At 33.4% G+C, this 65840-nt stretch overlaps 4 protein-coding genes across 4 annotated transcripts in view; all 4 read right to left on the reverse strand.

The window, feature by feature from the left end:
* GRV2 (DNAJ heat shock N-terminal domain-containing protein) overlaps window positions 1-134 on the reverse strand; it is an 11663-nt gene extending 11529 nt beyond the window's left edge. Inside the window, exon 1 of the mRNA XM_079001840.1 lies at window positions 1-134. This exon is cut by the window's left edge and continues 1132 nt beyond it. The gene's annotated coding sequence lies outside the window, so the exon portion shown is untranslated.
* Window positions 135-26199: 26065 nt separating this feature from the next.
* LOC145053747 (uncharacterized) lies at window positions 26200-28051 on the reverse strand. Its single transcript, XM_079001842.1, has 3 exons — window positions 27578-28051; window positions 26850-27102; window positions 26200-26770 (listed from the first exon to the last, which is right to left on the reverse strand). The coding sequence occupies exons 1-3, from the start codon at window positions 27911-27913 to the stop codon at window positions 26427-26429; spliced, it is 933 nt and encodes a 310-aa protein (XP_078857968.1). The 5' UTR covers window positions 27914-28051; the 3' UTR covers window positions 26200-26426.
* Window positions 28052-45496: 17445 nt separating this feature from the next.
* On the reverse strand, window positions 45497-47821 carry LOC145053748 (syntaxin-32-like). Its single transcript, XM_079001843.1, has 5 exons — window positions 47286-47821; window positions 46541-46791; window positions 46163-46335; window positions 45806-46015; window positions 45497-45723 (listed from the first exon to the last, which is right to left on the reverse strand). Exons 1-5 carry the CDS (start codon window positions 47539-47541, stop codon window positions 45564-45566), a joined length of 1050 nt encoding a protein of 349 aa, XP_078857969.1. The 5' UTR covers window positions 47542-47821; the 3' UTR covers window positions 45497-45563.
* Window positions 47822-55987: 8166 nt separating this feature from the next.
* Window positions 55988-58070, reverse strand: LOC145053749 (O-Glycosyl hydrolases family 17 protein). Its single transcript, XM_079001844.1, has 2 exons — window positions 57498-58070; window positions 55988-57289 (listed from the first exon to the last, which is right to left on the reverse strand). The coding sequence occupies exons 1-2, from the start codon at window positions 57872-57874 to the stop codon at window positions 56170-56172; spliced, it is 1497 nt and encodes a 498-aa protein (XP_078857970.1). The 5' UTR covers window positions 57875-58070; the 3' UTR covers window positions 55988-56169.
* Between the last annotated feature and the right edge of the window lie 7770 nt (window positions 58071-65840).

Here is a 65840-nt window from a genome sequence, read left to right on the forward strand (position 1 = left end):
TAGTGATGAATGATTAGGGTACGGGTTTAATATGTAAAATTGTTGATCGGAAAAAGGGAGAGAAAGAGAGATGAGAGAGAAATGGGAGGTGCAAACGACGATTTCCTGCTGCTGGTCGATTGACAGTCATACCGCGAGTATTCATTCTCTTGCCTGTGACAGCTATTTTCAAAGTAACTTTTGTCATGTTAAATGAAGTAACGTATTTTTTTACTTTTTGTTTGCTCATATTTATATTTACTTATTTACTTATGTAGATGTAGAATTTTAAAATATAACAATCTAAAAAGAATCAAATAAAAGTTACAAAGGTTTGTTTTAGAAATACATGAAAATGAAATTAATGTTGTTAAAAGTTTCAATCTTGATCTTAAGGATTTATATACACGAGAAACAATCATCAGTCAAATTACAATCTCTCTGAAGCAATATGTTGATACAAAGTAATATTATGCAACATAACAATTTTTCGATCTCACATCGATCAAAAGTAAAATAAGTTGGTGGCTTATAAATCTAAGTGTCTTTTCCTCTTACTCACATCGATCGGAAATAAAATAAGTTGGTGGCTTATAAATCTAAGTGTCCTTTCCTCTTACAAGATAGCTTTTGGGAGTAAGTTCTACACTTGAGCTTATGGTATGACTCAGAGTGTCTCAACCGTGACCTACATAGTTTTGACCAGCGAGTAGGGGAGTTGATCGGGTATAGATCTTGGGTTTCGGGTAGTTCGGGCTTTTAAAAGACATAATAATAACCGATACCTGACCTATATTGCACTCCGGGTACTTTGGGTACTCTGGTTCAGGTAGATTGGGTTTTAATTCGGGTCAGTGATATTCCTGTATACTCGAAAATTACCTATAATTTTTAATACAGTTTGTTCTCATAAATTAAATGCAAATTTTGTGTAGAAGAATCTAGGGATGAGCATCGGAACCGGGTACCCGCTTTTGGAACCGGAACCACCTTGGAACTGCCGGTTTTGGAACGGGAACCGCCTTAAGCGGTTCCGGTTCCGGTTCCTAAGGTTATGGAACCACCTTAAGTGGTTCCGGTTCCGGTTCTCGTTTTTTCGGAACCGCTACCCGCTGGGTACCCGCCGGAACTGGTTATATATATATATATATATATATATATATATATATATATATATATATATATATATATATATATATAATTTCATATAAATGTGTGTTACTTAGACCGGTTTAGAATATATTGGTCCGATTTTGTCCGTCTTTGGTCCGAATTGATTTGATTTGGATCGAACTAAATTGCGGTTTTGTCGAAAAAAGTTAACAAAATTAATGCAACTGGGTTACCCGCTCCCGGAACCAGAACCGCCGGTTCTGGGACTGGTTCCAAACATTTAAGAACTGCCTAGAGCGGTTCCGGTTCCGGTTCCGGTTCTAACTTCCTAGGAACCGCCGGTTCCGGTTCCGGTTCCGGTTCTTGCCAAATGTGGTGGGTACCCACTTATGCTCATCCCTAGAAGAATCTATGTTTATATTGTACCATCTTGTGTAATTGAAGTATATAAAAAAACTAATGAATCTAGAGATTTGATGTTATACTCGAATCATGGTAAATTTCCCCTTCTAATCCTTTAATTTGTGAATTTGGCAACTTTGGCCCTTACACGGGGCGTACCTAGTGGGTACATTGAGCGTAAGGGGGTATAAGTGGAACAACGCCGTTTTGGGAGTACAGTGGGTGTACTATGAGTACGCAGGGCGTACTTCACCTAGACATAACCCATAATCTTTAGGGTTTGGACCCTACATAGTGAACCTTAAGTCCCATTTCCAGCATCCATCACTTAAAACATTGTCCATTGCAAACCGTAGCCCCATTGTTGCATTTTGAAGCTTGAGAGTATGTTTTTGTGTGTTTCAAATGAAGAGGAAGGTGGTGGTGGTGAAGTTTGGAAGCTAGAAGCAAGCTTGGATCTGGAAGTCTTACATCATCCTCAATCTACATAAGGTGTAAAGTTCATACCTTGGTGATTAGCTTGCTATATCTTGTGTATATGATGATATTATGAACTTTTGTCCCCATATATGGCCTTCTTGTGGATGGCATGCTATAAAGAAAATGGGTTGTCCTTTTGGACGTTTTTCTAAGCTTAGAGTGATAAAAATGTGTTATTGACCCTTAGTTCTTCCCCATGCATGAGTTTGGTTGTCTTAATGGCTTAAGATGTTGGGGGGTTTTAGTGTTAAGCACATTAGGGTCATGCAAGACCATAAAGTTGGAAACTTTATGATCAAGGACAACATTTGGGACTTGAATTTGTATTCTGGACAAAAAGACTTATGTAATAAGCACTTAATGGGTTAATAACATTCAGTTGCGTACGTTAGGCGTACCAGATGGTATGTCGGTGTTCCAGATGGTAAGTCGCAGGTACATAGTTAGGTCCGCGTCTGTTTGGTCGCAATTAAGTATGACCTGCATACGTTTGAGTACGCCTCGCGTACGGGGCTGGGTCAACTCGGTTGGTTTGACTTGACTGATTTGTTGAGTTTGACCAATTTGTACCCAAGGATAATTTTGGGTAATTTGTTATTAATTAAGGTTAGGCAATGAGTTGCATAATAGGTGACGGGTAGAGCCAGTATTCAGAGTTGAGACTTATTTCAGCTTGTGTTCGGTTGGAGAGGTGAATTCTCTCACTATGCCAATGGGTTTAAGGCACCAAGGTCGGCCCATTTATTTTGTTTATGTATCATAGGACGTAGGATTACTATGATAGTTCTTTGTGTGATGTGCTATGTATATGTCGACATATAAGTGGTTGGGTTGAGGTCACATACCAACAAACCTGGTATGGTTGGGTTGAGACTGGAAGTCAACATACCCGGTATGGTGAGGTTGAGGCCACGTGCCAACAAACCTGGATGGTTGGGTTGAGGCCACGTTCCAATAAACCTTGGATGGTTGGGTTGAGGTTTTACTGCTCTGTTTTGTAAACCAACAAACCTAGTAGGGTTGGGTTGAGGTTAAGGACCACCAAACCATGTATGCATGCTTGTATTATATCTATAATTTTTTGCATTATGGGGTATTTTGGGAAGCTCGTTAAGCTTTGACTTACAGTTTGTATTTCAATGTTTCAAGTACTTCTGATGAGCCCGGAAAGGCGAATGTGTGATTGTACACATCATCCTGCAGTTTATGTTGATTGATACTTTGATTATGATTTGTAACAGTCCAAAAATTCAGATAAAAAATTTCATTTAATAACTATAAATCTCATTCATATTTGTTTTTCCAAAATTCCATTACATAAACACATTGCTCAAAAGATTAGAGTATCCAAAACAACTAGTGCAAAAATACTGGAGAGTGCACGATGTGCCATCAAGTCGGGCCCTTGTCCTTAGAACCAGAAGTACCTAAAACACCCAACAAAACTGTAAGCAGACGCTTAGTGAGTTTCCCAAAATATGCAAAACACATAACCATATAATGTCATGCACATATATACATCGATTTGCCATGGACTCCCTCCATGGTCTTCATTTGGAATACCATAGGCTACCTCCATGGTCTTACATCCAAGGGTCATGGGCTCCCCCTCCTGGTCTTACCAAATGTCATGGGCTTCCCCCATGATCGTCACATACGTCAATACATATCAAAACATAAAACCATTTCATATTCAACTATTAAAATCACATATCAAGTAATGGGACGACATTGGTGCCTTTGACCCATTGCTATAGTGAGAAGACTCACCTCAGTCTGCTGAAAATAATCACTGCTCAACTACCAGCCAAAATCCCACAATGAACAAATATACAAATAGCCTAATAAGGATTATACTCAACCTAATCAAAGAGCCTAGAATTCTAAGTCCAAGTTCCTCCATAATGGCCCAAAGGTCATTCCTTTGCTAATGGGTCTAACATCAAAGTCCAATTCTATATTGGGCCATAAGGCCCAATAGGCCCAAACATACCAACATTGGCCCAAAGATAATTTTAGGCCCAAACACCAACAAGTCTAGACCCAAAACCATTAGGGCCCAAAGGTATGAAGTCCGCCAAGGCCTAAAGCTTCCTGAGAGTGTACGCCCAACGTACCTCTTCTGTACGCTTAGCGTACCGAGCTAAGAGTTTGTACGCGCAACGTACAACATAGTACACCCAACGTATAAACCGTTCATGCACAAAATTCCATTAAGTGCTTAATGCATGCAGGATCTTCACTCAAATTCCAGATCTTGGTTTATTTAATGGTCCTAAGGCATAAAGTTGGCAACTTTATGCCTTTGCATGCTATATAAGATCCCAACAACTCAATCTACCTCATTAAGACCTTTCCAAATGTACAATAGAGAAGCCTAGATCCAAGCATTAGGGTTTGCATGAGCACATAGGATGTTATTTTGTGTCAAACCCATCAACAACTCGTGGTGGTTCGTACCCCGAGTAGGGGAGAGTTGACCATTTATGGTGAGGGTACCAGGGTTGGTTCAACATTTTGCTCATCAGCGAGGGCCTGGAGGTTTATCCAGCATGGATGCAGGTTACCTGGAATATGTGGTAGATACTCATGTGGAGCCGAGTCGTTCAGTGTCAGATGTCCCGATAGTTCGGGATTTCCTGAATGTATTCCCAAAGGATTTTCCTAGTATACCACTGGAAAGGCAGGTGGATTTTAAGATCGATTTGATCCCTAGTGCAACCTCGATCACCAAGGCACCTTATCGCCCTGTAGTGTCAGAGATGCAGGAGTTGTCCTCTCAACTTCAAGAGTTGGTGTGTAAGCAGATCGTTGAACAAGCAGTTCACCATGGGGAGCACCGATTATGTTTGTGAAAAAGGACGGTACCCATCGAATGTGCATAGATTACCGGGAGTTGAACAAGTTGACAGTGAAAAATCGTTACCCACTCCCGAGGACTGATGACCTCTTTGATCGGCTGCAAGGCACATCTTGGTTCTCCAAAATTGATTTGAGGTCAGGATACCACCAGATGAGAGTTAGAGAGAAGGATGTAGAGATACAACTTTTCGCACTCGTTATGGCCATTATAAGTTTGTGGTGATGCCATTTGGGCTCACAAACGCACCAGCAACATTCATGGATCTGATGAATAAGATGTGTCGATCGATGCTCGATCGGTATATTGTTGTATTCATCGATGATATATTGGTTTACTCCAAGACCAAAGAGCAGCATGGTGAACATTTGCAGGAGCTCCTAGGGGTTCTGAGGAGGGAGAGGTTGTATGCCCAGTTCTCCAAATGTGATTTATGGTTGCATGAGGTTTAGTTCTTGGGTCACCTCGTCAACCATAATGGAATATTAGTCGATCCTGCCAAGATTGAGGCAGCGATGTAGTGGAGGTTCTGAGTCTAGGTTTGGTCGGGTATTATCGGACATTCATCCAGGATTTCTCCAAGATTGTTGTTCCTCTCACCCATCTGACAAAGAAGGGTGTGGATTTGTTCGGGGGCCTGAGCAGTAGGCGACATTTGAGACTTTACGGAAAAAATGTGTGAGGCCCCAATGTTGACCCTTCCAGAGGGCGTAGAGGATATGGTGGTGTATTGTGATGCTTCCATCACCGGGTTGGGCGTGATACTCATGTAGAGGGGTAGAGTGATTGCTTATGCGTCACAATAGTTGAAGCCTCATGAGGCTAACTACCCTACTCATGATTTGGAGTTGGGGGTTGTGGTTTTTGCCCTCAAGATTTGGAGACATTATTTGTACGGGGTCTGTTGCACCATATATACGAACCACAAGAGCTTGAAATACCTTATGGACCAGCCGAACCTGAATATGAGGCAGAGGAGGTGGCTTGACGTGCTCAAGGATTATGACTGTGAGATCATGGACCACCTTGGTAAGACCGAAGTGGTGGTTGACGCACTGACAATTATTCAGACGATTGATAGTTATCTGGGTGATCATATTGGCGATCCAACTATCGGATAACACGCCTAACAAGTATTAACTCGTAATACTATAACTTATTAATCTCTATGAAAATCTGGTAATGAAAGCTAGATCTTTCACTAATCCTAGTGAATATCGAGAGTTCTATCAAATAAGGATCAACCAAACAGGACAGTTGGGAGGCAAGACTATTTCAACATATAGCCTTTCTGAAATCCAACAATCAAGCCAACATGTCCATTATATACACTTCTCTCGTAAGTAGACCAATCAGTATTATAACTGAATTACTGATAAATCTTATTTATACATTCATAACAACAACTATGAATATAAATATAAGTTACACTTAAAGCATAGTAAGTGTAGCCTAACTTACAGAGAGTTTCTAGCGAAAACTGGAAAAGGCACAGGCAAAACTCCGATCTAAGAGCTTCTATTTGTTGGAACCTTCGACGACTCAGGGCTCCGCTAATTATTTTTAAAAATCTAGAGGAAATTTGAACTCGATAGGAGAATCGATGAAACGTCCCAAAAATACAAGCCAAAAATTTCGTTTTTAAAATCATTTAACAAACATAATATTATCACCATAAAATAAAATCATCAAAGATGTATCTCAAAATCTCATTAAATCTGTCAATCATATAACAGTCTCATATAAAATATCATAGTAAGCTCATAGGCTAATAAACTGTGGTTTGTGCCATGCCATTAACTCAAGCCCTTCCCTTTGCCAGCTGAAGTACCTAAAACCAAAACTGAAACTGTAAGCACGAAACTTAGTGAGCTCCCCCAAACTACCACATACCATACAAAGCACATTTCACAAATAACATAACTCTGGGACTACTCCCAACTGCATCGGGACGAATCCCTACATCGGCTTACCCGACATCGGACTCCTGTCCGGCATCAGGCTCACCCCGACATCCGAACGCATCGGGCATCGGGCTTACCCCGGCACATACATAACATAATCACATAATCTGCATCGGGCTTGCCCCGACTTCGGACAGAAGCCCGGAACAAATAACATTTAACACATAAACTAGCATACATCGGTCTTGCCCCGAAATACATAATACATTAAATAATGACTAACATACATCGGGCTTGCCCCAACATCGGGCTTACCCCAGAACACTTAACACATAACATATAACATATCACATATACTGCATCGGGCTTGCCCGACATCAGACCGAAGCCCGGAACATATAACACATAACACATAAACATGCATGAATCACAAAGACATCAGGCATACATAACTACTTCTCGGGACCGCCCCGACATCGGACCGCAGTTCGGTAACATATAAACTGCATCGGGTTAACCCCGACATCGGCCTCACCCCGACATACTATAACTACTTAAACATGCCGACATTGGTGCCTTAGACCTGTTCCTACTGGAACGAAAACTCACCTCACACTGCTGAAGTCCTGCTGACAAAAACCCTAGCTGCTGGATGCGGATTCCCGAATCTGTCAACATCAAAATAACACCCAATTAATAATTGGGTCCCCAACACATATTTATAAGTCCATGCTTGGGGTAAAATACTACTTTACCCCTAACTTAGCTTTACTCAAGCTCTAGGCCCAATCCAAAGGTCCGAAAGTCTAATAATGAACCAAGGCCCAACTATGGCCCAATTTTCCAAATTGGGTCCAAACCTCCACATGGTCTTGCCTTAAGGCCCAACCAATTATTCATGGTCCAACACTTGACATTCTGATGGCCCAATTTCTCCTAATCATCAAGGCCCAAACAATGGTCCATATATGGCCCAATTTTCCAAATTGGGCCCAAACCCTCATATGGGCCTTACCTCAAAGCCCATTAATTATTCTAGTCCATTTGCTTGATCTTGGATGGACCATTAATAACCCAATCATCAAGGCTCAATAGAAAGGCCCAACTATAAACCCAAGTGAAATTAGGGTTTCACATAAAATGATAATTAGGGTTAAGTGTTTATCACTTAACTCATTAAATACTTAATCCATTAAGTCCACTACTTTACTAGATAAATCATATGGTGTAATCGGCTTATTACATAGTCCAATTCCAATGGCCCAACTGTGGGTCCCAATAAGTCCAAGGCCCATAAATCCAAAATTAGGGTTTTCTAAAACCTAATTAGGGTTTATAACCCATCACAACCCAATTAGGCCCAAAAGCTAAATCCCTAAGCCCATTAGGGTTTCATACATCTCGAACGAGGTCCAAAAGCAATCAAAGCACACTGCCACCCAACACGGCGACTAGTGGCGGCAGGAGGCAGCAGCCACTACCTTACGGTGGTGGTTTTGAGTTTCTTTTCATTATTATTTTGCTAATTACAATTACAAAGCTTTAATCCAAAATAACACACACGCTAACTAACATAAACACACACACAACCACCCTAGTGGTGGCCGACGGTGGTAGAAGGTGGCAGTCACCACCTCACGGTGGTTGTGGTGTCCTTCTAGGTTTTCTAGCCACACAAAACTCCAACAAAACGAACAAAAAATCAGATTATACACATACATGTGACCCAGAAGCTGAAAAGTCCACGACAACCTTCCTTGGGGTGGTGGTTGTTGTCCGCAGCAACAAGAACGAGCCCTACGGGCGGTGACAGTCGTGACTATGCGCCATACCGGAGCAATGGAGAAGAAGAGTTGAGACTTCGCTAATGGCATCAGCAGCACATGCGGCAACAGCGACGGTGCTTCATTGGCGATTCAGCATCAAGTAGTGGCTAGCGGACTTCCACCAAGACAAAGACTCCTCCCCAACTCACTTCTCCGACAAGCAGGTCACGGCGTCTGACGATAGACGCATCTCCGTGCGGAAACAACTGCAGCGACATGCGGCTGGTTGGTTGTGGCCCATGCCGGCGACGGAACTGGATAGTCAACAACTTCCATTGGCGGCAGCGACGTTGGTAGGAATCAGCGGTCGATTAGCAGCCGTAAGTGAACAAAAACGGGCGGTGACGGTTGAAAGGGTGATACCCGGCGGCTGAAGCAACAAGTTAGGGTTAGGGTTTAGTGACCGGTGGTGTTATGCTTATATACCCGGCCCCATAAATCTTGTCCCCATATTGACGCCTTTAGTCCATCCCTTCCCATTTTCTTTCAAAGTAAGGCCAATATTTACCATTTAAACCCTCAACATTAAAATCATTTACATCTTAGGTACAAAATCTTCCAAACAGCCCCCAATATCTTAATTATGACATATTCAACCCTTCCACCTCATTTCCTTTTAAATTAATTCCAAATAATTACCACGGAGCCCCTATCTTCGTAAATATTTATAAACTGAGTCCGGAACTTACACTTTTAACCCCCGACTTCTAAAATTGTGACAATTAGCTCTTCGAGGCCCACCTTTGATATATAATTATTTATTTTAGGGCTACTATTCGTTCATTACTTTATTTATTTATCTACTTAATAAAAGGGGCATTAGAATCGATTCATAGAGAGTTCAGAGAATTATTTGAGGAAGAATGAGGCATGATGTGACAACCCGAAATTTCCATTTGTATAAACTCCGCAGTCAAGCACTTCAAAAATTAGCCAAATTCATCTTAAAACATTTCTGGCCAAATTTAAACCCCAATGAGTATAAATATGACACTTAGTCATTTTTAGCCCATTTTTCACTCCCACCTCAAGAACACTCAAGATTTTCTCTCAACTATCATAAAATCATTCCGTCAAATCCGCCAAAATGTAAGTGTTTTCTTCCTAGATTCGTTCATATAACACTTAATCTAGTGTTTTTACATGATTTCATCCATGAAATCTTGCCTTTTCTTAGATCCTCAAGTGATCTTCAAAAGCACCAAGAACACCAAGAACACATATGTGTTTTTAGGGCTCTAATCACTCTTGCAAGCTTCATATAAGTAAGTGTACCCTCCCTAACTAGTTATTTGCTTAGTGTACTTGTAATCCATAAGAGAAATCACCAAAAACCTCCAAGAACATGGGTTTACGGTTTGGGAATCTCCCAAAACCGTAAACACCCCCAAAGGGTGTTTTGATGCCCCTAACACCTTCTAATGCTGGGACAAAAGGCTAGAAACTTGCATGCTTGGTCTATGAGCCACAAATCACGAAATGGTTGGAGTAACCATGAGTTTATGGCAGTAAACTCCCAAAGATGGTCCAAGGACCGTAAACTCCAAAAAGTGTGCCATTTCGAGCCCTAACCACTTCCTAAGTCTTTGATTCAACCCTAGAGCACTCCTTTGTGAAACATGAGACCTTTAAGCACACAAACACAACATTTTCATGAGTTTACGGCCATAAACTCATGGGGGGAATGTTCCCTTAACCGTAAACACCCTTAAGGTCCACCATTTGAGGAGTAAACTCCAATGTATGGCCATACTCTCTTTATATGCAACCCTTGGTACTCATAGCACTTGTGGTAAAGTGTTTTCATGTATTATGACGTTTTTACTTGCATAATTAGTTGTTAAATGACTAATTAGATACTTAAATGTATCAATACATGTTAAATATGATTCACGTGTGTGGTCAAGTCCTCAATTTACACTTAGCATCCTATACCATCCGTTCATCCGAATCACCCACGTCAGGTGAGTTCATACCCCTGAATTAACCTTTTTAAATGATTTTCAATGCTTTTATGGGGGGAGGGGGAATACAAGTTGAACTATAGAGTTATTAGATCAATCATATGTGATTAATAACTGTATAGCAAAATAGATTTTTGCTTGTTAAACTGCTTTATCCAACTAAAGGTTTTCAAATCTTGTCTTCAAATCTCGTTTAAAGTATGAATATCCCTGTTTAGATTATTAAAGATTTTCCAAAGGTTTTCAAAGCTTGTTTTATAAACTGACATCAAGTCATAAATTCTTATTTATAAAGTTTTCCAAAGGTTTTACCAAAGTTTCTTTTATGCTTTTATATTGTTAAATGCATGCCTGTATATATATATATATATATATATATATATATATATATATATATATATATATATATATATATATATATAGTTATATAAGTAATGTTTAAAGGACTTAGGAAGGCTAGCTCGCCCTACCTCCTTTTCCTTGTTTGGATGTGGATCTAGGGTATTGGTTATCCGTCCGAAGTTCGTTTAAATATTAGTTATATATCATGTATACATATATAGTCATAAAAGTTCTCTTAGCCAGTTCATTCCCTTTGGGTAGCAAAGGCATCTAGATAACTCTTAAGTAAACTATAATAGGTATAGTTTAGAAACCAATTCTAATATTCATGAAGGAGAAACCTAGTTATATCTATATTCTAAACACTTATACTTTTAATAAAGAGAAAGGTTCTATAATTCGAAACACGAGATACATCCTCATGACGCGGATTCCACCGTTGTCAAGTTGGTAACCAGAGTCTCCTGGAGGGAGAGAGGACATTGTGTGTATAGATCTATACGGGACAGACACTCCCACATCCTGACTGCTAGCTACAGTCCCGGGCGACCAAGCCAAGGGGTGACAAATGTCACATTCACTCAGACGCCAACAGGTCGTTAAAGTATTCGATTGTCAATCAGCATGGTTACGAGTATCTTTATATTTACCTTATAATTCATGGCTTTAAGGTAATAAGTATCATCATGGTTTTCTATAAATAAAATTATCATTATATATATATATATGTATATATATATATATATATATATATATATATATATATATATATATATATCAATAGTAATTTTACGCGAGTAATTATCAATAGTAATTTTACACGAGTAATTTCTTGGCTCTGATACCATTTTTTTTAAACAGGTAATTATCAATAGTAATTTTAGAAAACAAATAGTTTTGTTTTTAGATAACGTATCTGTTTGTAACGAATTTTAATACTTGCTCTTATGAACCGTCTAGCATCATGAATATGAAAATTGTTTAAAATTGTACCTTGATTAGTAGGTTTATAAGAATCTTTAAGATTTTGCTTAGAGTTATTTATAGATTCTTGGATTTGCTGTATTTTTAAAAGAATATTTCTATTAGGAATACAATTCATCAAGATTTTGTTAGACATAATTAAATGATTTAAGCATGAATTTGATTAATTTTATTATTAAAAACGAATACTATTTTAACAAAAAATTCAAATCTTGTAGAATTAATAGTTAGAATAACTCGAAATGAAATTATCATAGAGAAAATAAAAACAATACAACGATAAAATATTTTAAATAGTACCTTCTTGAATTAAGCTTGAATTACAATCAGTACATACTTATGGAGAAAGAATTATTTGAAAATCTAAAGACTTTGAACATCTACTAGTAGAAAGAAAGACTCTTGGAGATTTTTAAGACATGGAATGAACATTTTTTAGAGAATGAATTTTTTCTTGTGTCTTCAACTAAAGGATAGTCTCTATTTATAATCATCTTGGAGTCTTCAAAGTCTTGAAATCATCTAGTGATATTTTTGCCGTAAGAACCCATGGCCAATCAATAGAAATAATTACTTGTAAGTGGTTGTCATTCATCTTTAGAAGCAATTGTTGTTTGTAATCAATGACCATCTTCTTTTGATAAAGCAAGCCATTATAGAGCATCTTCTAAAGTTTTTTGTCTTCATATCATCATTGATCATAGATTTGATAATAATTTTGATAATAATTGTTTATACATAAGTACATGAATACATACATAGTATATATGCATTCGTATTTGAAAAACGAAATTTTGATAATAGAAGAAACGAAATATCCTACATTTAAGGTATTACATCAAATTTATGGATAATGATTTCTTATTCTTCATAAGGATCATCAAAAGGGTCTTGAGCGTCTTCAAATAAATCATTCTTCATAGATTCTGGAGAATCGTTAGAAACTGATGGAGTTTGGCGAATTTCTTGAAGTAATTTTTGAAGTTCTTCAAGGGAAGAGGTAGCAGCATCTTTAATTCTTGCAATTAGATCCACATCACTTTTGGGAAGACTGTTGATAAAAGTGGCTTCAACTTCTGGTTTTTGAATATATATTTCTTGATAATGTTTAATTACTGCTTGTTCACTGGCTAGAGAAATCTTCATTTTATCCCACCATTTTGAGCGAAATTGGCGATTAAGCCAGGGAGGAGAGGAATCCTTTGCTTCTTGATAATGAAAAGTCCAAGACATTATCCATGGAACTTTAAATATCATGGTGAATTGTAACATGTATTCAAATTCTGGAATTTGTTGAATAAACAATTCTTTAAATTTGAGATATCCAGCGTAAATTTCTTTTGGTAAACAATTTGGAAGAATTCCTATATATTTGTACCAATTGATAAACCATCTTGGATATTCACAATTGAAGTTCAAATCAAAGAAGATAAACCATGAGTGTGAATAATTCTGAATAAAGAATGCCTTAGTCCAGGCGTCTTGATAATCATAGTAAGAAAATCTGGGATAAGCAGGATAACTTATAAGAGGTTTTTCAAAGTGAAGGTTTGGAACACAACTTTCTAGAGAAATGATTTTGATAATATGAGCTTTGCTAAAATCAATGTTTCCCTCTTTTGAATTAGAACGATGAAAAAAATTGACTGAACCAGATTCTTGCAGAATAGCTTGATAATATTCTCGGGTTTTATATGAATCAACATAAAAGGTTTTCCCTTGTCCAAATAGATGATTTGTGAGAATATGAAAACCTTGGTGTAACTTATGGATTTGAAAATCTTCAAGAATTTGAACTCTTAGGAAATTTGGATTAAGAACATAAAGGGTTTTTGTAGAAGGGCTAGGAGTAACAGATTTTTGAGTTTGAGGAGTGATAGGTTTTGCAAAAGGGCTTATTGTGTCGGTTGAAGTAACTTTTGGAGTAACAAGTTTTGACTGAAGGATATTAGAATAAAGTAGTAAATTCTTAGAAGTAGGAGTTAAAGGAGAAAAACGATTTTGATTTTGAAATGGAACTAGCTTTTGAGAGACTGGAACAAGATTTTGAGAGACTGGCTTCTTGTCATCATGTTTGGAAGAGGACGACGAACTCATTTTCCTTGCAAAAATTCTCGAGAAAGAAATTCAGGAAGCGAATTATTTTCTCCCTTTATAAATTCTATTTCGAAATCAAAGTTACCTAAGAGGGCTTGCCAACGAGCAAAAATTTGCTTGGAAATAATATTTTTTACATCTTTTTCTAAAATAGTTTTTGCAGATTGACAATCTATTCTTAATAAAAAAACTTTTCATAAATAAATCATCTTCAAATTTCTTAATACATAAAACAATGTTTAAAATTTCCTTTTTGACAGTTGAATAATTTTTCTGTGTATCATTCCATGCACCAGAGTAATATCGAACCAATTGCTCTTCAGTTGAGTTAACAAATTTTTGTTTTAAAATTCCTCCGAATCCAATATCACTAGCATCGGTTTCAACTATGATTTTGGCATCGGGATGAGGTAAATTTAAACATGGCAAAGTAGGGACCTTTTGTTTTATATATTTAATTATATCTGTATGTTTTTGAGTCTATGGTTCAGGATTGTCTTTTAATCGATTATAAAGCGGTTTACATATGATCCCTAAATCTTTGAAAAAATCATGGATATAATTTAAGTATCCTAAAAATCTTTGAAGTTGTTTTTTATCTTTAATTTCATCAGGAAATTTAGTAGAAAATTGCAAGCTTCTTGTAATAGGTCTAATAGTGTTTTTGACAATATCATGTCCTAAAAAACGAATTTCATTTTTAAATAAATGCATTTTTGCTGCAGAGACAGCTAAATCATTTTGATAAATTAAATCATGAAATTGATTTAAATGTTTAAAATGTTGATCAATTGATTTTGAAAAAATTAAGACATCGTCAATATAAGCAATAGCAAAACTACTTATAGGAGTTATGATATCATTCATAATATTTTGGAATTCAGAAGGAGCAGTTTTTAATCCAAAAGGCATTACATTCCATTCAAAATGCCCAAAGGGAACATTAAAACCAGTTTTGTATTTATCTTCCTCATGAAGTTGTATTTGCCAAAATCCTGATTTCATATCAAACTTTGAAAATATTTTTGAATCATAATGGTTTTTTAGCAAATTCCGTTTATTAGGAATAGGATAACGAATCCATTCTAAAACTTTGTTTAAAGGTTTATAATTGATAACTAATCTTGGTGACCCTCTTTCTAATTCTGCGGCATTCATGACATAAAATGTTGAACAAGACCACGGTGATTTAGAAGGTCTTATGAGTTTTTTATTTATTAAATTCTGAATTTCATTTTTACATTGACTTTCTAATTCATTATTCATGTGAATGACTCTATTTTGAAGGAATATCATTTTCATTAAAAAAATTTATATATGATAGTTTTACAATATGTTGTTTTCTATTCCAAAAGGCATTAGGAATATTAGAACAAACATTTTTTTCAAATTTTAATTTTAAACCTGTTATTTTATTTTGAATATTATTATCATATAATTGATTAGTTATTCGAACATTATTTATTTCGTTAATAAGATATTTGGCTTGTTGCGTTTTATAATTAAGGACATTAATCGTTGAATATAGAGGAGGTTCACAAAATTTAAATATAATTTCCTTTCCAAAAACATTGGTTCTTATACCATCATCATGAACCATAAAAGGATATAGTTTTGTAATGAAAGACATTCCTAGAATTAAAGGAGAAGAGAGATCTTTTACTAAAATTAGGTGAGTTTTATAACAGTAATCTTGGTCATTACAAATATGAACATCAGAAACTTTATAATTTACAATTAATTTTGTACCTCCGGCACCAGTAAGTCTAGATGTAGTTTTTTCATAAAATTGTGTAGGAAAAATTCCTTCTTGAATACAATTCATATCAGCACCACTATCAATTAAAGCAGTTAAGTTGATTTTAAAATTATCCTTGACTAAAATAATTTGAGTGTTCCATTTTTGAGAAACTTGATTATTTATAAGTTTACCAATAGTTACATTTTCAATTTTATTTTCTTCTTCGTTATTAATTTCTATATTTTTGTTTTTAAAAGTAGAAGACTTTTCCTTTTCTAAAATTAAAATTTTATTTTTTTATTTCTTTTATTTCTTGTTTTACTATTTTTAATTCTTCTTGAAGTTCTTGCATAGAAATTGGTTTTGCTTCAGTAAATCTTTCGTATATATTTTTTAAATTAAAATTTTCATTATTAGCAGGAGTTATGTTATTAGTTTTATTAAGCATCTGTTTTATTAGCAATTCTTGGATATTTTTATCTTTTATAGAATCAAGAGAGTTTAAAAGATCTTTATCATCTTGTGAAAGAACATTAATGGAACTACTAGTAATTACATTGATTAAATTATTACAGTGACATTTACCAATACACTCGCAAATATCAGAATCTTCTGAACTTGAAGTAGTATTTTTGAGAATATTTAAATCATTTGTTTGAAAATCAGAAATACTTTCATCGGAATCTGAATCAGTATTTAAACTAATTTTTCTTATCTGTACTTTCAAATCTTCAGAGACATTTAACTCATTTATTTTTGTCTTAGCATAACAATTATTAGCCGTATGACCATTACGCCCACATTTATGACAAATAATAATATTTTTTGATTTTCTTTTAGATTTTTTATAATTTAGTCTATAAGGTTTTTTAGATTTCGAAGCGTAATCTTTGCACTTTTTATAATTTTCTGGAAGATTATATTTCTTTTTCCTGAAATATTTTGAAGATCTTTTCTTAAATACTTTAGATTTTGAAGTAGACGTACCATTCAAGGGTTGATAACCATATTGTTGACAAAAATTTTCCAATTCATTTTTACTGTTAATTCTATTTTTTTTTAGTTTTTTTTAAACCTAAGATCAGCACAAACTGCTAATCCCTCTTTATTAATATAGTTTATTAAATCTCCATAAGTTAAATTTTGAAAAGGGATGATATTATTAAAATTTTCTCTTAATTTTTGTCTAACTCTTTTTGCAAAGAGTTTTGGAAGGCCAGCAATAAAACGTTCTTTCCAATAAAACTCTTTACAATCAGGTCTTGAAAAAACTTTAACAAGATAATTATCTTTATACCATCTAAAATCAGTAAGTTTTCTGCAATGTAAATTCATTAAAATTTCTAAAGTTTTTTCTTGAAAAGTAGTAGGATCTCCTACAAAGTTTTTGATAATAGCAAAAATTAAAGTGTTAACCATATCATCTTCAAACGTTTGTATTTGTTGATTATTTTCTTGTTTTATAATAGTTTTCTTAGCAGATAAAATATAATCTTTTTCTTCTTGTGAAATATAGAAATCCCACCAGCCTTTAAGACTGCCAGTAAAACCAGAAATAATAATATTAACAATTTGGAGTTGAGTATTATTATGAGCTTTATAAGCATTAGCAGCCATAGTCATTTCTTGTACAATATTCATAATTTGATGTTCAGAATGGCCATCAATATTCCATTCATAAACAGATTTACCATCATATTGAGAACGATCAAATTGAAAAGTTCGTTCTTTAAGTTGAACATCTGGAAGAGAGGGTTTATTCCAATAATTTCTTATGGTTGGTTTTGGGTTTTTTCCGAAAGTGCTTTGCTTTGATTGATGAATTTTATTAAGATTTGAAAAGTCATTAGTGAGTTGATTAATATCATCATTTGTATCAAATTGTTGAGCAAGAGTTTCAAAATTTGTTTCACTATTAATATCACTATTTTTAGATTCTTCATTCGTAAGAGTATTAATATTATTAGTGTTTGAGATATGAAGTTTTGAAAGTCTTTTTTCTAATTCGTTAATTAAATTTGTATTTCCTAGATTAAAATTACCATCGATTTGGCAAGGAACAAAACTTAAATTACTAGTGCTTGTCATATCTTGCTTGTTAACGTTTTTATCTTTGAAAATTTTTTCTTCAATTTTAACTAAATGCTCGGTAATACTAGATAAGGTTTCATTTGCATAATTATTTTGGTAAATAATTTTTTGAAGACCCTTTTTAATAGTTAATTGATTTGGGGCTTGAACTAAAAGAGTTGCAATAAACATATCGTTAATAATAATTTCTCCTTTCGGTGGAAAATTAGCAATAATTTCTTTATTAGAAATAATATCTTTATATTTTTTCTCTAAAATGGGAGTGATAGAATCATTTTTAAATGAGTAATTTATTTTATGTTTAGGGGCATAAATTAATTCAAACCATTGAAAAAAAGGAAAATGAATTTTATTTGATAAAACATAATCTTCCCAAAGGCCTAAATGGAGAAATCTTAAATAGTATGAAAAAATTTCTTCGTGCCAAGCTCTTTTTTTATTGTTATAATCTTTATAATACTCAATATCTTTTAAGTAATCAAAATCAACTTGATATTCTAAATTCGAGAAATTCATTTTAACAGGTTGTTTTTGTTAGGATTGAAGAAATATGCTTTATCGATTCTAAATTATGACTTCTTGATTTTTCGTATTTTTTTTTATTCCTATCTTTAGCCTAGAATTTTTTTCTATTTGTTTATTATATTTATTAGTATATGGAGGTATTTTGTATAAATTATAATTTTCATGAGTTTTAGTTTCTTCTAAATGTTAAATGGTTTTGCATATATTAGAATTTATCTTCCAATGCCTTTTTAACATATTAGCCCAAAGCTTATTATTTTGTGAACAATTAATTTGTATTTTAGAACTCATAATTGTTGTTTAAAATTTTGAAGTTCATCAATAAAATCTGATTTAGTAGGACTAGGAAGACTATTTTCACTATTTTGATCATCTTGATATAACGGTTTGGGAATAAAATTAGTATAGTCAACAGTTTTTAGTTTTAAAGATCTTGACTTTAATAACGAAGATTTTGAAGAGCCTGTTTCTGGGATAAAAGAAGTTGATAATCTGGATGATGAAATATTTAAGGAAGAAAAATTTATATCTACAAAACCATCATTATATTCAATAATATTTTAGATTTGTTTTGAAGAGTCTAATGGTTTTGGATCAATAACATTTTGTAAGTTCCAATTACATGATTGAGTTATATCAGACCATTTTAATCTTTTTGGTGTGTGAACTTTGGTATGGTTAGTATTTGCTTCAAAAATAATTGTTTCATTTCTAGGACTTGATAAACGTGTTTTTTGTTCAAGTGTAGTTGTCATAGTTTTGTAACAAACACGATAAATTATTGCTAAAGGCTTTGTATCATCTTTAAATTCTAAATTTTTTGTTTCTATAGTTAAAACCAAAGTATCTAAAATATTTTTATCAAATAATCCTACAGAGAAATTTGGATAACAATTGAAATAAATAGGTCCGTTAGCAATATTTGTTTCAGCCATAGCTAAAATAGAATTTTGAAAATCTTTATGTCTCTTGTCTCTTAAAATAAGGAGAACAAGAGCATCTATTCCAATTCTAAATAGAGGCTTGATAGCAATTTGGACTAAACCGACATGTAAAAATTTATATTTCGTTCTATGCTTTAAAATAGATCGTGATGATAAGAAATGTAAATTTTGTTGGTTTTGACCAATAGACAATGTTTGTTCTGTCATTTTAATAGAATAACCTTGAAAATAATCAAAAGTTCCTATTATATATATTGTATTAATATTAGTTTTAGGTATTGTCCAATTATTCAAACTTTGTTCTATGTTATTAACGGTTTCTTCAATAGAATTTATTTGATTATCATCATTATCTTGTTCGTTGTTGATATTTTTACCAGGAATATATTTTTTGGATAGTATGCCTGAAAATTTACTCATATTTAATTAATTTTGCTTTAAAATTCTATAAGAAAACTTACTTGTTTTAATAATGGTGAGCAGAGGGGAATCGTCCCGACGATGATTGTGGTCCGGCACCGCGACTTACGTCCTTATCTGCGCGCTTTACGCTAATCCAACCAATCACTGGTCTTGTCTCTGAATCATGCTTATTAAAACTTATAAATTTCTTATAGGATACTAAACCAAAATTAAATAAATTTGAAATAAATATATCATGCATAACCACCCCAAAAACTTTTCTTGGCTCTGATACCATTTATTTATTTATTTATTTTTTAATTTTATATATATATATATATATATATATATATATATATATATATATCTTCCTAGTTATACACTAGGCCACATTTTAAACCTTTAAACCAACCCACTTAGTATTAAAGACTATTTTAGACTCTCCGAGGCGTATTGTTCATTCAATACCACCCTGGAGTCTGTAATTTATTTTCTTTAGACTCCCCAAGGCGTCCCTCCTGGAGTCTATGTTTTATTCACCTTTAGACTGAGCCAGGCGTATTGTCCATTCGATACCCTCCTGGAGTCTATGTTTTATTCACCTTTAGACTGAGCCAGACGTATTGTCCATTCGATACCCTCCTGGAGTCTATGTTTTATTTACTTTAGCCAGCAGTGTTACTGCTGAGGTATAATATTATTTTCCCCTATTACTTTTACTTGTGATTTTCTCACAATTCCTTTAAAATAAAATTTATATTTTGATAATGATAGTATTTTTTGGGGAAATTACTCCTTAAAACATAAAACAATTGGGTCTTGGTAGAAGATTGCTTTTATTTAGAAAATATAGGATTTTCTGGAAGAATTCTAACACTCTATAGATTCTAAACCACCATCATTGTGTGAGATTATTTTAAAGTAAAACCTGTTTTTATACCAGTGTCATTAAATACTTATGAACTCATCAGCATTAAAAAACGTTGATACTCGCTTTCAAAATAACTTGTATTCTCAGGTCATCGGTAGACAGGTACACTCCGGGAGCTTTTGTGAATACAACCTTCTACCGAGCTGCTTTATATGTTATTCTCTGTATTTTACTCTTGATGTTGTTGCTAAATGTAACTTATGAAAAATTATTACTATTAATGCAATGGTTATTGTACTTTGATTACTATACTGCATATGTTGTGATACTTGACATGACGTCCTCCACCTCAGAACGTATTCCACCGTTCTTGGTTTTGGGGTGTGACACATGAGTTGCTAATTAAAGGCGGATTTTGGGACGCATGTCGCGTATTTCAAGGAGCGTTCTGCACACTCCTGCTATGTCGTTTCTCCATAATTGTGCCATATGTCAAGCTCCCTGTGGTCCACGCTCCCTGCTTCTAGAAGCATGCGTCGTGCTTCTCTATGCGCCACGTTAAATGTAAATTTTGTAAATTCCGTAACTTCTTCATATGAGCTTTATTTTCGATGTTCTTGATGGGTTTTGACCATAAGAACATCCTATGTGCTCATGCAAACACTAATGCTTGGATCTAGGTTTCTCTATTGTACATGCAATGTATCCAAGACTTACAATCTTAGATCTAACATATTATAAACTGAAATAAGGGTTTAGAGAATTACCTTTGATTGTTATGTAGTAATAACAATCTCAAATCCTCTTTGTAATAACTTTAGAAAGCTTAGAGTCACAATTGTCACTCCTCTAATGGCTCACAAACACCAAGAGCAAGAGGATGAAGAATAAGGAGAGAGGAGGCTGCCCAAAACGTCCAGAAACCCTAGTGGAACTCTTAGCCATGTTTTCGGGCTTAAGGGTACTATATATACATGTAGGCTATTAGGTTTTTCATCTAGGAAACCCTAATTTGACTGCTTAAGCCCTAAGCAGCCCATGGACCCTTTTAGAATATCACTTGGACGATTTCTAATGGGTTTCCCCATAGAATTTGTCCAACCTATTATCCCAAGGTAATCCATAGCCCAAATGCAATTATCTTATAATTACAGTTCCAGTCCTTTAAGTTTAATTAATCTCTTTTAGCCACAAAATTAATTATCAATTAATTCCTGACTAATATTAATTAAACAATATGATTTCTCTTTTAATATATTATTCTCATAGTATATTAATAAAATCATAATTAATCCTTTCTCTCCATAATTCATCCTATCAAGTTGCTTTGGTGAAGGCAACCCAAAAGGACCATGCACCATCAGGTCAAATACATACCAAAATAGTTATGGACTTAGACACTAATCCAACAGTTCTTTATAGCAAGCGTAGCTATCAATGAGTACTACAACTTTCATTTAGACTCCATCAGCTAATTCTCGCTTTATTTTTAAAGTTATATTTACTTAGGCTTAGACTGTTAAAGTCCGTATAAAAATCATAACTCTTTCATACCACATTCGTTCTTGATTGTCTTTATATTGACGGACTCCTATTCACGAGATCTTCAACTCTCATTTAGATTGTTTTACCTAACAGTCGTCTGATTTTAATTATCATTTCTTTGTCGCACGCTGTTGTGCTGAAACTTTTAAAAGTCATAACTTCCTCCTATGAAGTCAGATTTAGACATTCTTTATATGCACGCCCTCACTTTTACGATTACTGCACCTTTTATCAAGACTATGGGGTGTTACATAAGTGAGTGTAGGTGGGTTGTTTCTGGAAGATTTTATGGTAGAGAGAATCATTTTGGAGAGTTGTAGGAGGAACAATACTGAGAATATGGATTGACATATGTAATGCATCGACCCAACAAGTTGAAGAAATGTGAGCTTGTGTGCAAATGGTATTGTTAATGACCCATGTCATTCTTTTGGAAAGTGTGAGGGAATGAGAAACGAATTTGAATGTCATTTGTGTCACAAATGTGATGGAACTTAGTGTTGTTGAATTCCCTACTATTATGACATTGAAAAACATGTATCTCACTATGAAATTGAGTTTAACATATGCTCTAAAATAAAGGAACTTTGAGAACGCATAATGTTTTAATAATAGAGGATATACCCAAAGAAAGTGAAATAAAGTGTGAAAACTGATCAAGAAAATGACATAATACTTTATTCAACTAACACTTTGCAAGGGAAAAGTCCACATACCGTAATAAATAATTTGAAAAGAAATGTGTCATAGATTTTAATAAAGTAAAAGGTAATCAAACATGTTTTCCTAATTTATATGGATGACATAAATTTTGTATATTTTGTTTGTATAAGGAAGCAAACTATTAGAAAGCAAACATTGTAAAACTTGATGAGTTGGGTGACGGAGACGCTACTGTCGGATAGACGAAGCCATAAAGATAAAGGAAATTGCATTAATGACTGGATTAATATCACTTGTGTTTTCACATTCAATAAAGGGTTGACAGTCTAGTAATCTTTCATAAAGAAACCAAATTCATCAAATTCAATAGAACATTTGTTATCTCGAATAAAATGACAAATAAATATAATATTTTTGATAATTTAAGGAGTTACAAGAACATTTTTAAGATGTGATGTATGATGGGATTGAAGTTAGATAGAGTAGAGTCACGCGGGTTACATGAATCTTTAAGCCATCCCTAACCATCTCTTTCAAAAAAAAAAAAGTCATCCCTAACGGATACATAAGAATAAATAAATTAAAGCTAGTGTAGTGAAGTATACATGCATTTGTATGAAGATGAAATGTGGATGATGAGTCTATATACCACCCAACATTTACCGGATCATTCATCGACATCATATTAAACATTTGAGGAAGGGTTTTTGCTTTGTATTGAGTGTTGGAGCCCAAATTTGTTAATTGGATAAATACGCCAGTGATACATTCTGATTAGGTTGGCTGCCAGGAGCAAAGAAGTGGGTTGGAAGCCTAAACATGGCTTGCTAAAAAAACTATAAGTTAACTTATGAACTTGCTTAGCAATAAGTTATCTCAATATAGTTTATCCAAAAATAAATTTAAAAGTTATTTTAGTGGTTTTACCAAACGCTAATTAGTAATTACAATAAGTATGCTTATAAATTATAAGTTTTCTTATTTCTTACCGACAGACTTTAAAAATCATCACTTACAAGATTTTTGAATTTTAGACGGATTCTAAAAGTTACATGAAAAAAAAAACCAAAAAAGAAAATCTATAATATCTTAACAAATTGTTCAATTTTGTTGATTAATATATTATGATGTTTCTTTTATGTTTTCTAAAAGTTGTTTTTTTTTTGCAATTACAAAAATAAAATAAAAAGGGTTCTTCTATGTTAAAAACAAAATCAAAAAACGTGTCTTTTTATGTTTTATAAAAAATGAGATCTTATATCATGATGTTCTTATTTGTTTTCGGCTAAATTACAAAAAACTTACTATGTTTTTTACTTTTTTGATTTTAACGTTTTGTTTTTTTGTTAGAATTTAAAAACTATGTTTTATAATTTTTGCAATGTTGCTTGTTTACCCTGTGGCTTTACCCATTACCCGGTTGCCACTACTGACATAATATAATTTGGTTATGTGGCGCTGAGAAAACATGATAACATGTCAAAAACTTGAAAAACACAATACAAAAGACACTAAGTTAATCATACTTCAAAGTTCAATCCAATCCGGTTAATAAGTTAATCATACTCCATACTTCCATACTTATAGTTAATAATACTTCACACCACAACATAACAACATAATTTGTTAATCATACTTCATAGATCATGAGCATATAAATGTTGGGTAAATATCATATTAGCCCAACAAATTTATCACGTTTGTTTTAAAAGGTCACTAAATTATTATTTTTGTACATTAAGGGAATAAAGTAGAATGTGACATGTTAAAATCGTCACTTAACCCCTTATAAGAGGTCACTCAATTATCATAATAATATAAATTAAAACAAATTAAAAAAAGAAAAAGAAAAAAGAAAAAAGAAAAAAAAAACTTAAACGTGATCATAGGGCATTAACCCATCTTCATCCCTTCGTCTTCGTCTTTACTCTAAACACCGAATCCACACAGCATCGCCTCAAAGCCCGTCGGAGACACCCTCGTCTATTCCACCCCCGTCTTCTCTTGTCGGAAACCTCCATCGACAACCAACCACCACCAGTATCTACTTCGCATCCCTGTAACGCACCTACAATCCTCCAACCTCTTGAAACGGTGGTGATACTACTCGATCGAACCATCTTTGGAAAAATCCAACACCACACTGCCATAATCGACATCCTACAAATTGATTGAAGAACACATACACAGACAGAAACAAACATCTAAACTCTAACCTGGAATCCCCTTAAAGCTTCAAAATCGTTAATGCTAATTGAATCCTTCTCTCATTCTTCATGTACCCCAACAAACATTCTTCTTTCGACCATGAGAATACACACCAGAACATTTATAGGTTTTGTTTAATTTTTGATTCACATTACAACATTGCATTTTGAATCTACCCTTCTTCTCGGATATCTTTGTTCTAAGATATCTTTCTGCTCTTGATTCTCTCCTTTTTCTCAAGTCTCTTCTATTTGTATTGACTGTACACAATTTGTGATGTTGTATTAACTAAACATGGTATTCTGGACATAATTTTATTATTGGTATCAGAAAAACAAAGTTTACTTGAGTTGCACGAAAGGTGTTGGACGAAATGCTTAAAAGAGACATATACGTGAAACGAATTTGTAAAATGAACTTCATATGAGTTGCTCGGTTTCAAAGTTGTTCATGAAGTACAGTTAGGATATTTCAATGGAGGTGCAAGTTATGGTCAAACAATGGTCAAGGGCATAGATTTTGCAGACTTATCCTGTATCAGGTCACATAAGGATGTTTTAAAACAGGAAAATGAGAGTTCATTCCCTTAATGTACAAAAAAAAAGTTGGATAACCTTTTAGAACAAACACGTTAAGTTTGATGGGCTAATATAACATTTGCCTTATAAATGTTAGTATAGCATATACACGTTGTGGTGTCACACAGCTAGTGTCACATAATTGATCATACTTCAACACATTCAAAGCAAATAAAATGATTAAACAATGTGAGAGTTAATCATACTACAACCCTTCCAAGTCTTCAACGCAATTGGCAAGAGAACCGATACATTGTCCTAGTGGAAGTGGAAGTCATCACAGACTTGCAACTCAAGGGACTGGACTGCATAAGTCGATGCTTAGTTGAGGAGTGAGTAGAAGTCCAAAATCGCTAAGGTGATGAGTGAGTTGAAGTGGGAAGCTTCGTCAATTTAGAAAGATCAAGAATTTGGGACTTGAGAGGGAAGACAGACACATTGTGTTGTGGTATATGGAAACAAAAGAACTGATTGAATATTTTCCTAATTAGATCAAGCCAAAACAAATCATTTTTTTTTTTTTGGTTTAGGCAAAAAAAAAAAAAAAACTTTTAACTCAATGGAATGATCTAAAAACGTTTTTCTTTATGTGAAATAGCCCAACAATTGAATTAATTCAAATAACAATTGTAGCACCACCGCTATAGCATGCAATTATTAACTACATAGGTTCAAAAAGAAGCATCCACGAACCAAAAAATCAAGATTTAGCAACATGAACATCCATAGGTGTTTCTACTCTCTACACAAGGAATAAATCTTTAAAATAAAAGTCTGATAAAATCCCTAAAATCTCTAGTAATTTCCAAATTCAAAAACCAAAAATATCGCTATGTAAAAAAAAAAGAACAAAAGGTTTATTAACGATCCATGCTCTGACTTAAAAGCATATCATATGACACCACACTTACCTCACAGGCTGCTGGTTATAGTGGTTCTTCTCCTTCTTCTTAGCAGCCGCCAGCCTGGCAGTCCTTGCCGCCGCCTCACTGGCGGCAGCTCTAGCGGCAGCATCCATTTCCTTGTTAGAAGATTTCTTCTTTTTAGCAGCAGCCACCTTCTTCAACTTCTCTTTCACATCAACTCCAGATAAGCCTTCCACCTTCTCTTCTGATGCCACAGAATTGGAGTCTTTGGTCTCTTTAGAAGACTTGTCTTTCTTCTTCTTCTTTTTGGAACTTTTGCTCTCGCCACTAGGGGCGTTTTTGTCTTTCTTCTCCTCTTCTCCATTTTGCTTCTCTTGGGTCCCACCTGAAAAACAGATGATGCATGACATTTTTTACATTAAATTTTTTTTTTTTTTAAATAAATTGTTAAATAGGTTACTTACCATGGGGATCTTCTTGGGATGTGGTTTCAGATAAGCCTAATTCTGCAAGAACTGCTTCAAGTTCAGCAAGTTCTTTCTTCTTTATTTCCTTCTTCGAGAGTTGTCTGTCATTGTCTTTAGGCACAATAACCTCTTTTTCAGCAGCCTTTTCAACAACACCTTCTTTTTCTTTTTCTTTTTCTGCTTCATGATCGTTTTCTTCATCATTCTCATCATCAATTTCATCAACACCTTCATCTTCACTTTCACTTTCCTAATTATTGACAAAAACCATGTTTTGTAGAATTAAGTGTTGATTTAGCAACAACAGTATTTTGATAACTTAGAAACAAAGTTAATTTACATGCCCTAAAATGTATGCATTGCATTATAATCTGCTTATGATTATCTGATTATTTAGGGTTCGAATCCAAGGTACAAAAAACTAATTATCATCATTACATTGAAAGTCTTACTTTATCTATTACTTCCTTAAATAATCAAAGAACAACATTGGTAGTAACTAACTAACTAACTATTGCAACTTCATGGGCATAATAAGCACATCTGAACACTATCTCATCCTCATTATTCAATAACAGATAATCACTTTCAATAAGCTCATCCAATCAAAGAGAATCAGTATTAGCATCTAATATCATCCCACATTTCTCATGAAAAATCAAAGCAATAGCACAATATACAAAATTTAGATGCAAATGAAGTACGATTTTTCAATGAAATCTCACCTCAACTGGAGTCTCATTTCCTTTAACCTTGTCTTGTTGCATTCCAGCACCGGCGCCCCAAACAGGAGGCGGAGCTGTGGTTGCATAGTAATCATCATCATCTTCATCGTCCACATCCGCCCATGATTTCACCGTTAACGGCGCCGGAGCCCAGAAAACCTGCTCCTTCTCCGCTTTGCTCTCCTTATCCTGCTTCTTCTTTGAACTACTTCCCTTCTTCGAAGAACCCTGCTCTTTATCAGACTTCTTCTTCTTCTTTAGACTTCCAAGAGCAGCAAAAACGTTCGTGCTGTTAATTGCTATCGGATCATCCTTTCTGTTTCCACCACCGACCATCTTTCTTCAGAAACTCGATATGAAATGCACTCCAAATATTTTCGAAGTTCTCGAAAAGACCCAGGGTTTTGCTTTGTGTTCTTTTTATACGAAACCAAACTTCTATATGCAAATCGCAGTATACACCTATGCACAAACCTATAATTTGCCAAAGATTATTTAGTTTATGCAAAAACAAGATTTGCAATGGGGATCAATAAAATGAAAATCTAATTCGATTAAACTAAACCGCAAACTAAAGTTCCGAATAAAATCAAAAGATTGCGTTTTACGCTTGGGGATATGAGGAAAAATAAGATTTTTCACAAGAACACCAATAACAAAACTCCGATACGACAAAATTAGAATCGGAAACCCAGATCAAAAATCGATTAAAACTGATTATAATCTGGAATAATAAAGATTGATGGTCTCTTTTTTCCTCCTCCCCCAAATCGACGATGATTGATTGTTTTTTTTTTCTTTTGCGAAATATTAAAGAAAATGATTAGGGTTTTCGATAATTTGACAATGGCAACGGATCGAGAGGTAGAAGAAGATGGCGATTGAAAGAAAGGATATCGACTGATTGTTGAATTAGGATTCGGACGACGATCAGCTGGTTCTAAGAAAATTTGATGATTTTTGTGTTTGGGAGTTTTTAGGTAAGAGAGAGAGCGAGAGAGCGAGAGCGAGAGCGAGCTGGTGTTTTGCTGTATGAAGTTATGAAGTATGATCTTTGCGAGTTAAATTTTTATTTTCATTTTTTTCTAAAATCTTGTACTTTAGATGAAGTGATGAACGTCCAGGATTACATCATCTGATATCCCTGTATAGGAAAATTGCAAAATAAATAGAAGAGTGGAAGTGTAAAAAGAGACATTACAAATTAAGGGCAATTAATTAATTTTAGAGTAAATTACAAAAATGTTTATATTATAGTATGTGATATATAGTGAAAATTATGATTTTGGTCGTTATATCATATATGGCTCTTTTTGTCGAGTTCATTTTGTTTAGTTCAACGGGTTTTTAAGAATAATGTTATTGGATTTTTATTCGGTCCGTTTAATTGGATTTTAGTTAAATAGGTTTTTAAGAATAATGTTATTGGATTTTATTGCGGTACGTTTAATGTGATTTTATTTTATTTGGTTGGGTTAGTTAGATTAATAAGAATTTTTAAATTAACAATAATCAAACTAAATAAGATTTGGTTTAATCAAACTAATTAACAATATATATATATATATATATATATATATATATATATATATATATATATATATATATATTCATTTGAGACCATGTTAATTTAATGAGAAGTGGAGATCAAAAAATAAACAAAAAAAAATCTAAAATGCAAAATAAAAAAAATATTATTTTGGCCATTTTATTTACCCAGAAAATAGAAATATATAAAAAACACCATTTTTTTAAATATAAATGAAATATTCTAATATAATATTAAACTGTAAATATTGAAATGAAAGTTTAGAATGTTAGAATATTTTAATATTCTATTAAAATTGTTAGCTATGTTAAAATATTCTAATATTCTACTAAAATTGCTAGAATTTGTAAAATATTCTAATATTCTATTAAAATTGTTTGAATATTTGTAGTCTAATAATATTCTAGTAGAATATGAGAATAAATTACATCAATCGTCCCTCGCGTACGTGCCAGAAAGCGTGTTTAGTCCATGTTTTCCAAAATTAACTCTGACCGTCCCTCGTTTGCATAAAACTTACACTTTTCGTCCTTGATATACGTTTTGTTGTGCATCTAGTCCATGACAGATCTAAAATGACCATAATGCCATTTGTCTATATCTTTTCCAATTAATTTAATGTTATTATTTTTTAATTGAAAAAAGAAATATGGTACCACCTTTTTAAAACTCTTAATTTAATCTCTCTCTATATATACCATCACCGGGAATATTCACCACCATCATCGTATATCTCACCCACCGCCAAAATCTCTATCTATGATGTGCAGCCGTCACCTACCACCATCTTACATCTTTGTCTACAACCCTAAAAAACCACCTAAATCTCCGTCTCTGCCACCATCAAAAGCTTCTTTGTTTACAAACGCCTCACCTTCTTTGGAACTGTCACATTATCGTGATCGTCGCCTCTCCGGAGAACGTGACCTCTATTGGGTTTTGAGCACTATAACACTCCTATGGTGCACATGAGACCTTAAATGTCTTGTATCTATGTTTTCTCTAATTACACATGCATATTTGCAATTTTCCAAAGCATACATCCTAACTAGCATACAAATTGTCAAATGAACAATACAACTAGCTAGATGACTTACCTCTTAGAAGGACTTGTAATCCTTGACCTTTGAAAGCTTGAGCACCCCAAGTGTGATGCCTATAATGGTTCACAAACACCAATATGCAAGAGGAGGCTTGAGACAATAAGTTACTTAGCACAAAATCAATACACACTCTCCAAGAATGTTGTGGCAACCGATTTTGGCTCTAAAGGGGTTTATTTATAGTGTAGCAAACGCTAGGGTTACACCTTGTAAACCCTAATGACCTTTCATATTACTTAGGCTCCATGGATTATCTCATTGGTTTAGCATATCCTAAATAACCATGGATTATTAGCCAACACTATAAAAATCATTGATTTACACAATTAATCCCCATATATTTAATTAGTCTCTTTTGGTCACAAAACTAATTCCAAATTAATTATTGATCAATACTAATTAAATAATATGATTTCATATTAATATATTATACTTGTAATATATTATTAAATCATAAATAACCTTATTCTCAAAAGTCCATCGTATCAAATTGCACTGGTGAAGGCAACCTAAAAGGACCATGCTACAATCGGGTCAAGTACATCCCATTTATAATTATGGGTTAGACACCAAATCCTACTATCTCCCACTTGGATAAGTCCAATAACAATAACTGCCAATGCAACTTCAGGATCCGACTTAGCAATCGTAAGCTTTCAAAAGTCGTTGTCGAACTCTGACCTAGTCAATGACGTGTCCTTCATATAAGGGATCATATATTCCTTTGTTCTCAAGATATCTATGTGGACAAATGCATGGAACATAGTCATACTTATTGTCCTGTAATTTGTTTCCCGAACACATCAATTTAGTTCTGACCGGGCCCGACATATAGTCAAAACAAAATCATCGACGGGCCCAGGATATCGCTTTTAATCATCTTAGGATAAAAGGAATAGATAAACTTCGACATTATATGCTTGTACTAACTACTCATTAAGTCATGCACAACGATACATTGCGTTTTCGTATCATCAATGCACAACCAACTCGTAGTCAACAACTCATATATCTTAGTTTGAAGATTATATGATATTATCGTCTCACAATTACTCGTGATAAATTCCATGAAGTAATTCAGGTGAGCGCGGGTTGAATCCAATACTCAAATCTTATTTCAGGAGCACTCATGAATGGTGTAGCGAACTTTTGCTATGTCTAACGCCTTAGAAAATCTACAAGCCAACTCATGACAATCTAGCCTCATTACCTACTTCCAAAGTATGATCGGCTGTGGATGGTTTGAATAATCTTATTATTCAGGAAGTCAAAACATGCAAAGTGAAATACAAGAATAATACTAATCCTATATGACCCCAAAACTTTTGAGTGTACATACAACACCTTTTATTTAATCACCATATTGATTACACATTATTCATTGTATATTGTTTCGATTTATCAACTAATACTTGAATTAAAACAATAATTATCCCATTCTCCAAGCATGCACACTATGTTTACCTACGGTCCTTAATTTGTGAAATAGATCAATTGTAAACATTTTCAATGATAATCATTTCACAATTCCAAATCCTTATCGTAAGTGTAAGAATACAAAGTTCTTGCCACTTACTGTAATTTGTTAGATTCTAAATTTATATTTAGTGATCCTTTTGTACACAAGTCACAGAGACTTTGTCAATTACAAAACTTTCCTTTAGAGATTGTTACAAGACAATTTCATAGATCTGAAGTCTTATATTCAAAGCACATTCCTTTGAACATCCTTCTTGCATAAAAGTTTCTAACTTTCTCATAGATTCTTGATATCCAACTCCCATTATGAAAACATTTCCATATTTTCCATATGACAACTCATTGTTAATAGAATTCTGTCTATTCATAATAATGTCAATATGGTCCATCCATTACTATACTTCCAACTATCCATAAGTAACCAATCTTTGGCGAACCTTGGATTGTTCTTAGTAGTTGTTTAATAACTTTAGTCATATCCAGTTCTAGTCCTTTTTCCCTCTTAAGGCCTTAGGCATTTGGAAAAATTAGAACACATGAATATTATAGCATATGCAATCGGTCCTATACCCGAAGCATATGGAATACGATTCATAATGTTTTACATAAAGACATGATACTTGACCAGTCTTTTGCTATAATATTTTCATATATAGAAATTCCAAGCATTTCAACATGGTATTCATATAAATTATTGACTAAATTTGATTAAAATCTCAATCTAAACTTTTAGAATTGAAATGAAGTATAAGTTCCTCTCCCTTAATTATAGCAAAACAACTTTTCAACCCTGCAACTTTGCAAATTGAAAACTTTGTTTTCTATAATTAACATTGCTAACTTGCAACACTTACCATAATAATTATGCTCATACTATTATAACAATTATTTTTTACTTGCATAACATTTATGCTCCTACTAGCTGTGACATAAATCCAGAAATCAGTTGGACTTCTAGAAATCAATATTTTATTGACTTTCCTATCGAAGTTCAGATTTCTGACACGAGATGCTTCAATAAGCCTTTATCTAAGCTCACACACCTTTTATTAGAAAGCTCATACGTGTCTAAACAATTTTAGAACTTACAGCAATAAGTCTTAAATGTTTAGACCTTTTGTCATTTCTCACAATTCGAACTATGAAGAGCGATGTCATAGTCATAATCGAATTTGAGAATGCAAATATCACAAATGCTAACTCTTTAAAATCTACTTAGTGAAAGCGTTTCCTCACAATCGTTTTCATGAATTATAAAGAAACCTTATGGCACTTAAATTTTTATGGTGTATGTGTTCATATCCATGTGAATTTGTCATAACCATAATCTTAAGACAAGGTTAGTGACAAATCCAAACCCATATGGACAGAACCTATCTAAACTTAATTCCTTACCACTTGGTAGCATAAGGGCCTACCATGTCTTCCAATTTATTGAGCAGATCACCCTTACTGATCAATGAACTTTCACTGACCAGTGCGCTTTGCCCTATGCAAACAATTGAGAACTCTTAAAACTCACATGCACAGTCAACTTTAACTGGAATGGGCACACTAAATAAGAATATGCCAACACAATATGTTACAAACCTCAAGTCGTGTGCTAGTGATTCACAATAGGTTGACTCTTGATTAGTTCTTAAAACTTTTCAAGATCTTTAAGACTCCCACTAACCTCATATAAGTTTCACTTTGTCAAGGAACATTACTTGACAAACAAATATTCAAGAGTTAGTGTGGTTTCTGATCAAGACAAACACTATTGACAATCAGTCTTAGTTGATCTTTGTTTTATCCAAAACATTACAACTTACCAATTTCAAATGTACAAGAGTAGAAAACATTTTAATTTGATGATATGTCACTCAATATACAATCTTGGAGTATGACTCTAAGATTTGTATTTGGAACGAAGTATGATTCATCTTAACTGATTTAACCATTTCAGCCATTCCTGATTCCTCTTCTTAGCCAAACAAATGCATTAAGGCGTCCTTAGAGGATCAAATTGTGATATGATTTTTTTATAATCATTAAGATGATCATAAAACACGATACTCGAGTACTCTCCCATCTTTTCAGATTGGAGAAACTTTTATCTTTCTGCCGACTTTGATTCTTCGTATTCGTTCTGCTATAGATTGAGACTTTTCAATGACTCAGAATTATACTTAATCTTGTAAGCATAACTATATTTACTAACTTTAGTACACCATAACGGATAGTCTTATCGTTCTTTGTGGTGGATCTGATCAATGCACAACCAAGTGTACCCGATCCCCTAGTCCTTCACTTAACTCACCTTTGTATGCGAACAAGGAATTAATCCTAATTTCCCAAAGATGAAGGTCCTCATTCATCATACAATACAAGTTTTATGATCCCAAGTTTCTGTCCAATTGAAACTTGGGTGATAAGAATCTTTCTTTATTTGGTAAATTTAGACACTACCACAAACGAAAGAATCAAATCCATATTGCTAAAAATACAAACATCAATTTTCACATATGTCATTGCAAAGAAGTATAAAATAAGATAATTTTTTTTATTTATTTATATAATTGCGGAAAAACTTTTCCTTACAATGCAATTACAAATGAAAACTATGTTATTACAAATTTCTAAGCGATCTATCATAACTCCTAAGCAGCAGCTTAAAAATCCGATCATCAAACCATGCGATTGAAATCCATCTCTTCGCAATTAGACAGACTCTGCATGCATTTCCTTTAAGTTTCCTTTGATCCTACAAAACATCAAAATGTAATCTTATCACATCATGTATTAAAAATCTACAGATAGGAACATAACAGAGTTAGATAGTGGACTTACCTGAAGCAGAGTCAAACTTTTTGACCTTACCATCCTTATGAACCTTCAGGTAGATACGACAGATTTGCAACCAATGTCCATTCTCTTGGCAATAGAAACATATGGACTATTTGGGAATGGTACACGGGACAATCTCAGACTTATTCTTTCCCTTTCCCTTGGAAAGAGAAATCTTTTCTGGACTTCCAATGCTTCCATTTTCAATGTACATGGAAGTTTGGGTTGTATATCTTCTAATCAAATTTGCCTTTCCACTGCGTCAAATCATTGCAGACTCAGCAACAATAAGCAAATAGGTAAGATCAATAAGGCTCACATCACGATCTGTCATATAGTAGTCTTTAACAAACTGACTATACGACTCGGGAAGTAACTGAAGAACTAAGTCAACAGCCAACTTCCTTGAGACATCGACTCCTAACATTCCTAGCATGTCAATGTGTAACTTCATCTCCAAGACATGTGCACACACAGATCTTCCATCCTCATGTTGGCTAGCCAATAGGGCTTGAGTGACCTTGAACGTTTCAAGTATTTGAACTTGTGGGTCAGGGAGAATAATTGGAGGAGGCGGAGGAAGTGAAGTATGATATTGTGGAATATCATCTTCATGTGGAAAGCCTTTTCCAACAGATTCGGGAAGACCATAGTTTTGTTACCTAGACATCTATAAAGTGAGAAATTCAAGTTAGTTGATTTAAGTCCTTAATATAACACCCAAAACGAAATATTAAGGCTAGGACCCAACACAATATTTTACAATTGCGAAGAGGGATGTCGTAATCAAATTGTAAAATATTTGAAGGTAGGTAAATGACGATTTACCAATTTCCACCATGAAAAACGAAATAAATTATTAAGTTTTAATTGGATTGAAATTCCTAGATACTTTGAGATTCATTGAACTTTTAAATGGCATGTTTAATTCTCGCTTGTGCCCTTCAAGTTTGTGACTGGGATGCCGAGGATCACAAACAATGTGTAAATAACCATGCAAATTAGTTTGGTACACCCAATGTTACAAATCACCTAATCAATGTGCAGATTAACCACACACGCACCATTGATCTATAATTAACATCAAGTTACCCTTTTCCACACATTGTCAGTCCCAAATTAGTGTGTCGATTAACCACACACGCTTCATTAACGGCTTAACAAGGCGCAAAGTGTAACTTCATGGAATAGCACCATTTTCACATTTTTCCTGACGTAACTAAGATTGGGAATTTAATAAAAGTTTAGTTACTTTATATTTGTCAATATACTTTTAATGAGGGAGAACTAATGTCCTATCCTATCCGTTCGGCTAACGACCCTCCATCAGTCAAGGAAGCGGTGGGTGAGAGTGGACACCCATTAAACCGTCATTTTATAGGCAGTAACCTTATACCCCCCTTATAGATCGGCTTCGTGAATGAGACATACTAATGGTAAGATTGAATTGTCTTTATATATATATATATATATATATATATATATATATATATATATATATATATATATATATATATATATATATATATATATATATATATATATATATATATAGGGAAATGATCAAATGAGAACACCTAAAAGGTTGAGAACGCGAGAACAGTTCTGGACCAATCAATATATAAGGTCATATTAGTAATTGTATATTTTAATTAAATTAAAATAAAATAAAATCAATCAAATTCCCTTAAATTTAGGATCAGTTACCAAAAAAGAAGGATATATTATTTTTTATTTTTCTTATTAATAAATATAAAAAACATTTTTATAAAAAAAAATTAACTAAAAACATTTTTTTTTTCTTAAAAAATAATTTTTTTCTCGTATTTCATGTTTTTTTTCGAAAAAATTAATAGAAATCCAACCCAAAATCAATACATTTGTATTCATAAACGATTTTTTTTTTCAAAAAAACTAATACTACTACAATTACAAATGAATACATATCAATTTACAAGTAATCCACCTTTCTTTTAATCAACCGACAATAGAAGAGGTGTAAAAATTATCATTTCTTCATAAAAGAATACATTTAATCATAAATAAATACACTTATTCACACAAATGAATACATTGTTATTAACAAATGAATACCTGGTATTCACAAATGAATCAAAGAATACATCTAATCATAAATAAATACACTTATTCAAACATGATTACACTGCTATTTACAAATGAATACATTGTTATTAACAAATGAATACCCTAATATTCACAAATGAATACCTCTCTCACGCATTTCATAAAACAACCCAATCGTCGCAGATACAAAGCCAATGAACCCGATGTCAAATACGCTCTCCACAACAAAAGATAATCCTTATACAAAGCTGGAAGTAACACAAATCCAATGATGCCCCTCTTGCTCATTGGTAATTACTCTTTTCCCTTTTGACCCTTCCTTTTGTATGTGTAATGTAACATTGGCATAACACAAACTTTCCCACGCAACCTGTAGAATGGATCACTTGAAGATACAAAAACAATCAATGATGAACTCTAGAGTATCTGCCACAATGAAGACCTGCAAACAAATCAATGATGTTTTGAGAAAATTGGCAATTCACAAACTTTCCCAGCCACCCTGTCAAGAATGTGTTTTATTTTTACTCTTCAAATTGCTTCTGCGATTCCGAAATCAAAACCCACCAAGAAAAAAGTATAATCAACTAACCTTAATATGCCATTTCTTGTTAAAAGGGAAAACCACTTCTTTTCCTTCTTTTCCTTCTTCGTGAACTGTCAAAGACACCACCGGAGATGGAGTTTTCTTTCGGTGAATAATAGAGGCAACACCCTCCCAATTTCCTTCTTATTTTTTCTGTAAAAAAAATTAAACAAACACCCTTTTGATCGATTTTTCTGCTTGTTTCATCATCCTTCGTATTAGCTGCCAAATAACAAAGAAGAGGGTGCAAGGAGATTACCGGAGACCCTTTCCCTTCCTTCTAGTCGACCCTCGCTGCCAAACCACCCTCACCAAAGCTGTTATCGCTGATCGTTTCCCCCATCGCACCTCACACTTTCTACGGTCGAGCAATACCCACCAAAACCCCACCTGCGACCTTGCCACTGCTTATCGGACATCTTCTGGCCTCACCCCTCGCTCTTCCTTTTCTTCCTATCGACCAACGACCTACGAAGATATTGTCTTCATCGTTGCTTCTTCCTATCTTCTTTCCCTTCGGTCTCGTCGACCCCCGTAGACGATCTCTTCTCGCGAATCGATCGACGAAAACTCGTGCCGCCTGCGAGCCTTCGTGCTTCCTTCTCACCGTCTTCGTTCGTCTTCCTTCGTTCATTTCCCTTTCCTTGATCGATTAGGGTTTAAAGGAAAAGAAGTGGTTTTCCCTTTTCTTTGACAGTTTACAAAGAAGTGGCTTCCATCGGGTTTAAAGGAAACAAGAGAGAGAGAGAGAGAGAGAGAGAGAGAGAGATTTTAGGAGTTGATAAAAATAAGATAAAACCTAATGACTATAGTACCCTTTTAGGTAATTAGGAAGTTACAGTTTAATCCTCTGACTTTCAGAATTTATATAAATGGTCCGTTAATATTAACCTTTGATTTTAAAATTTAGAAGGCTTAGATTTGTTCTCGCGTTCTCAACCTTTTAGTTGTTCTCATTTGATTCTACTCCTATATATATATATATATATATATATATATATATATATATATATATATATATATATATATATATATTAAACTTATAATATTATAAAGTATAAGAGTTGAATTTTAACTTTTAAAACTCTAAGGTTTGGAATTAAAGTTTCATTAATGAGACTTTACAAATTCCAAAACTTGAGGGCAAGTTTTTAAACTTGTTAAAACTCTTGGTTTCCATAAATTATGAGTTAATGTTGATTTTATGAAAAGACTCTTGATTTTCCATAACTTGAGGACAAGTTATGGAGTTTATTAAAACATTTATGATAAGACTTTTCATGTTCCATAACTTGAGGACAAGTTATGAAACTCATTAAAGAACATTTAGATCAATTCTAACAAGGAAAATTATCATATATTTTTTTAATCATTATCTAAACTAACTTATAAGGCAAAACAATTTCAAATCAAATGGTACAAGTAATTGGCTTAACATATAAACTAACAGCTATCATAATAATTTTGACAACTATCTTTTGATGAATCTTGGAATTCATAACTTATGAGTTTAATGTTATTTTAATGGATGATACTTTTCATTTTCCATAAATTGGGGACAAGTTATTGAGGTCATTAAATTTCATTAAGATCAATTTCCAACAACTAAAATTGTCATATAATTCAAGACTGATCTAGCTAAACTCATAAACAAGATAATATCACTCAACAATTTGCAATCAACTTTGTTTATCATATAAAACAACAATTATCTTAAAACTTTGACAATTATCTTGTAATTAGATGAGGATAATCACTATCATATAAAAAACAGATTTAATGATGTAAAACAGTTTGTAGTAATGATTCCAATCCAATCTAGGTTAAGAAAACTCGAAATTCTGCCAGCAAAGCCATGGACTCAACGAGTGCATGAACTGACCCGTCGAGTTGCCCTTGTTACTGAGTGGACTCGTAGAGTCAGCCAATGGACTTGGCGAGTTCATCAGTTAGAGGCCAAAAAATCGATTTTTTTCAACTTTGAAAATTAACAAGCATCAAGTGTAACAGAAAACAATCCTATGCTTTGATACCACTATTAGGTTTTGAGCACTATAACACTCCTATGGTGCACATGCAACCCTAAATGTTTTGGATCTATGTTTTCTCTAATTACACATGCATATTTTGAATTTTCCAAAGCATACATCCTAACTAGCATACAAACTGTCAAATGAACAATACAACTAGCTAGATGACTTACCTCTTAGAAGGACTTGTAGTTCTTGACCTTTGAAATCTTGGGCACCCCAAGTGTGATGCCTCTAATGGTTCACAAACACCAATATGCAAGAGGAGGCTTGAGAGAATAAGTTACTTAGCACAAAATCAACACACACTCTCCAAGAATGTTGTGGCAACCGATTTTGGCTCTAAAGGGGTTTATTTATAGTGTAGCAAATGCTAGGGTTACACCTTGTAAACCCTAATGACCTTTCATATTACTTAGGCTCCATGGGTTAACCTTCATGGACTATCCATGGATTATTTTATTAGTTTAGCCCATCCTAAATAACCATGGATCATTAGCCCACACTATAAAAATCATTGATTTACACAATCAATCTCCATATATTTAATTACTCTCTTTTATCACAAAACTAATTCCAAATTAATTATTGATCAATACTAATTAAATAATATGATTTCATATTAATATATTATACTTGTAATATATTAGTAAATCATAAATAACCTTATTCTCAAAAGTCCATCCTATCAAATTGCACTGGTGAAGGCAACCCAAAAGGACCATGCTACAATCGGGTCAAGTACATCCCAGTTATACTTATGGGCTTAAACACCAAATCCAACAACCTCTTCATCAGATCTACACCATCGTCGTCTCCGTCGCCATCGCATTCATCTTTGTGACTGTTTCTTTTCTTGAAAACCTTCTTCGTCTCAGATCTACACCATCTCAAATCCACACATTCGTTGTCACTACCTGTTCGCCTGAAAACCTGTTCGTTGAAGCTTGCAGATCTCAAAAGTGGTGGTTCGATGGACTATCAAATCGGGAGACGAAGGTGGTAGTTCGTTAAAGATCACAAATCTGGAGGATGATGTGTACCATTTTTTTTTCTTAGAGGTGAGTTGCTTCGAACCTTCATCGTCTGAGGGTTGAAACATCACTACCTTCACTGTATTTGGATTCTAATTGAGGTTTCTTTAACACCATCGCCTAGGGTTTCGAATGCCACCTAGGGTTTCAAGCTTGGATTGGTTTGGTTAAGTGGTGGTAGATGGTCATTTCTAGTTGTAGTCGACTAGCGGTTGTTCATGAGGTGTTAGCGGTGATAGGTAGAGGCATCGGAGGTGGCTGGTGGCTAGAGGTGGATGGTAGTAGGAGATAGGAGAGAAATAAGAGTGACATATGGTGGTTTTTGGTGGTGGTTAATGGTGGTGATGGGTGGTGGTTAACGGTGGTGGTTTCTGGTGGTGATAAGTGGTGGTTGCCCAGAGTTGAGAAAGAAGAAGATAAGAAATATAATAATGGTGGTGGTAGTGTTTATATTTAATTAAATATTTTTAATAGATTACTAATTAATAATTAATAAACAAATCAAAAAATAAATAAACAAGGTCAAAATGGTTTTTTTTATGTGCGGAGGGACTACGCATGCAAGAAAAAACAACCCAAGGGACGGTCCAAGTTAAATTTTGAAAATAGGGACTAAACTCGTTTTCTGACATGTGCACGATGACGATTGGTGTAATTTTTTTTTTTGGAAAATATATATGACGGTAATAAAATATTAGAATAATTTAACATATTTAACAATTCTAGTAAAATAATAGAATATTCTAACATTTTAAAAATTTAATTTGAATATTTACAGTGTAATATTCTGTTAAAATATTATACGTATATTTAAAAAAAGGTAAATTATTTTATTTTATTTTAATTTTTTTTTGGGTAAATAAAATGACGAAAATAATAACTAATTTTTTTGTTGGATTTTTCATTTCATTTTGCATTTTAGATTTATTTTTTGATTTTCAAGATAAGTGGCTAGGATCGCGTCCCCATATCTTATAAAATTAACATGGTCTCAAATATATATATATATATATATATATATATATATATATATATATATATATATATATATATATATATATATATATATATATATATATATATATAAGGGGTGAGCGCGGTGCGGTTATTAGTCAAACCTCACCACTAACCCCAAATGCGGTTAATCCATTTTCAAAACCGCTTGGTGTGGTTTTTTTGCGGTGCGGTTAGGCGGTTATTTTTGCGGTGCGGTTTTGTTTTTTCTGTGTTGCGGTTATTAACCGCATGGATTTGGTGCGGTTATTTTGTATGGTTTTTAACCATGGTTTAGAGCTCAAATTGTTTTAAGAGTTCAAATATATTATTTGTAATAATAAAAAAACCATAATGTATAAGACAATTAACTTAAATCACAAACAATTAATATCTTAAAAACGTTAAATCGATAGAAATTAACAATAAATTTCTTAAAATTGTCTAATTTCACCATTTTTCAATGTTAAACATAATAAAAAACCATACTTTTGTCTTCTAGTATTTTATTCATCTTTCATTCATGAGACTTGTCTTATTTTTAATATTTAATATATTAATAATTAATAAAAAAAAGTTGTATATAATATTTGCGGTGCAGTGCGGTTTTTTTGCGGTTTTTGAAAACTAATAACCGCACCGCACTGCAAATTTGCGGTTTTTAAAAAACAGAAACCTCACCATCGGTTTTTATTGCGGTTGCGGTTTATTGGTTGCAGTTTATGCGGTTTTTGTGGTTAATTTTAGTTGCGGTGCGGTTTTTGCTCACCCCTATATATATATATATATATATATATATATATATATATATATATATATATATATATATATATATATATATATATATATACACACGGAGCTAACTGGGGCGTTGAAGGTACAGTTGTATCCCCAAAATAAAATTTATATATCATATTTTATATATTAATTTTCGATATGTAAATATGTTTAGAGGTATCTTGTACCCCTAGCTCGAAAACTTATACCTTGTTGCATGTATTTTTTTTTCTCAATAATCAAAGATGTTGCCTGACCAATTATTGCACGGTGGAAAACCTACAAAAATAATAATCCAAATCTTGAAATAAATACTTAATAAATCTTATTCATTGTGACAAAAAAAAGCTTTTCATTTTTTGTCTCTTTGTTTTTTGAAATAGGAAATAAAACACGTCTTCTTCGTTTGATCATTAATTAATTTATTTTTAATAAATATTCATAATATTACAATTTTATTGACTTATTGATTTCTTTTATAGAATCAGTCTCGTGGATTGTTAATATTATACGTGTATTATGCTTTTAGACATAATTGTTTTAAAAAATTATTGATTTTGCTTTAGAAAAAGAAATCTGTCATTATCTTGAATATAGTATAATGAAAATTTAACAAAGAAACTCAAAAAGAATAATTCTAAGTTTTGATTTTCAATTTCGAGAGTTTAAAGACGAGAAAGAGATCAAGATAGGTCTTCCACAACCAATTCTATAATTTTTGTTAAAAAATAAAGTTTCAAGAGGCTTTATCTCTTTCACCTAGATATCTTCATAGTTCGAATGTTATTCTTAATTTCGATTATGCTTGTACCCCGTATTAAAATTTCTGGCTCCACCAATATATATATATATATATATATATATATATATATATATATATATATATATATATATATATATATATATATATATATATATATATATATATATAATTTTAACATAGATATTTATTTCATGTTCACAATTCATTACGTTCCTCTCTGCAAGCTAATGAATTGAACTATATATGAACCCTAAACACTTTACAACTAAGTTATGCATTAAACTCACAACTTAATTTATTCACTTTTTAAATTAAATATACAAAGTGTGATGAAAACGTTTTCTGTACGATTACAAAATAAACTTATATAGTTATTTTTACGTAAGTAATAATTAATTTAAAACTATCTAACATACTATTTTAGTAATTATCTAAAAAATAAATAATTATACGGTAAGAATCATAAAGTAGGAAAACTCATAATTTATAATATTAAACAACGAATCAAACCGTACAAACCGCACCTAAATCGCACCGCATAATGCAATTTAAAATTTCCGCAGTGCAGTTTGCGGGTTCTAAAATTCACAATCTGTATAGACGGTGCGGTTTGCGGTTTTTACTCAAAACCACACTGCACCGCAACACACACGCCCTTATGAAGATCCGTCCTTGTTTGTTGGTATGTGTATTACCAGGCACGAACGTTTCATGCAAGAAGACTTTAAAAAAATTACTATTATGAGTCAGATAAACCCTTGTTGTTTAGGATTCAGCCTATTGCAAATGATGCAGACTATGCATGTTTTATTCTTTACGCTTACGAAAACAAACAGTGAAATATCTTTTTATGTGGACCATGTTGGTGACTGAATAGAGGATTAGTTTGATTCCGATAAAGAAGATGATGACTATGCTTCATCTATTGTTAGTGGGGAAAATAAAGAAGACATATGTAACCTTATAAATGTAGGAGTGAAGTATAACGAGGAAACAATCATTATAAACATAAAATCCCTAAGCCAATGCTCTACATTTACATTTGGTTTACATATTTGAGAATCATCGTCTGACTTGTTTTCTCACCAATCGCCTTTTTCATTTTATATATATAAACATTGCAGCCCTAAGGCAATTCTGCATCTACATTTGGTTTACTTTTTTGACAATCATCGTCCCACCTAGTTTCTCATCACCAATCACCATATATATATATATATATATATATATATATATATATATATATATATATATATATATACACTTCAAAAATAGATTTGGCATTTCTACAACTTTTAATAGCAACATATACTAAATAGGATATATTACCACAAATTATTAAGGATAGCGATTTTGTAGTGTTTAGGATGGTGGGTCGTGAGTTAGTGGGTTAGAAAACTCAACCCAAACAAGACGCATATAAATAAATATGTCGTATTGTTCAAACCTAACCCATATAAGCCAACCCAACATAAAACCGCCAAAGCCGTTTTTAATTATACGGGTTCACGAGTACAAGTTTGCAGCCTCACATGTCAAAATCATGTTCGTTGATCATAATCAGGTTTGCGGATAATGCTCATATAATTAGAGAAAATTCCAGAAAAAATAAACAAATTTACACATCCGAATTCCCAAAAAAATAAATTGATAAACACATCAAAATTCCATAAAACACACTGGAAGTCTGGAATTTTTAGTCAGGAATCATATTACATGCCTCGTTTATTTAGTATTTTATGGCTTCAAACTCACATTGTTAATTAAAGAGAAAGAATGAGACACATAACATGAAGTTGCGTTCAAAATTTAGGGCAAAATGAAAATACGCCAAATCTAAGAAAAGAAAAGAAGAAATATAAGAAAAAATGTTTTATTAACCATAATACAATATACAGATTGGTTGGTTGACCTACAGACCCAAATAATAACCCATCGAGTTATGCAGGTTCAGAAAACTTAACTCAAACGCGTTTATTTATGTGTTGTGTCGAAAATTGTCACCCCAACAAATCATGATTATAATTTGAGACAAGATCTACCAAATATTTATCACTGTAATTCTTTTTGATCTATGAGATTTTGGATCATGCATAAGGATGGATCTTCATTATCCTTTTTAACAAGAAGCTTAGGTTCATGGGTACCAATAAAAATGATCTTTAGAATGTGAGAATTAATAGATTGAACACGAATCATAAACAAGTTTCTCAAACGAGAAATGTGATGCACATCAAAGTAAGGAACTCCTTTTAAAGAAGAAACATATGAATTTTCCATAGAAATATAAAATACTGAAAATGAAAAGTTGTTTTCTAAAAGTTAGACTTTAAACACAAAATGAGAAGATTTAGCAGGACTTTTTTAAATGAATTCAAATATGTTATAAAGACCACTTGTTGGGTCCTAGAGACATTAACAATATTGTAGATCACACAACTAAGTAAAAGCTTTATAATATTTTCAAACAAAAAAGCAAAATTTTCAAAGTATTTTTATATTTCAATAAGAACACACTTACAATAAATATAATACACAAGAAAAATTGAGAACACACTTGATTCTTTACCCATATATTCAATACTTTAGGTTTTGTTATTAGTAGTTATGATTATGCTATCATGTAATAGGTACTTTGGCTATCTTATAATTTTATATTTTAATGGAAACAGTTGTATTTATTGTCATGAATTTTTGGAAAAAAAAAGGCTGATTAATTTGTTGTTATAGATGAAAACTGAGAGAGACATTGATATAGTTAGGCTACAAAAAATAGGAAAATCATAAGAAATACAATTAATACGAAGAATATCTTTATCATTAGCCACCTGTTTGATGATATACCATTCAAGTACCTCATTAATTGCCCTTGTGCCCCTTCTACATTTGCTAGTGTATCCTCCATGTTTTCATCAATCCTATCACATTATTCAATTTTCATTTATTAATAATATGAAAGAGTAATTTGTTCAGACATTATTTAATGGAAAAAAAAGGTACCTAATTGCAAGCTCCCCTTGTTGAGAAACCATGGTTGCCAATTGTGTAAAAATGTTGCCCAATTCATGAATTGTTGACTCAACATTGTGAAGAGCCTCAGCTCTACTCTGCATGTAACTATTATCCTGTAATGGAACCATTTCTTGACTTTGACTTTGACTTTGACTTTGTTGTTGTAACAATGGTTGAGATTCTCCATCTCCCTGTTTCCTGAAATGTTAAAACAGAATCAAGGGTATGTTATTTATTAAATTATTAAATCCAACTTTTGACTTAATATAGAAAGAATGACTTAATAGAAAAAGTCAGGAAAATCAGGTTTTTTTCTCAAATATTTAAAAAAAAAAAATCATTTACCTTGGGAATAGTGGAGATGAAGTTGAGGAGTTGGTAACCCAAGGAGGAGGGGTATTTGAGGAATTAGTTGTTGATTTGTTAGCCAATGGACGTTGGCGTGCAAATGGATTTACAGGCTCTTTTGTAGCACTTGCAGAAAATAACTGTCTTCTATTTTCATGAACCTTCAAATTCTGCACTCAAAAAGATCACAAACATGACAAATAATATAAGCCACATAAAGAAAGATTCTTAAGAAAACATGGGTTGTTAGGCCACGTTTGTTACACGGGACAAGGGCATTTAAGTCTTTTGGGTGGAGCAAAAAAGTTGCAATTTTTTGTCCTATTAACAAATGGGACCTTAGATTCTTGGATGAGTAATGAACCAAAATTACACCTCTGTCCTCATTGTAAGAACTTCCTTGAACTCCTTTGTGGCACCCATGAGACGATTCTTGAGATTATCAACAACTGTAGTTGAATGAGTAGTTGTGTCACTTGAAATGCTTTGGCTTTCATTTTGTGAATTGCAAACGAATTGCAAATCCACCACAGCTGCATTCAGTGCAGTTATGTCCTGCTTGATCACACCTGTTAATTCTTGAATCTCCATTGTTGGATCATCGAAGACAGAGGTCCTTTTTGCCACTGCAAAGACAAAAAGGATTTAGGGTTACATGTAAGAAATAGCAATGTAGTTTTATTAATTTGGATTTTATCAAGTCTGATTAATTACTTGAAAATATTTTTAAGGGGTGATTTAGTATGTTGATCTCACACAATCAATGATGCATGTAGAAACCCTATCTCCTTACATAACAAAAATGCCAATCAGCCAATGCACATAGTATGGATTTGTGAGTGAGATAGGGTTTCCAGTTTCCAAAATCACTTTTCATTGCAAGTTCAAAAGCAAATGCAACATCACAGCTTCTGATCAAATAAGGAGCAACATTAAGGCATCCGGGAAGCTTAATCTAAGAACATGTCAAGCACCAATAGTAAATGCAAACTTTCTCTGTTGATATTTTTGGACATTAATATTTTTTCTTAAGAGTTCTAATCCGTTTACTGCATGTTCATACGAAGCTAAAGCACACGTGCATACAAATTTCCCAATAATATATTGATTAATAACTCACATTTTGCAAGTTTCGCTAGCTTCTGCGACGTCTGATGAATTCCATATCCAATTTTGGAAGCCCTCTTGTTGAATTCCGTCTGGATTGCAACCTTTGATCTCGGTCCCTCAGCTTTGGTAGAAACCCCAACACCCCCGTTATTCGCACTCGCCGACGCATTTAGAGATGGTAACGACTTTCTTAGCCTCTCAGCTATTCTAGAAAACTCCTGCGTCCGATCTCTATACGACGAACCTTGCGAGGATTTCACATTCATCGTATAATAATGTGTATTTATATTGGATCGAATAAAAGGGGGAATTTGATCCTAAAAATCCTAAACTAGCTGAGTGATTTCAGGGGGCATGATGAAATCATAGAGAACTCGAAACTTCTATATCCAATCGAAATTAAAATAAAACTAATATTAGAATATGCATCTTTTGGATGTTTGACTATGCATTGAATCGAATCAAAACTCTAGATGATCTGAATTGTTCAGATCTTCAAGAGAGAAGAATGAATTTATGTGAACGTAGATCTATCGATATGGAAACCGAGAAGAAATTGTGTGTATTTGAATGTTGAGATGGATCGGGCGATCATGCGTTACGGGTCTCCTTTTCGACCCGAAATAATTACCCAAAACCGGTGGTTCACAAACCGGATCGGTTTTGTAGATATCCGAAATTATATCCTCAAATCCGTTTATGATACCCGAATCAAGCGATATTTTATCAAGTCGGGTTTGGACAACAACCCCAGAAAACTGAAATCGGATTTTACTCCCGAACTTTTATCCGGTTAAAATCCAGATTTGGAATATTACCGTTGGAAGCTAAAAACGATTTAAAAAGTCACAATAGCTTTCAACTATTGCATTATAATCGGTTCCAATTTACTCGAGGGAAAATGACTCTTGAGGGTAATTAACTTTTGCGTTTGTACTCATTTGGTCCCTTTTCTTTTTTTTGTATTCAATATACCATCGAACTTGTTGTTGGTGTTTACCATAGCCCTTTTGACCGACTTTTGACCTGTGATAGCCGGTCAAAGGGTTATGGTGAACACAGACAACAAGTTCGATGGTATATTGAGTACAAAAAAAAGAAAATGGACCAAATGAGAACAAACGCAACAGTTGGTTACCCTCCTGATTCATTTTCCCTTTACTCATTTACAACAAATCCCACATCATTTCCTACTGATATTAATGACTTTTATGAGATTCATTCTTGCTTCTCTTCAAAACATAACCTACGAAAGGACATTATTCATACATGTACAACTTTGTAATGCACTTGAATATTTATTAGGGGAATCTTGACTAAGCAGACGCATTTCATGACTACATTTACATTTCCAATCAAATGATTTATCGTATCATGGATTCTAGACAAGTCTACAAATGAGTGGAATCACAAGTGCTATTATTTTTGAGTTTACTTAGCTTTAAGATCGAACTCATGGGATAAGATACAACATCAGTATGTACAATACAATGGTGTATTGTACATACTGATGTTGTATCTTATCCCATGAGTTCGATCTTAAAGCTAAGTAAACTCAAAAATCATAGCACTTGTGATTCCACTCGTTTGTAGACTTGTCTAGAATCCATGATACGATAAATCATTTGATTGGAAATGTAAATGTAGTCATGAAATGCGCCTGCTTAGTCAAGATTCCCCTAATAAATATTCAAGTGCATTACAAAATTGTACATGTATGAATAATGTCCTTTCGTAGGTTATGTTTTGAAGAGAAGCAAGAATGAATCTCATAAAAGTCATTAATATCAGTAGGAAATGATGTGGGATTTGTTGTAAATGAGTAAAGGGAAAATGAATCAGGAGGGTAACCAACTGTTACGTTTGTTCTCATTTGGTCCATTTTCTTTTTTTTGTACTCAATATACCATCGAACTTGTTGTCTGTGTTCACCATAACCCTTTGACCGGCTATCACAGGTCAAAAGCCGGTCAAAAGGGCTATGGTAAACACCAACAACAAGTTCGATGGTATATTGAATACAAAAAAAAGAAAAGAGACCAAATGAGTACAAACGCAAAAGTTAATTACCCTCAAGAGTCATTTTCCCTTTACTCGATGACAAAAAGTTAAAGGAATAAGAGTTGAAGTATGGCATGTTCCTTTTTTATATGATTAACCAAATGAAACACAATTTTAAAATATTTATTATGGAGTTACCTCTCGATTTTAGTTATGATATCACTTTAAACCTTATTATAAATGTTGGCGCCATACAAACCTCAAATAAACAAATCCCAACAATTTATTTTCTTTTTTATATGATTAGCCAAATGAAACACAAATTTAAAATATTTATTACGGGAGTTAACTCCGGATTTTAGTTATGATATCACTTTAGAACTTACTATAAATGTTTACGGCACACAAAACATAGATAAACAAATCCCAACAATTTAGATTTAAGAAAAGAGAATATAATTTTACCCAAAATCAAGTTGTTATTTCCAATGATATTTTTCAAAAGTTATTTCATATATATTCCATCAAATATGGTCAACAAAATAACAAATACTGTAATTGTTATGGTCAACATAACAAATAATTGATCATATGTGGATGCAGGAAGCCAAAATTTAAGAATAAGGGGCTTATGGTCTGACGTCCCAATAATATATATAAATATAATGTTATATCCGAATAAAATAATATAATCTAAAGTTTTATAAGAGACATTAAATTTATGGTTTTTTTATTATGATTATAAAAATCCCAATTACAAATCATAATAATAAAGTAATTAAAATTACAAAAAATATTAAGAATACACTTAAATTTTATATATACTTTATCTTATTAATAGAAACCTGAAAGAAGCACCGTAGTAGAAAGCTTTTATCATATTTTCTTTTAATTGTGGATCAGTACGAATCATCGTTTTCTTTTAATTAAACATTAGTATTTAAGGTGGGGTCATAAGTGATCATGCACATAACATTATTTTAAGCTTATTAAAACATAGGGGGTCAACGGGCTTTTCTCACAACCTATATGGACTTACTTTGTTATATAATTTATAATCGGATGGGTATATTTGCACTTCAAGTAAAATGGTTGGAGGGGGCGCTGCATCCAGCAACCCCCCTACTAACTCCGCCGTTGTGTGTGGATGGAGATTTCATGGGAGTCATCTAGTGGTTTCTGTGACCGGGATACAAATATTCTACTATATAATATTTTACTAAATGATGCTAGTAAATGACAACGAACTTTCATCTCAAATAGCGAATTGAGGAATTACATGACCTTAATCTTTTTGGGTTGCATGAGTGTTGAAGAATTGTTTTTTTTTAGCTTGGTGGAATGATAAGGAACATCAATTTCCAATTATAGCGACAATGTCCATGATTTAATAACCGTTTAAGCTTATATGGTACTTTTGGAATACGTTTTTTCTTTTAGTAGTATGTCAATATCGAAATGAAGGTCAAAACTCACCACCATATTTATAGAAGTGTGTTTGCTTGAAGGATGAAGGATTAATTGAAACATGTAGGAATGATATAACTTTGTGTTTTACTTGAATGCAACCTTCTAGAATCATGCGAGCAATACATGCATAAAGAAGAAGTTGCACTCATCATTCCCCCAGCGATTGAGATAGATAAGGATAAATCTGATCAATATGTCGAGAAAAACTAGGTTGTCCATTTTTGGATTTTATCTGAATCGGATAAGATATTATACGATGTGCAACTCTACTCCAATAAAAGTTATATAAGTTATGACTCTTTATCAACCAACTAAAATTATTTAATACCATTGGAATATATAACTTATTTTGTTATTATTCATCAATTTTTAATATTTTTTAACTACTTAGTTATCTATTGTTGTACTTTTCAAAAAAAAAAAAACAAATTAACGTTTTATATCCCTATATATTATTTGATTTTATATTATTTTTTTGAATAATAAATCTAAATTTTTAAATACTAAGTCATTTATTTTTTATAACTATATATTTTATAAAAATATTAGTAATCTCTAATATGGTGTTTGGTTACAAACAACAAATTAGATGAAATAGTTACAATGTTCCAAAAAGATGAGGAGAATTAATGAAAAATCTATCTTCAGACGAGAGGATTTATAAATATATGATTTTATACAAGGGGTTAACTGTCGTAGATGCTTAAATCTCAAAACTAATATATATATATATATATATATATATATATATATATATATATATATATATATATAGAGAGAGAGAGAGAGAGAGAGAGAGAGAGAGAGGTAGGTTCAAACGTTTTTCACATTTATTGTGTGCTAGAATGCACCAATATGAATTTAGTATTAATTATATGTATATTAAATGCTATCCATACTTATAACTCATTTTTATGAAAACTAATTAAATTCGTTATTAATGTCAACAATAATATTCTTTCAGAATAAATTCATATGTAGAATACTGAGAGTGTATTGCAGCAGAATGAGAGTGTATTGTAGTAGAATACACTCTCGTTTTTCATATTCCATACAACTTTATTGTATTTTAAGTGATTGAGTCTTGAAATAAAGTACGAATTCATATATAAAAACCTAGATGCAAATTCATTCTGAAAGAATGTTATTGCTGGCATTAACGTCGGATTTAATTAGTTTCCTATAATTATGGATATCATTTAATATACATATAATTATGAAAGTCATTTAATATCTATAATTATTTAATTTACTAAATTTTTTATTGGTGCATTTTAGGACACAATAAAGGTAAAAAACAAAATAACCCAGTCATATATATATATATATATATATATATATATATATATATATATATATATTCTAATTTGACTAAAATCTTATAAAAGCAATTTTGGTTCAGATATTTTTTGAATTTTAAAATAACAATGCATAAATAACATATGATTTTTCTATGAATTATCGAGACTTTAAATTCTTTCAAAAGGAACAACTTTAACCAAGAAACCATTCTTCTTATGGTTATTTGCAATTATTGCCAGAAAACATTTATGGTGTTTTTATTAAAAACAAACTTTTAGTAGTTAAATAAACAAACATTATTTCAATGGTTAAAGATAAAGTATAATATGAAGCACAGTTAGGTGATGTTTGTTTTGGAAAATTTAAAACTTATTCTGTTTTTTTTTTCATGTCTATGAAATAAGATTTAAATTAAAGATTTTTTTTATGTCTTTAGTCTTCATAATTTTTTTAATTATTCTATAAAAAATGGTAGGTTGGTGTTGGTGTTGATTGTGGTGTAGGAGGTAGGAGTGGGGGTGGGTGGCAAAGGTGGCGGTGGTGGTGGCGACTATGGTAGTGACAATAGTGATGGTTGTGATGACGAGTTGACGACAACGGTGATGGCCGTGACGATGACGATGGAGGCGGTGACGGTGACGATAACAGTGATAGTGGGTGACGTGGGGGAGGGGGGAGGGTGTAGTGATGATGGTGGAAAAAAGAAATATCATATTAGCACTTAGATGAAACAACCCAAAAATTTCATTTTTCAATATAACCAAAAACCATAATCTGAGTGTCATATCATAAAAACCATACGTGATGTATCCCAAACATAATAAAAACACTGTGCGGAAAACTGTATCATATCTATGTCATATCAAAATCAAAAACTAATCAACTCCCAGGATAAAAGCTGAAGCTGTGGTGTGTGCGATGCCATCATCCCGAGCTCTTCCCTCTGCTTGCGGAAGTACCTGAAACCAAAACTGAAACTGTAAGCACGAAGCTTAGTAAGCTCCCCAAAACTACCACATACCATACAATAACATATCAAGCACATACTGGGGCCTTGCCCCCTCCATCGAACCGAAGTCCGAAGCTGACTGGCTGGGACCTTGTCCCCTACATCGGACCGAAGTCCGAAGCTAACTGACTGAGGCCTTGCCCCCTCCATCGGATCGAAGTCCGAAGCTGACATCAGACCGAAGTCCGAAGCTGACTGGGACCTTGTCCCCTACATCGAACCGAAGTCCGAAGCTGACATCGGACCGAGATCCGAAGCTGACTGGGACCTTGTCCCCTACATCGAACCGAAGTCTGAAGCTGACATCGGACCGAAGTTCGAAGCTGACTGAACATAGCATAAACATTTCACTAGCATGAACACACATAAATCCTGTCTGAGCCACGAAGGCATCAAACATGCTAACTACTGCATCGGATCAAAATCCAGATACTACTACTAGCTAAACGGGCCGGCATTGTGGCCTTAGACCCATTCCTACTGGAAGGAAACTCACCTCGTGAACTGGCTGCTGTGTGTATGGCTCTGGAAGCTAACTGTTGCTGCTCCGGTATCTCCCCGGCTACAAGTCCATAAACACACTCAATCAAATACTAAACATTGCATTGGGTAAAATGACTCTTTTACCCTTGGTCAAAGTCAAGGCTCGGTCAAAGTCAACTCTTGGTCAAAGTCAACTCTAGGTCAAAGTCAACCCACAGTTGACCTGACTCGGCGAGTTGGGCCGCCAACTCGCCGAGTCTCTAATCTCACTTCTCGACCCTACTCACTGCTACTCGTCGAGTATGGCATCGACTCGACGAGTACTCTCTCGATCCAAGAACTCAGACAATCTTCATCCGACTTGCCGAGTCATATGAACAACTCGACAAGTTGTTCTTGAGCTTAAGAAGATTGCCTTGGACTCGCCGAGTTGTATGAACAACTCGCCGAGTCCTTCCATTACTGAGTCTACCCTCAGACTCGCTGAGTCCACTCCACTACTCACTGGACCCACTCGACACCGCTCAAAAGGAAGAAATCGGGGACTCGCGACTCGACTCGCCGAGTCGTTCTTCCGACTCGCCGAGTCACCGCCATGCAACTATTCTACACTCGATTCTGCTCGAATCCAATACATACAAATGATAGATCTGAGTCCAATAAGCTGATTTACCACGTAAAGTTTCCAACTTTACGTGTACAAACACATGAACAAGGGAATAAAGGCTAAAAGATGCTTAAAAGGGGGTAGATCTAGGGTTTTGATGCAAAATAGCTCCATAAAGGCAATAGATCTGGGCTCTACAACTCCTAAATGAACAGATCTAAGGATATCTCAACATAATAGGGCTTCCATATCAACATAAGGCTTGAGAAAAGCATCAACTAGATCTAGAGGGGGTTTTAAAGCATAAAAGGGAAGGAAATCTGAAGAATACCTCAAAGAGCTCTTGCTTTCCCTTGAATCTCTGCTCTACAATCCTTCTCCTTGCTCCTTTCTTCTTCTCCTTCTTCAAGCCTTCACAAATGCACACAAGATCACTTAAAATCACTCAAGAACAAATTAGGGTTTTTCTCACAGCTTCTGAGGGTGAAGGAGGCGAGAATGGAGGCCATAAGATGGCTTAAATAGTAGACAACCCGAGGATTTAAGGTTTCTCCCAGACGGACAGACTCGCCGAGTCCAGAATATGGACTCGCCGAGTCACCAGCTAACACGTGCTCGAAATCCCGTCCCTACTCGGCGAGTCAGGCTATGAACTCGCCGAGTCCCTCTTGCAAAACTTCAAAATAAAAGCCAAGGAATCATCATACCGGAGACGGGTCGTTACATTAGAACTTAGAAAATGTCTTATAAACTTGGAAAATATTTTTTTCTCTTCCATAATAAGATATCAAAAAGTTTTTTTCTTATTTTTTTGTCTTCTAAAAATGTCTGAAGCTATTTTGATTCTTTGTAATTTTCTAGCCGTTAATGTATTTTTGATTAAAATCTTCCGGCATAATGAATTTAACAAATCTTACATGAATTTATGATACAAAACTCCAACAAAAATGCAAAGAGAAATTAAATATTTTCTTATTTTTTGTTTCTATTTTTCTTCCTACATAATTAAAATGATGACAAATGTATAAATTTAACATTCCAATCAAATTTAAATTAAATTACATAACATTTATCACCATTTAAAATAGGTAGAAAGATAGTAGGTATAAAACCTAAAAAAATATTTAATTTCTCAAATGGAAAATACTGTCTTAATGGATTTAATAATTAATTTTCGATCGCTAATAATTGTTTCCATATCTACAAGGTTGTACTATAATTTAACGCAAATCAATACATATAACTATATAAGCATTAACTGTAACCAAGTAACTACTACTTTTTGTGCAACTATCTTCCTACCTATTTTAAATGGTGACAAATATCATTTAATTTAATTTAAATTTGATTGAGATGTTAATTTTGTATATGTGTCATCATCTTAAATAGATAAGAAAAAAAATATAAACAAAACGTAAAAGAATATTTAATTTCTCATCATCTTAACTAGATAAGAAAAAAATATAAACAAAATATAAAAGAATATTTAATTTTTCATCGTAAATTTACAATATAAATCATCAAAAGAAAAATCTCAATAGCATGTCCTACAACATATATAATTTAAGTATTTAACTAAATCTAGATAATACTTTTTGTGCAATTATGGTATCATTAGCCATTATCAATGGTTTTGTTTTCTTTCTAATTTCTTTTAAGTTTTCAAAATAGCATTAGCCAGATAGAAAACAATACTTTTAAAAAAAGTACACAATTGCTTATATAGCTTTATTTGAAACTTTATTTGTTTTTTGTCCTCCATTCGCATGTATAATACCCTAAAAAAATGCCAAAAATAATATTTTCATCTTCTAACAAGAAATAAAACCAGTTAACAAAATTTTATAAATATCAATCACAAATTGCAAACTACCATTATATTAAATAATAATCAAATAACATCTAATAAAGTATCTTTCTTTTTCTGTTGTATTAGCCTGAAGATAAAAATGATGGATTACTCTTTCGTATTCGTTTCAGTTATATTACAATCTAAAAATCTATGATCCAAAAATGAAAATGCTAAGAAACAAGAAGCAAGAACACAATGCAAGCTTCAAGAACACCCAACAAAACCTTGAAAATTTTCCGGTGAACCACCACCGAAGACCCAAAAGCAATCATCACCGGAAACCGACACTCCCCCACCGATGGATCCTCCCCAGTAACAATCGACAACCCAGAAAAGTCACAATCCCAATCATTCTGACCTTGAAGTTGATAGTACATATTAAAAGCATAAGAAGCATTTCCCGCTAAATTCAACCGATTACACGAAGATCCATAACCTAAAGACGTACAATCCGATAAGCTACAAGCGTAATCAATCTCTTTAGCCAATCCATCCAGTTCCTTCACACGTGGATTCAACACGCACCACCTCCGGCTCATGTATTGAACTCCGACAACCGGAGCTAACCCTTTGTTCTTCTTCGATCCCGTTAAATCCAGTTCGTATTTGGGTTTTCCATCGTATTCGAAAATCCCCCAATGTGTTTCGAATGATCCTGGAGCTATGCTTTTCTTGTTCTCATCTAGCAAACTGAAGAGATAAATTTCGAGTGGTCCTTTTCGGACTGGTGTACCTTTTGAGCTTAACACATGTCTAATCACACCTTGGTTGAATCTTTTTGCGTTTTTTGCGTTTGCGTTGATGTCGCCGTCGGTGGGCCACCCGATTTCTCCGACGATGATTTTCATCTCCGGGTATCCGGCTTTTGTTAAGGAAGCGACTAATGTGTCGTAGTTTGCATCGAAGACATTGGTGTAGAGATAATTTCCGTCTTTCAGGGGCTTATTTGAGCCATCGAAGAACGCAAAATCCATGGGGAAATAAGCGTTGCCATAGAGACTAAGGAAGGGGTAAATATTGACTGTGAAAGGGGCGTCGTTGGAATAAAGAAATTGGATGATTTCAATGGTTTTGTCTTTGATTTCTGAACGGAAGTCGCCGGCCGACGGGACTGGGTTTGATGCCGGCGACTCGTAGATGTCGGCGTTCAATGGGACGGTGGCTTTGATTTGGTTACCGAAACCGGCCCGGGTAAGGGCATTTTGGACATTTTTTAACGCCGGTAATGTGATTTGGAGATATGTAGCATTGTATGCTTTGAGAAATGGCTCGTTTCCAACTGCAACATACCTGAAATTTACGAAAGAATCAATGTGAAATTACGTATATACCCTCGAATGATATGATCGGTGTTTGAAAAAACTAAACATTTACAGCAGCAAACAATCAGGAAGAAGTAGAGCGCGAAAAAACGAACTGTAATCATGAAATCGAAGGTGTTTCAATACGAAATTGGAATTATTTCAACAGGAGAAATCACAAAATTGTTGTTGCTTACTTGATATCGACACCACCAGGATAAGCATAAGTAGTAATATTAGCATCAACCCAATAATCAGCGTAGCTTGGATCTTGACTCATATCCAACAGCATGAAATTAGGGATCGCTACCATCACCTCAATCTCTGATCCAATTAGGGCTTCCATGATCCTTTTTTCTGGTTCAAAGAGCTTCACCTTCTTGAACCCATTCTCTCTCATCATTTCCACCACCTTATCCGCCGGCAACTGGTGGCTGGTCATGGTACCCCAGTTGATTCCCACGCCGATATTCGAATTGGGATCAGAACCAGTGACAATCGCCATGAAGGCTGTCGAGATACAGAGCATGATTGTGATGATCGATTGGCATGGATTTAACGGAATTCTGATCATTTCTTTGGGGGATTTCGGTGATGGATTGTTGATTTATTTGTCGATTCTTTAGGTTTTGAGGAAATCGGATGAAATTGGAGGAGATTGTGTGTGAGTGTGTGTTTGTGTGTGTGAAGGAGAGATGAAAATAGTAAAAGATTCGGTTCTTTTTTGAATCTGTTATTCAGTTATGTAGCAGGATCAGGATGCCATGCAATTTTGTGTGCAGTCACACTCCATAAGAGGATAATTGTCTTTTTCTCTTTATTTCAATATAAATGTAATAAACGTTAAATCTATTTATTCATTTGTTATTGTTAAACAATATTTTTTTTCAAAAATCAAAAACTTATTAAAGCAATAATCGTTTTTTTGTTGGAAAAAGTAATCAGTTTTTCGGGTTTGTTTGAATGAATATTTTGAAGACTAAGATGTAAAAATATTGTTTGAAAATTTGAGAATCAGAGAATTAGTTGATTGAAGGTTTATAAGTTCTAACTAAATAATAATAATAATAATAATAATAATAATAATAATAATAATAATAAATCTAGTGGAAAAAGGTTATTTAGTTTAATCGAATCGTTCCTTTTATGATTTGTTGTTTGACTGACTGAACTAGAAATATGTTTGATTATTTGGTTGGGTTTGATTTATGATTTTAGCGACCGATAACCAATCGAGAAACAATATATATAAGTTAAATTTGTTTAGGCTACGAGGATTTATCAAACTGTTATTTTTGGTTATCGTTTTGTAGTATTATCGACCATTATATATTTATATTTGGTTATTTTTTTGAAATATCATTGAACATTAAACTCTTAAACTCTTATTTTATGTTTAAATTATATTCTTATTATATATATTTTTCAACAGATTGTAGCAGGTTAAAGTCAAATTGGTTTATATGTGGTATCTACAATGAGAAAAATGAATTAAAAAGGTAACCAACCGTAATTTTTGTCTGCATTTGATTTTTTCTTTTCTACACCATTGACCAATTAAGTTTTTATTTTGTGCCCTATACTCTTATGACCGACAATAACCCATATTGTCGGTTTCATCTCGTCAAATTATAAGAACACAACAGTTACAATGAAACCCCCAACAACGGTCAATTTTTTATAATCGGAGAGTCATGTCGCGTTTTTAGATGACACGACACGACACGATAATTTTTATATAGCACACGGCATGATATCGTATTTTGTTTTACTAAACACGAAAACGATCCGATTACAACACGATAAAAAAATCGACAAGTCAAAAACGAAAAAAATAAATAAAACAAACCTTTAACTTATTTAATTCATAATTAATCTTACAAAACATGACAAATACGACAAACACGTGTTGATACTGTGTCAATTTTGTGTGGAATTTTGAACACGCATACAATACGACATGACCTCGTGCGTTTTACACTTGACAGAAACACGAATTTGAATTTCAATTCGTCATAATTATGTTTCGTATTGTGTATCTTTGTCATGTCATGTTATTGATTAACACCCCAAAAGTCCATTTTTAAGAGTATTAGCGATGATCCAAACAATTTGTATGCAGTATAATTTGAAAACAAAATGAGAGTTTAATGGCCAATGTTGTATAAAAATGGGATTAAGTGTTACTTTCTTAAGTCATTTTCTCAATCGCATATATCAGGTAGATGTTATGTATATGTCAATTGGGCGTTAACCTACTAAAATTGTCACAACTAGGAATTTTGATCCTTTGTAACAACAACAATGATAACATTTGTGAACCAAAAATGTGAAAGCATGTATGATGCTTATTCAATAACAACAAATTTTCCATCAAACACTCTATACAAGCATTTCAAATAGTTAACAAAGAATTGGAAACCCTAGAAATCCCGGTTTAAGTCCATTATGGACTAGGATTTCCTTATTGGGCCTAATGGACCAATAAGCTCCCAATTTGACTATTTTGGGCTTAGGACCCTTAAATGGGCCCTAATTGGACCCACTTTCATTTATTTTAACATTTTGGGCAATAATGGGCCTAGAATGAAATAAAATACCCTAATGGGCCATAACAAATCTAATTAACCTAAATGGGCCATAAAACCCATTCTTTTGACAAATTGGGCCGTAAGCCATCAAAGGAGCCCAATGGGCCGAAAAATAATTATTGGGCCTCATAAATTCGAACCAAGGGAAGGATTTGGACCAAGCCACTTCATCCTTTCTCCTAGTCCAAGTTCTCGGCCCAAAAAAAAAGAAAAAAAAAGATTAACTAGAATTATTAAACCTTGACACATCATTATTACTCAAAGGATATCAAGGTTTAATACATCACATGCATCTAGGGCATCTCATGTTCCCATGCAACTTCTCTTCCCCCTCTCTTCTTATGATCGGCCAAGAGCCAAACCACACACACACACACACAACATCAAAACTTCTTCCAAACTCTCTCAAATATTCTCCTCATTCCTACTCCAAAATATTGAAATTTTGCTTGTGCATCAAGAGGATTTAAGAGAATATCATCACTTCTTGGTAAGTTATACTTATCCAAGGATTTTATAACTCTTTTCTCATGATTAGATCCCTTCTCTTAAACATTTGTGGTAATCATACTCTTAGAATCACCTCAAGTTCGAGATCATCATCAAGGTGTTGCTAGGGCCGAAAATCACCTCACTTTCTTCCATTTCTTCTTCAAAATTGTGACCAACAAGAAAAGGTGAGTTCATACCCCTCTATCTTCAGTTTTCATATGTTTTATGGGGGAGAATACAAGTAAAATGTGTAGATCTATGTGTATGTGTATGTTATGTGTGATTTCATGTGTTTATGTGGTAAATGTGTAACAAAAAGAATAGAAATTCGAGATCTATGGCTCTAAGAGGAAGATAAACATGATCTAAGATGTATTACACTAAAACAAGTCAAGAAAAATTACCCTCTAAGATTAAAATATACATATTGCAACATAAAACTCAATTTTGGGCTAAAATTGTCAAACAAAAAAAAGTTGGGTTGAAAATTTGCTATTCATGGTTTTCTCAAGGATTAAAAGAGTCAAAGTAGTAAAAAAAATAAGTGTTTTTATGAATATCATACTCTTTTAAAGGTTAGAAATAAAATTTATGGCTTAATGGGCCAAATTTTGGGCTTTTCGGCCCAATGAGCCAAACTTGCGAAAATTACACCTTCCAAGGGGTTGAAATGATAAACTTCTCGAAACAGGGGGTAAAAAGGCGAATAAAACTAATTCAAGGGTTAAAATGATGTATTTTCCAAACAAGGATCAAAATTGTAATCTTTTTGGATTTTGGGCCAAAATTGTAAAAATTGCGAAAAGTTTGGGCTTAAACTGAAAGATTCTTTTCTGGAGGGGCTGAAACTGCCAAAGAGTAAATTTTGAACCAAAAACATCATTTAAACAAGTCTAGGGGTCAAAAATGTCAGGAAAATGATTTAAGGGCCCAAAATGTCTTGTTTTTTTTGTATAAAGGACTAAAATTGTCAATTTTACCAAAGAAGGGCTGAAAGGGTTCAAACCAATATTTTTGAGTCAATTATTTTATTTTTAAGATATTTGAGTTAAAATAAAAATACCAAACTACAATTCATGAAAATGGAAAGATGAAAATACGTATAATTCCAAACATCGTTAAAAATAACCGACCGGCCTCGTTCCGGTGCGAAATTAACAATCACCCAATCAAACTTTCCAACAATTATACTATACCTAAAACAAGTAAACATTCAAATCTTTGGGCTTGAAAGTTCCAATCATGCTTGTTGGGCCTTTGTGACCCATTAACATGATTTTTGGGCCCAAGGGATAATAATAAATGTTATTGGGCCTTCTATGACCCAATTTCATATTTAAGGGACCCTCAATGGCTTTTAAGTGCTATTGGGCCTTAGTGGCCCAGTAGCATTGCTAGTAAGGTCTAAGTAAATCAAATGTGAAATGGGTCAACGTGTCCTTCGTATACCCAATAGCCATAAATAATACGTGGGATTAGTAGAACCTTGTAATCCTCTTCTCCTCGTTTATTAGGTCTACCTTCAGTTCAGTAAACATATACAAGTCGTTAATCAATGGTAATCAAATTCATGTTAGATTTAGTGGGTAATAGCGGGCGGCCCCTCTATGGGTCGTCTGTAGTTTGTAGTTATAATCAAAGTCTCATGGAGGGAGAGCGAGAGTTTGTGTGTAGATCTATACGGGGGTGACTCCCCCACACCTCAGCTGTTCGCTACAGTTAGACTCGACCAGTCTAGGGTGACAAAATCTTAAGATCAATTTCGACGTTCGCCAGAGTGCCAAGATAGACGAACTAGTCATTATCATGCATGATTATAACGACTCACATAAACAAATCTAACATTATCCGAGTAATCAGGGAAAAATCATAATCATTCGTTGTGACGGTTTAACAATTTGAAACAATTATATCTTCTGATCGAAAAACATCGGGTTTTTCGAGGAAATCAACATCATTCATTTGTACTTTTCAATAACTATAATGCAAAACTTTTTATTTATACACGCTTTGAAATCATTCATACATAAACCTATGGATCTCCACACTTTGGTATAAACAATTGTCTTTTTCAGAAAATATCGGATTTTCTGGGTTTTATAAACTACACAAAACATTTTCGAAACAACCATGCTTATGAACTCACCAACATTCCATATGTTGATGTTTTCAAAATAAATTATATTCTCAGGTAACAGGTAAGTTGAGGAGTAATACCAAGTATGTTAGGGTGTTATGCTTTTGAAAACCATCAAACAATTTATGCTATGGATTTGAAATGTTAAAACAATGTACTTAATGTGAACAATGTCATTTGTAATGTATTGATGCATGGTGATGTTTATGTTATGATTCATGTATATTCATTGTGATGATATTCAATTTAAGTCACGCAAACCCTCAAACGTTTCCGCCGTCTGGTTCGGGGGTGTGACAAAAATCGATTGTAAGAGTATAATTTGAATATAAAATAAGAGTTTAATGGTCAATAATGTATAAAAAATGACTAAATGTAAACAAAAATGAATTCTTAAGTTATTTCCTTTTTATTTATTATGCCTAAAAACAATATTTTATAACTAATTATTTGGTCATATCTATTTGCAATATTAGAAGATTAAAATCGAATCTCAAAATTTGAAGATTATTGAAGTGAATGACATTTTCGGGTTTAATTGTTTTTTTTTTTAATTTTCTGAATATATTCCAGTGTACCATGTATACATTTGATGATCAATTTTTTTTAATGTCAGTGTCTTCTCTTCATCATCTTTATTTGTAAGTATCTGACGATAATCCTTGGGATTTTCTAGTAACATAACATGTCGTGAACAGTGTAAAATGCAGGCTTCTCTTCATCCTTTTTATTATATGATGATATCCCTTGTCCGAATCGAGAAATCATTTTCCACCTGAATATGAGCGACTCGACTTTCTGATGTATTTATTTGAGTTAGTAGCGATCTTAGGGTATGTTTTATTCATACTAGTGTAGTCGACGCACATCCTCCATGACCCTTTATTTTTCTTTACTATTAGTGTATTTGCGATCCATACAAGAAAAACTTATTCATGGAGTATCCATGCCTTGGCCAATTTCTTTACTTATAAATTAATCATTATGTTCCTATCTCAAGACTGGCCCCTTCACTACTATCAGTTGTTACACGATGCATTGATGTTCAAGTTGTGCTGCCCTGATTTTCGCCCCCCAAATGAAGACACGTTGATATCGTTTAGGGGCATTCTTAGCCCTCACGTACGCCGATTAATATGTTAATCCCAATTGGGGATATAGGTCGTTAACTACTTTTTGCTCTTTTGAAGAGTCTTGGCTTGGACTTTTATCTCCTTATATAATCTCATAGGATTTTAGAATCTGGTTACAGAATGCATGGGCGCATCGATGAATGTTGCTACTTTGTATGGTATGTAGAATTTGAGGAGTCCATGTGCTTTCAATGCAATTGATATTGCCATATTTATACACATTTTAGGTAATATTTTAATACATTTTTATTAATATTTTGTTTATTTGCAAAGATATATGATACTTACGAAATCAAATTGAATTTTGCAGCCAAAAAGAACAATTTTGAAGAATAAGGACTATAATTGACAAAAGGAGGAATTTTGGAGATTTAAAGAATTAAAAGAAGAAAAATCCATGCGAAAAGCCTAAATCATGATGTAGGCAATACTTACACGACGTGGAATGAGTGTTCTAGAAGATAAATCCACGGGAAGTCAGAGTCCTTGCCCGATAAAGATTCATCTCAAATCACAACGTGAAATCCATGTCCACGTCATGGAGTGCAAATATTCCCAAAATTATATATATTCATTCACTTTCACGATTGAAGAAGGCTTGGAGGGTTTTCAGAGAGACTTCCGAAGAAAAATTACTCAGAGAAACCTACGAAAAAGCATTCATTGAAGTAGGGTCAATTGATGATCAAGAGATTGAATAATACTTTCATCATCTTAGTTTGGTACAATATGATTATGTCGATTTTTATTGGATTTATGTTATTGATTTCAGCCATGAGTAGCTGAATCTAGTAGTTTCTGTTTAGCTAGATGAGGTTTTACTCTATGGTTTGGTTATTAATTTATGGATTTTAATTATTGGTTATAAGCTTGTGTTTGATTATTACTACCTAGCATGTTAATATTTGATACTTCAATTGCTTGAATTCATAGCTTAGTGACCACTAAATTACATGAACTTGACACCTAGTGATTTAGTGACCATTGAATTACTAGAGCTAGGATCGACCTAATATTAGATAAGTAATTACAGTAATTGATTTAGCTGTGCTGTAGAACGTAAATTGTGACCATAATTGTGTTTATTTGGATAAATCTTACATAGCTTGTCTACATCTTATATTTGATTATGTGTTTGTTAGTGTATAACCATACATAGTTTTACATGAATCAGAGAAAAAATTAGTATATTTGGACTTGAATTGCTAATTACATAATAACATAATAACCAACATTAATAATTCATAATTAGTAGTTAAATTTGTCTGAACTTGCAAAATCAGATAAAACCCAATTTATCTTTTGCTAATTTTAGGTTAATTTTTAGTAGTTAAATTAGTTAATTAAATCTGTTCCCTGTGTTCGATACCCGACAGTTAGTGCTGTATTATTTGCGAAAAGGTACATTGCCTAAAAACGTAATAGTTAGTTAAATAGTTGGTGAAACTTACAAGTAGGTAAAATAATTATGTATCAACAATCGCGCCAAATTTCAACACCCACGTCCTTCCATAGTTATATTGGGAGGGAACCCATATGTGTGAGTTCAATCATAACATTCTTGCTTTTGGTTCCCATGTGGTTTTCCAGCATCAACGACAATACTAATGTCCCCGATATCTAAAGGTTATGGGAAATTGATGAGCCAGAATCATGGACTCTTTAATCTGTCTTTTACAAACTCGTGAGTTGCTTCAAGAAATGCTTAAACTTGGTCTAGTGTGCAAAAAACAAAGAATTTTTTTTATGAACCCATTTGATCTCACACAAAGAACACTAAACTAAGTAAACTAAATACTCCCTTCGTCCCAAATTGATAGTCCACTTTTGACTTTTTAAGTCTTTTTTCTTTAACTTTGACCTTAAATATTTTTATTTGTGTTATATATTACTTGATAAAACTTATAACAATGAAAAAAAATTTAAAATACAATCCATTCATATATTTTGAATCAAATATTATCTATAAAAAACAAAAATATTTAAGGTCAAAGTTGAAGAAAAAAGACTTCAAAACTCAAAAGTGGACTATCAATTTGGGACGAAGGTAGTAATATATTTATAAGTGAGAAATTTAAACATGGTCTAGTGTGCTAATGTTACTTGTTTCTACAAGTACTTGTCCGTGGTTATTGTGTTTGTGGGTGTGTTTTCCTTTACCAGAATTCGTGTAGTGGGATGGAGTCG

Source organism: Lactuca serriola, chromosome 5 (assembly GCF_051521515.1).
Source record: "Lactuca serriola cultivar US96UC23 chromosome 5, Lser_US96UC23_V15, whole genome shotgun sequence".
Lineage (NCBI taxonomy): Eukaryota > Viridiplantae > Streptophyta > Magnoliopsida > Asterales > Asteraceae > Lactuca > Lactuca serriola.

Bases quoted from the DNA above. Each gene is read 5' to 3' on its own strand.
- LOC145053748 (XM_079001843.1), bottom strand. From the start codon at position 47,541: ATGAATGTGAAATCCTCGCAAGGTTCGTCGTATAGAGATCGGACGCAG. The intron at 46,792-47,285 runs GTGAGTTATTAA...TTGTCTTTGCAG, and splicing joins GCTAGCGAAACTTGCAAAAT to TGGCAAAAAGGACCTCTGTC. The intron at 46,336-46,540 runs GTGTAATTTTGG...TTTTGAGTGCAG, and splicing joins TTCTTACAATGAGGACAGAG to AATTTGAAGGTTCATGAAAA.
- LOC145053749 (XM_079001844.1), bottom strand. From the start codon at position 57,874: ATGATCAGAATTCCGTTAAATCCATGCCAATCGATCATCACAATCATG. The intron at 57,290-57,497 runs GTAAGCAACAAC...CGTAAATTTCAG, and splicing joins CCTGGTGGTGTCGATATCAA to GTATGTTGCAGTTGGAAACG.
- LOC145053747 (XM_079001842.1), bottom strand. From the start codon at position 27,913: ATGGTCGGTGGTGGAAACAGAAAGGATGATCCGATAGCAATTAACAGC. The intron at 27,103-27,577 runs GTGAGATTTCAT...GTCAATAATTAG, and splicing joins GAAATGAGACTCCAGTTGAG to GAAAGTGAAAGTGAAGATGA. The intron at 26,771-26,849 runs GTAAGTAACCTA...TCTGTTTTTCAG, and splicing joins ATCCCAAGAAGATCCCCATG to GTGGGACCCAAGAGAAGCAA.